Consider the following 72,089-nt stretch of genomic DNA (forward strand, 5'->3'; position numbering starts at 1 on the left):
CACCCCAGTTGCAGTGTCGAGCGCAAGAGGTCTAGTTTTACTCTAATCCCGAGTCTAGGGGTAGAGTTCTGTGACTCCTTGCTTGCGCTCTTTGTGCGGTACCGCGGCCCTGTGACGTAACAGCGTTCGCTTTCTTCATACTGGGTGAAGTTAACCCGTGTGTGAATCCATATTGTACCGCCATATAGTCCATCATTACTTAGCAGCAGGTTCCATCTCTGCACGGTGGACCCCAGGCTGCGAACGCACCTAACTCTATCTTTCTAACTATTTTGTGCGTTCCGCTAGCCCTAACATTACACTAGCGCCAGGGTCTTGCTAGCGATGATGGACAAACAGCAATCCTTGCGGTCCATCCAGCAGCTGGAGGGTAGGTTGGAGGCTCTCGAGCGCACAACCTCAGCTGTGGATGTAACCGTAGTTGCTGTTCAGGCTGTTAGCATGGCTGCAGCAACCTTGTCCCCTGCCACCCCTGTTCCGACTCTATCTCACCTCCCGCTGCCAGAAAAATTTTCTGGTGATGGTAAATCTTGTAGAGGTTTCGTGAGCTTCTTTCCGCATGTTTCCCCACAGAGCGGGCTAAGGTGGGATTTATTGTGTTTCTCCTGTCGGCCAGGGCTTGGAGTGGGCTACGCCGCTGTGGGAGCATGGCGATCATGTGGTGCAGAGTGCTCTGTTGTTCCTGAGCACTCTGAAACAGGTATTTTTAGGACCTCGTGTCACCCATGATACGGCGCTCCAACTGTTGGCATTGACTCAGGGCTCGTCCTTGGTCAGCCATATTGTATAGGTTTTGGCTGGCTCCCACCTTCGCCAAACCTTTGGAATCTCCAGTCCAGGCCCCTGAGTCACATGAGGCTATGGTAGTGTCACGAGCGGGATCTAAGTCCCGGACCGCTTGTGTACTCCAGGTTTGCCATGTTAGCCATGTTAGCCAGCAGTCAGGACATCTTGCCACCAGATGTCCCCAGTGGTCGAGGAAACGTCAGCGTCTAGTGGTAGTAGGTGGAGGTACTCTAGACACAGCGACATTTGCCTCCAAATTACTCTAGGCTCATTTACCCACTCGGTAGAGCTCTGCGTGGATTCTGGGGCAGAGGGCAATTTTATGTCTTCTGCCTTTGCCCATCGTCACGCAATTCCCCTGGTAATGTTAGCTCAACCAGTAACCGTACGAGTGGTAAATGAGTCGACACTGCCCTCACAGATAACACACCAGACCATTCCTTTTTCTCTGTCCATGTCGCCATCTCATTAGGAAATTATATCTCTGCTCGTCATTCCTGAGGGAATTGATGAGGTCCTGTTAGGGATACCTTGGCTACGGTACCACTCTCCTCATATTGAGTGGTCCACAGGCAGAATTTTGGGATGGGGTGAATCTTGTAGGGGTAAATGTTATGATCCTCAGTGGCTTAGGATCACAAATCTAACAAGTTAAGTAGCAGATAATAGGATGAGCTCTGGGGATGTGGTAACTGGACTGATCGCAAACCTGATCCTAACCGCACACACTATAGGCAGCCGTGGAACGTTTCCTGAAATCCTAGACGTCTCTTCACGGCCTGAGAAACTGACTACCCCTAAAGAGAAAGTAAAGACCTCACTTGCCTCAGAGAAATAACCCCAGAGATATAGAAGCCCCCCACAAATAACAACGGTGAGTTAAGAGGAAAAGACAAACGCAGAGATGAAACAGGTTGAGCAAATGAGGCCCGCTAACGCTAGATAGCAGAAAATAGCAAGGGATCTGTGCGGTCAGTAAAAAACCCTATGCAAAAATATCCACGCAGAGAATGCGAGAACCCCCACACCAACTAACGATGTGGGGGGAGCAACTCAGCACCCCAGAGCACCAGCAAGCAAGGAAATCACATATTAGCAAGCTGGACAAAACTCATCATATACTAGGAAACATCTTGAACACAGATGAGCAAAAATAAGCAAACAAAACTTAGCTTCTCTTGAGAGACTGATAACGGATGTAGACAGGAGCAATCAGAATAGCACTGAATACAACGACAACAGGCAAGGAATGAAGGACCAGGTGGATTAAATAGGAAACCTGACTAGCAGATGACGAGACATCTGATCCCAGCCAGAACCTGCAAAATAACAAAAAGAGCCACCAGGGGGAGCCCAAAGAGAGAACTCACACAGTACCACTCACGACCACAGGAGGGAGCCCGGAAACAGAGTTCACAACAGGTAAATGTCAGAGAGAATGTGTTCAGGATGCTACTACTGAGGTACCTGCAGATCTATCCTCTCTCCCCAAGCAATATTGGCCCTATGCGGACGCGTTCTCAAAAGGAGCTGCGGAGACCCTTCCGCCTCACCGCCCCTATGACTGTCCTATTGACCTCTTGCCTGGTGCTGAGCCTCCCCGGGGTCGAGTCTATCCGGTATCTCTCCCAGAGACGGAGGCAATGTCACAGTACATTCAGGAAAATCTGGCAAGAGGATTCATTAGGAAGTCAGTGTCACCTGCAGGGGCTGGGTTCTTCGTGCAGAAGAACAGGGAACTACGTCCATGCATAGATTAAGGGGGTCTTAATGCCATCACCGTTTAGAATAAGCATACTCTGCCCCTGATATCTGAGCTCTGTGATAGGCTTCGGGGAGCAAGGGTATTTACTAAATTAGATCTGCGGGGTGATTACAACCTGATTCGCATCCGTGAGGGGGACTAATGGAAGATGGCTTTTAACACCAGGGATGGGCACTATGAATATCTGGTGATGCCCTTCAGGCACTGTAATGCCCCAGCCGTTTTCCAAAACTTTGTGAACGACATCTTCCAGGATATGCTCTCCACCTCGGTCATAGTCTATCTGGATGATATTCTCATCTACTCTCCAGATACAGACTCCCACCGGAGAGATGTTTGCAGAGTCTTCGATCTCTTACGGGCAAATTCCCTCTACGCAAAGTTGGAGAAATGTGTGTTTGAGCAGGAGTCCTTACCTTTCCTGGGCTATATCATCTCCGCCCAGGGATTGGCTATGGATCCTGCCAAACTACAGGCTGTGATGGACTGGCAGGAACCCCATTCTCTTAAAGCGGTGCAGCGCTTTATGGGGTTCATTAATTACTATCGCCAGTTCATTCCACACTTCTCAACTTTGGAAGCTCCCTTGGTTGCCCTCACCAAGAAGGGAGCAAATCCCAAATTGTGGTCTGAGGAGGTCTTCAAGGCCTTTCACTCCATTAAGTCACACTTCGCTAGCGCTCCCATCCTATATCGCCCCGATGTGGATAAGCCATTTATAATGGAGGTGGATGCCTCATCCATTGGTGCTGGAGCAGTCCTTTTCCAAAAGGATGCTCAAGGTTAGAAGCATCCTTGCTTCTTCTTTTCTAAGACCTTCTCACTAGCAAAGAGGAATTATTCCATCGGGGAGAGGGAGTTGCTAGCCATGAAGTTGGCCTTCTCAGAGTGGAGACATCTCTTGGAGGGGTCTCGTTTTCCCTTCCAAGTCTTCATAGACCACAAGAATTTGGTGTACTTGCAGACAGCCCAGCGGTTAAATTCTCGCCAGGCCAGATGGTCCTTGTTCTTTTCCCAGTTTCATTTCACCCTCCATTTTCTTTCCGGGGAGAAGAACATTCGTGCTGATGCTCTGTCTCGCTCCATTGTATCATCTGAGGAGGAGGAAGAGGAACCTCGGTTTATTGTCCCCAGCGAGAGCCTGAGAACTGTGGCCCCGGTTTTGCTAGAGTCTGTGCCTCCGGGCAAGACTTTTTTACCATCCAGCCGGCACCTGGAGGTTCTCTCTTGGGCTCACTTGTCCAGGGTGGGTGGACATTTTGGGTCCCAAAGGACATCTAAGCTACTGGCAAGGACATACTGGTGGCTAGTGACGTCGCAGACTATGTTCAGGCTTGTGTCTCTTGAGACAAGAACAAGTCTCCTCGGCAACGGCCAGCTGGGTTGCTTTACCCCCTTGCCGGTGGCGGACAGGCCCTGGGAGATGGTCAGGATGAATTTTGTTGTGGGCTTACCCAAGTCTCATAGCTGTACCATTATCTGGGTGATGACCGACCATTTTTCCAAAATGGTGCACTTGGTGCCGCTTCCACGGCTACCTTCTGCACGGGCTCTGGCAGCGTTCTTCATCAAGCATAACTTTCGCCTACATGGTATGCCGGACAAAATTGTCAGTGACCGGGGTCCCCAGTTTGCGTCTTGATTCTGGAGAGAGCTTTGTCGTCTACTCAGCATTGATTTGAATCTCTTCTCGGCATATCATCCCGAGACGAATGGGTTGGTTCAGAGGGCCAACCAGACCCTGGTCACATATTTACTACATTTTGTTTCTGCCAGGCAGGATGACTGTGAATCCTTGCTACCGAGGGCAGAGTTTGCGCTTAACAATGCCGTAGCCGACTCCATCGGTCAGACTCCATTCCTCCTGAATTACGGCCAGCATCCGCGTGTCCCTGTGCCCATGCCCGTGTCTTCTGCTGACTCCAGGGTGGCAGACTGGGCTGTGGAGGCACGGGACATTTGGGACCGCACTCAGTATGCCATTTGTGCCTCCAAGGAAAAAATGAGGACCTCCGCCGATGCACACTGGTGCCCCGCTCCAACCTTTGCTCCTGGCTACTTAGTGTGGCTCTCCGCCCGTAACATCAGGCAGCGAGTTGAGTCCACTAAGTTTGCGGCTCGCTACTTGGGTCCCTTCAAGGTCCACGAACAGGTTAACGCTGTGGTCTACCGTCTGGCCCTTCCTCCACGCCTAGGTATCATAGACACCTTTCATGTGTCCCTCTTGAAGCCCGTATACATGTCCCGGTTTTCCGAGTCTTCTGCCGTGACATCGGGTTCGTCTACGGACGATTAAGAGGTGAACACTATTTTGGGGTGCAAGGTGGTACGTGGCAAAAAATTCTATTTGGTGGATTGGAAGGGTTATGGCCCAGAGGACAGGTCCTAGGAGCCTGCTGAGTGAATTCGAGCTCCACAGCTCATTGCTGCCTTCGAGCGTAGCGAGGTCTAAGGAGGGGGGCCCTAGGAGGGGGGGGTAATGTTAGGTGTCGAGTTCCCGCCTCTGAACAGGGGGAATATCGAACCATCTCCGCTGTGGTCTCCCATTCTTCTCCAGCCACAGAGGAGTTTGCTCAGTGGAGACGTCGGTCCCAGCGTCTAGCTCAGGCTGATACTGGACGACTGGTTACTACTACCCTTCCAGGCTCTGTCCTTGTAGCCAGCAATGTTCAGCAGCGAGCAGGTCTTTCTGGGACTAAGTCCTTCTTTTCCCTTACTGAGCATGCCCACGTGATGACCTCCCATTGGAGGTCAGGGGTCACATGCTCAGGTTTTGTTGCAGCTCCTATTGGACCATCTGGAAGGTCTTGTAGCACTGACACTATAAAAGGTTTGCATGGCCACTCGGCCATGCGCTTGTGTACACTTGTAAATGTGTGTGTGTTGACGTGTGAAAGGCACTCATTAATTATCCCCTCGCTTGCGTATGACTGCTCATGTAAGGTGAATGATTGCTGTCTAGCGCCCGACTTGCTATCAGCAAGTGACACAAAACAGAGTCAAATTGCTGTGACCGCCAGTGCGGCGCCGTGCGCTTTCACAGCGCTTCCCTTGCCCAAGCCTGGGTGGTTAGTGGCGTCCGCCAGAGCGGCACCACACGCACTCCTGTGCATTTAAATTGTTATTTCAGTTACACTAATCCCGAGTCTAGGGGTAGAGTTCTGTGACTCCTTGCTTGCGCTCTTTGTGCGGTACCGCGGCCCTGTGACGTAACAGGGTTCACTTTCTTCATACTGGGTGAAGTTAACCCGTGTGTGAATCCATATTGTACCGCCATATAGTCCATCATTAGTTAGCAGCAGGTTCCATCTCTGCACGGTGGACCCCGGACTGTGAACGCACCTTACTCTATCTTTCTGATTATTTGGAGCGTTCCACTAGCCCTAACACCGGATCAGAGAAGGAGTGCACTGTTCCCGGAGATACTGCAATAACGGGTCAATGCGTGGAGTGGACAGAGCAAGCTCTTTTTCCATCTCCCTGTTCTAAAAATCCATTTAATATATGGTCCCCAAATAAAGGACGTATCAGATATTAAACTGATAATAAAATTTTGTTGCAACCGTATCTGTTCTTAACGTTTTAACCTTTTACAAAGAAACCATTACTTTTTTAGAAAAGAACCATACAGTTACAGAAAAAGACTTTACATAATATTACAAATAAAACCATCAGAAAATGAAAACATTCCACATGTAGAAACTCCACATTGTATTAGCTTCTTTTAGACCAAAGTCTTTTTTTGTCTTTTAGGTAGTAAACATACATTTCTGACAAAACAAGTTTTACACAATTTGTAGCATCAACAGTTTCACGTTTAAACAATAAGATGTTTCTTATTTTCCATAAGGTGCATTTGATACAATTGATTATTTTTCAACATACAATTTGTTGTTTAGCTGAAGGGCAAGTAAAAGTCCATAAAATACATATAAATAGTTAAAATCTTTGAGTCCATAAATCCATTTTAATAAAAGTCCTATTTTCCTCCATACCTCCTGTGCAAATGGACAGTTCCAAAAAATATGCAAAACATTCTCATCCATAGCACAGGAGGATCTTGGGCATATGGATTGTCTCACCAGGCCTCTCTATGCTGAAAGTCTCTTGTGGGGACTATGGCCCAAGCCAAGTCTTTGTGGCTGTTTGAAAGGTATTTTCCATACACGTTCCTCCATACCTTTTTGGACCTGGCATGAGAAAAGTTGAGAACTTGAATCATACCTTCTTTCTTTTTAATGAAGGCAGACAAGACTTTCTGGTCCTTTAGGATAGCAGGGTCCTCCTCTAGATAGTAGACCCTCATTACTTTCTCGATACAAGCATAGTGTTTTGGCGGACGTAACAGTACAGGTGTATTCAATGGACAACTAAACCATTTTTTAAATAACATTCCGACAGCATATTTTAAAAAACAACTAAAAGCGCCATTTTTTTGCATCATGTTAAAACAGAAACAGAAAACTTAAACATAAAAATACATAAAAAGGTTAGGAACCCCTTTTCCCCCATTAAGACAATCTCTGTACATAAAATCACATTTCAGCTTTTCCATCTTAGACCCCCATAAAAATTTAAAATATGCACGGATAAGGCTGGGTTCACATTGCGTTAATGGCAATGTGCTGACGGCATCCGTTACATAGCGGCACTAACGCTATGTAACAGATGCGTTAGCGCACCCATTAGCTGCCATTATGTAGCGCATCGCTAACGCATGTCATAATCGGCATGCGTTAGCGATGTGCTGTCATTCTGTGACGGACCCTCAGATGCGGTCTGCAGCATTTTCGGGTCCGTCACCGCTAGCACAGATGAAGCATCTGCGCTAGCGCAATCGCATAACGCGATCTTTTTCGGCACTTGTGTTAACGCAGTCCGTTTAATGCATGCGTTGAACGGACTGCACTAACGCAATGTGAACCTAGCCTAAGACGTTTGATATACAGATCAGAGGGTGGGAAAACCATTGCAATGTGCAGCATAATGGGTAACAGAATAATTTTTATAATTAATACCTTCCCTTCCATGGTCAAGCTCCTTAACATCCAGAGTGAGATCTTTTTCTCCATCTTTACTATCACATTATTCCAGTTGGTATCATTCTTAAGATCCATATTAAAAACAACCCCTAATACTTTAATGCGGTCTTGTTTAAAAGATACAGTATGTCTGGGGTGGGAGCGTAGTCCCACTCCCCCATGTGCAGACATTCACTTTTTTACATATAGTTCAAACCCAGATGCCTGACAGAAGAAGGTGGTGTGTAGCAGAGCTCTTCTAAGGGAGGCAGGGGATTCACATAACATCGTAACATCATCCATATAACTTAATATTTTAACCTGCCTGCCCCCCCCTCCTGGAACCGGAACCCCCTTACCACTTTGTCATTAAGAATTGCTCACAAAAGGGGCTCCATTGCACATATGAACAGGAGGAGGGACAGCAGGCAGCCTTGTTTCACTCCCGACTTTAACTCCACGGCATCTGTTAAAAAACCATTAATTAAAATTTGGCTAAAACAAGACTTATACAGTAATTTAACACGGCTTAATAAAAATTCAGGGATATTCATTGCCTTTAAAACCGAAAATTAATATTCATGTGACACTCTGTCAAAAGCTTTCTCAAAGTCTAATGACAGTATCCCAAGTTTTTGTTCTCTTACCTTGGAGTACCAGATAGCATCCCTGAGAGTATTAAGGGACTCCACCATGCTCCTACCAGGCACTCTACAAACTTGGTCTGGGTGTATCAGTTTATCACAGACCTTAATCGAGATGCTATTATTTTCGCCAACACTTTATAATCGACATTAAGTAAGGTGATAGGCCTCCAGTTTTTAATATTACTGCGCTCCCCTTTTTTAAACAGCAACGTGACCCTCCCCTTTCCCCATGCGGGGGGGCAACACATCAAACTTAAAAGCTTTGGTAAATAAAACCAGTATATCCTCCTTTAACATGTTCCAAAATTTTGTGAAAAACTCGATTGGTAGCCCACCAGGTGCTTTTGCTGTAGAAAACCTTTTAAAAACAGTAAAAAGCTCTTCCATATTAACATCACGGGATAAAACTTCCTGGTCTAAAAGGTCAAGCTTAAAATTAAGAACATTAAGACAACTGGATAAAAAGGCAGCATCAATCTGTTTTTCACTAAAAAGATCCTGATAAAAATTAAAAGCAACACCCAACATTCCACTTATAGTTGTTTCACCATTTAAGTCTGACATTAGATCTTTTCTGTCATTAACCTTCTTAAAGCAGAACCTGGAGCACTTTTCATCTTGCTCCAGCGCCTGGACACGGGATTGGAATATTATTTCCTTCCCCTTTTGTTCCAGGCATCTCTGAATCTCAGCTTTAAGCTCAGTTACATACACCTCCACATCTATCCCCAATTTCTTTAACTTGAGGAGAGCATGTAATCTGGTATTCAAATTTGCATAATACCGCCTCCTTTCCCTGGCTTTTTGTCTACCAGGTTTGATAAAGAAATGCTTAATTTTTTCCTTTGTGCCCTCCCACCAGAACAGCACAGACTCATGGGGGTTTCTATTTTTTTGCCAGTGCTGATAGGTACGCACAAAGCTTTGACAAAGTTGAGGGTAATCTAGAAGAGTGGTATTAAGCCTCCACTCACCTGTTTTTGCTCTGGCTTCACCAATTATTTCTAAATCTATGGATAACAACTTGTGATCTGAGAAAATATTGGTAAAAAGCTTAAAATCTGCCAGTTTAAAACCCTCTGATAAAAAGATATAATCAATCCTGGAGTTCACTCCCCGCCCGGACCATGTATCACCCTGGCCTCCCGAGCTGAGATCCCTCCAGGCATCTTTTAATTTAAAATCAATTAGAAATTTTTTAAGCTGGTAAGCAGTCTTATCACTCTTCCTGTTGGGGTCACCTCCCCGCCGGCGCTCTCCTGTAATAACACAATTGAATTCACCACCTACCAGCAGAGGAGATGACCCCACGCAGAACAAGGGCAGGATTTCCAACAGTTCAGATCTTTCTTGTTTAGAAGGAGAAGCATACACATTTAAAATACGGAATACATAACCATTGAAATTCACATAAACTAAAATTGATCTATCGGGCATTATTTCGGTCACTGATATGATAGTGATGTTATGACCCTTACACAATAGCCCCACTCCTGCTGAGCGGTTGTCATTAGCACCTGACCAAATGGACTGACCGTAATGCCAGTCCCTTTTGAGGCTGCTATATTCCACGCTATTCTGTATGCCACATTCCTGCAAAAGACAAAAGTCAAATGATAGAGAACCAATATAATCAAATGAAGCAGCCCTTCTACTTGGACTCTTTAGGGATCTCACATTAAGTGAGAGTATGCAAAGCGGAACCATTTTTTAAAGTCAAGGTGGTAAATTATCATTCTCACTGTTACAGTCTTGAATAAGGTTGGAATCCCTCACCACCTCCTCCGGGGACATGAATTCCCCTATATTGGCCGTTGGGGGGACAGAAGCATGGCGTGCCTCCCCACTGTCAGAATCTTCTCCAGAGCTCGTGTAGGATTTTCTTCTCACGTTGAGGCATCCGCTCTTGACCTTTTTCCCCTTTGGTTCCTGGTCCTTGGTGCTGTCATCATGGCTGCAAGCAGCATCCCTCGAACCCTCTGGACCTCTGGAACCCTTGGCAGATGGACCCTGTAGGTGGACCACTGGATCCTGGACTACTGTTGATGGCCCCTCCTCCTGGCTCTGCGAGGCCGTCCGCTTCCTTAACTCTGACATATCCCTCACCTCAGAGATACTCTGGACAGGAATCTCCTGGAACTTTGCCGGACTCGCCTGCTCCATCTCATCCTGCGAAACCCTGTGAATAAATTTGGGGGCTTGGACGATGGGCCCTTTTACAGGCACACTTTTGGGCCCACCATCCATGCCTTTTGCCTCGCCCTCATTTTTAACACTCAACGGAGTGCGTATTGTGCCATCTATTCTTTTGGGGCCCGTACCGGGTTTCCCTTGGGTTAACATTGGGGGCTCCAGCCCATCCCCAAGGCTTGGCCTACAGTGAGCATTACCAGGACTTGCGGGTGGTATTGCAAGGGGATTTTGTCCTGGACCATCCGGAGATGAGCTCTGCCCACTGTTTTTGCTCACCCTTGCTGAGGTCCCTGTCGGGGGTACAGGCAACCTCAATCCAGATGCTCCATCTGGGACAGCCTGGGAAACAGGGGTCTTAAAAGCAACCTTCTCTGAAGATGGGGGCCGCTGAGACCTCACCTGTCGAACTGCATCTGCCCAACTTTTAGGTGTGGCCCGGTTGGGACACCCCCTAAAGACATGACCTTTTCCTCTACACAAATTGCAGGTCCGTTCTGCCTCACAGTCCTTGGTTTTATGACCCAGTTGATTACAGTTCTTACATCGGGGTCAGGTCTCCTTGCAATCAGCCTGGACATGGCCAAAAACACCACATTTCAAAGGCATGGTAGCGTAGAAAAGGTACCCTCTACCTTTCCCGATAAGGAACCTGGAAGGATGGTGCGCCTCACCACCATAGCCCTCTTCATCCTTTTTAAATTGCACCATAAATTTCCTCTTCCAGTTTCAATAACCAACCCTGTTAAAGGCTGGTCTGGTATAGGTGAGAACAGTGAAATACTTCTTAAGGAAAGTCTCTATGTCTTCCAAAGAAACAAAAGGGTTATAACAGTGTACCGTTATCTGGACCTCTGCTCCAGTGTAGGGAAGGCAAAACTTCAGACTGTCCAGGCTCTCATCGTTGGCATGTAGTCGGGCATAGTGTTGAACTGTCTTGCAAAAAGAGGCATTAGAAAAGGTCAAAATATACATACCCTTTTGTTCTTGATCCAGGAAGCAAAAGATCTCGTCAGGCTTCACACAGAGGACTCCCAGAAGGACAGTGTTGGTGATGTACAGCAGATTCTTCAGTTCCCGATGTTTTTCGTCCACTTTGATACGAATGGTATTTCTCATCCGGGTCTTCTCCGATGCGTAGTTGATTTCGGCTGGCATCTTGTCTTATCTCTCTAGCAATTCAGACACTGACATCTGCCTCTTTAATCACTGCTCATTGCTCCGGACTAAGCCCTTCCCCTAATAGCAGTAGGTGGGTGAAGCCTCCCCGAAGAGAGACAATCCCACCAAGCCAAGGGAAGGGGTACCAAAGCACCCACCGGCCAGACCTCCTGGAATAAACCACTTGGTCTTAGCCAAAGGGCCGAGAAGCGATAACCAGAAATGGTTTGGCACTTCTGCCGCACCAAGGCCCAAAACTGACATCCATTGTGGAGACAGAGCAAAAGATTGCCACGGGGAAGACATTTCTAGAAACTCTGGATGCATTCTCAATGACAGTTCTGCTGTGTGTGTGTTCAAGCTGTGAGTGACGCGTTTTGAATCTGCATAACTCCACTTATTTTAACACACCCCCATCCCCCTTTTGTTCCAAAGTGTTCGACTGAGTGCGAGAAAGAGGGGGGGCGAGAGGGAAATTCAAAAAACAGACAGGCAAGCAGTTGTCTTCCCAGCTCTCCTGAAGCTGGGCGTAGACCCCCCCCTCCCGCCATGTGGCCTGCTGCTGCTCTAGCAGCAGACTGAGGAGGACTGCCAGCACACTGCCTTCTATAGGCCAAGAGCCCATTGTGACACATGAAGGTTCCGGAGACAATGGACAAAGGCCCATTGTGGCAGTAGGTGAGGGTTCCGGGCACTGATTCTATGTAAGGCAAGCAGCACACCTGGTTGGTAAAAAGCATTAGAATACTCACACAGGTGTAGATGGACAAGACAAGCATAATCAAGATCAGCACAGGCACCATTTTTCCTTTTTTAAAATACATATAATACACCACATTTAAATGTCGGTGGTCCACAAGAGGGAGACAATGTTTAACAGAAGAAATCATGCTGTCACCAATGTGGTATGTGTGGCAGAACTACTCATGGAATATTTAAATTAAAACACCCCCAAGTACTGATAGCACGGGGCCTAATTTTGTAGATGGTGCACTATATTTGCAACACTGTAACAAAGGCCTAATACAGACCTATATCTTAACACACCTGTTGCAACCAGTAGAGATCATTGATTGATTACATATTGAATGCAATACAATGCTTGACATACATAGGTGAAAGCAAGGTGCACACAAAATGCTGCAAATGGTCAAGCTAAATCGAGCAAAATGCTGCATTTGGCATCTGAAATGTGCTTCTTTGACCCTGAAAAGAATTCACATCATGGGTTAAAACACAACTTGCGCAGATTTCAATTCAATCTGTTTTTGAAAACCAGATCAGAGAAGCAGTGCACTGTTCCCGGAGATATTGCAATAACGGGTCAATGCGCGGAGTGAATAGAGCAAGCTCTTTTTCCATCTCCCTGTTCTAAAAATCCATTTAACCCCTTTACGTGGTTTGCACGTTAATGACCAGGCCAATTTTTACAATTCTGACCACTGTCCCTTTATGAGGTTATAACTCTGGAACGCTTTAACGAATCCCAGTGATTCTGACATTGTTTTCTAGTGACATATTGTACTTCATGATAGTGGTAAAATTTCTTTGATATTACCTGCCTTTATTTGTGAAAAAAAATGGAAATTTGGTAAAAATTTTGAAAATTTCGCAATTTTCCAACTTTGAATTTTTATACAATTAAATCACAGAGATATGTCACACAAAATACTTAATAAGTAACATTTCCCACATGTCTACTTTACATCAGCACAATTTTGGAACCCACATTTTTTTTTGTTAGGGAGTTATAAGGGTTAAAAGTTGACCAGCAATTTCTCATTTTTACAACACCATTTGTTTTTTTAGGGACCACATCTCATTTGAAGTCATTTTGAGGGGTCTATATGATAGAAAATACCCAAGTGTGACACCATTCTAAAAACTGCACACCTCAAGGTGCTCAAAACCACATTCAAGAAGTTTATTAACCCTTCAGGTGTTTCACAGGAATTTTTGGATTGTTTAAATAAAAATGAACATTTAACTTTTTTTTCACAAAAAATGTACTTCAGCTCCAATTTGTTTTATTTTACCAAGGGTAACAGGAGAAAATGGACCTCAAAAGTTGTTGTCCAATTTGTCCTGAGTACGCTAATACCCCATATATGGGGGGAACCACCGTTTGAGCGCATGGCAGAGCTCGGAAAGGAAGGAGCGCCATTTGGAATGCAGACTTAGGTGGATTGGTCTGCAGGCGTCACGTTGCATTTGCAGAGCCCCTGATGTAACTAAACAGTAGAAACCCCCCACAAGTGACCCCATATTGGAAACTAGACCCCCAAAGGAATTTATCTAGATGTGTTGTGAGAACTTTGAACCCCCAAGTGTTTCACTACAGTTTATAATGCAGAGCCGTGAAGATAAAAAAATACATTTTTTTTCCCACAAAAATTATTTTTTAGCCCCCAGTTTTGTATTTTCCCAAGGGTAAGAGGAGAAATTGGACCCCAAAAGTTGTTGTTCAATGTGTGCTGAGTACGCTGATACCCCATATGTTGGGGTAAACCCCTGTTTGGGGGCACGGGAGAGCTTGGAAGGGAAGGAGCACTGTTTTACTTTTTCACCGCAGAATTGGCTGGAATTGAGATCGGACGCCATGTCGCATTTGGAGAGCCCCTGATGTGCCTAAACAGTGGCAACGCCCCAATTATAACTGAAACCCTAATCCAAACACACCCCTAACCCTAATCCCAACGGTAATGCTAACCACACCCCTAACCCTGACACACCCCTAACCCTAATCCCAACCCTATTCCCAACCGTAAATCTAATCCAAACCCTAACCCTAACTTTAGCCCCAACCCTAACCCTAACTTTAGCCCCAACCCTAACTGTAGCCCTAACCATAGCCCCAACCCTAACCCTAGCCCTAACCCTAGCAATCACCCTAACCCTAGCCATAACCCTAACCCTAGCCCTAACCCTAATGGGAAAATGGAAATAAATACATTTTTTAAATTTTTAAATTTTTCCCTAACTAAGGAGGTGATGAAGGGGGGTTTGATTTACTATTTATAGCAGGTTTTCTAGCGGATTTTTATGATTGGCAGCCGTCACACACTAAAAGATGCTTTTCATTGCAAAAAATATTTTTTGCATTACCACATTTTGAGAGCTATAATTTTTCCATATTTTGGTCCACAGAGTCATGTGAGGTTTTGTTTTTTGCAGGACAAGTTGATGTTTTTATTGGTAACAATATATATATATATATTTTTTTTAGGAATTTTGTTTTTTATTTTTTTTACACATCTGAATATTTTTTTTTTACACTATAACATTGCCCCGGGCGGGGGGCATCATGTTGTACTGTAAGATCGCTGATCTGACACTTGGCTGTGCACTGTGTCAGATCCGCGATCTGACGTGCACTCCTGGAGGCTTCCCGGCGCCTGATCTGAGCAGGCGTTGGTAAGCCACCTCCCTGCAGGACCCGGATGCAGCCCTGCAGCCATTTTGGATCCAGGGCCTGCAGGGAGAAGGTAGGAGACCCTCGGAGCAACGCGATCACATAACGTTGCTCCGGGGGTCTCGTGGAAACCCGCACGATGCATCCCTATACGACAAGAAAACTGTGATCATGTTTGACCGCAGTGTGCCGGGGGTTAATGTGCCGAGGGCGGTCTGGATGTCAGCTGCGATAGTCAGCTGACATCCGGCTGCGATCGGCCGCGCTCCCCCCGTGAGTGCGGCCGATCGCTATGACGTACTATCCCGTCGGTGTTCATACGGGCCCACCTCACCTCGACGGGGTAGTACGTCAAATGTCAGAAAGGGGTTAATATATGATCCCCAAGTAGGGGACGTATCAGATATTAAACTTATAAGAACAGATGTTTTTTTGTTTTTTTTTTAAACCATTCAGGTTGTTTTATAATCAAACAGTATGAAAGTCTTCAAAAAAAACCATCATTGTTGTTGCTTAACTATAACTCATCATCATGGTTATTCTTTAATCTATTTATTTCTTCAGAATATTTCCAGAAACAGAAATCAAGTGTACAACAAAAATAATGCACTCATTAGGGTCCTGGAGCTACTGGTACTTCACCAGATAATGCCATTTTAAGACCTTCCAGATGCCTTCAGTGTCCAATCCTTCACCACCTCTACTCTTGTACTCTTCTACCACTTGTATATCACATATATCCTAGATAGTATTAACCTTATGCAATAATTTACAGGAATCATTTTTCTTTTGAATAATCCCAAATTTCTCACATTCCATAAGCTTTCCATTACACACACCATTATCAACCATAAAATTCTTTCCTTCATCTTACCACATGCCCCCATTCCAAACATTGCTACCCTCCAGTTATTGTAACTCACACCTGCTAGTTCTTTACAAAGACCACCCACACCTTTCCACACACTATACGCATAATCACAGTCCCACATCACATGTCTCACAGTTTCACTCGCACCGCATCCATCTCTCGGACATACATTCGTTCTAATCAAATCCCTTCTTTTTTGCACCTCTCTTACAGGCAGTATATCATGCATGGCCATCCATACCACATCCTTCTGTTTATTCGACATTCCACATGTATCCAACTTTTTCCATGTATCCGTTACCTCATTGAACCTCAGATCCTTGATGTTACATTCATTCTCATTCGCTCTCATTTTTTTTCCTTACTACTTTTGGTTTTTTAAACTCATTCTTAGACACAGCCATGAAATCATTCTTCCTAATAAACCTTTCAATTATCTCATACCACACAGGACACTTAAAGGCGACAGGCACGCTTCCATCACTTTTCACCCAACACAACCCATACAACATCCATCCAGCCATATATAGCACCATATATGCACCTTTGTTTCTTTTTTCCATTAAGACTACCACTGATTTAATATAATTGAGGTTCAAGAAAATTTCAATGTCTGGAAAATTCAGACCCCCATTCTCACATGTTTTATATAGATATTCTCTTTTTTATTTCTCCATTTTACTACCCCAAAAGAATGTAAATATTAATTTTTGTACTCTTTTTATTTTTTTGTATGGGGATGGAAAAACTCCAGCCACATACAGTAAAATGGGCAGTATTACTGCCTTAATTATGAGTACCTTCCCATTCAATGTCAGGTCACGCATACACCAAAAATGCAACTTATTCTCTATTCGTAAACCACATTCATCCCAGCTTTCTGTCCCCCTTAAATCATCATTAAACCATACACCCAGCATTTTAATTGGTCCTTCCATACATGTCACACCATCCATCCTAATTCTACTATCGCCAAAACATTTAAAACAACATTTATCCCAATTTACTCAAAAAGCAGACGCACCACAGAAAAAATCCAGTAATAACTTCACTCTACTCATTGACGCAATACTCTCACTCACAATCACCACATCATCCATATATCCCAGTACCTTGGCATTAATTCCTTTACTTCCAGGTATTAACATTCCTCATGGTTTTTTCTCTCCTAATCATACATAACAATGGTTCAATCACACTGATAAACAATACAGGGGACATAGGGCACCTCTGTCTGACTCCCGACCTGATTAGGAATTTCACTCAACCAACCATTCACTAAAATTTCACTCGACACCTCCTCATACAGACATCTCACACCATCTAACAATTTTTTTGGGAAACCCGTTTTTCCAACACTTCGAGCATAAACACATGCAACACTCTTATCAAAAGCTTTCTCAAAATCCAAAGCCAACAACATAGACTTCTGCTTCCTATCTTTGCAGTCACCCAGTACATCTCTCAACAACATCAGGTTATCATTTATACATCTCCCAGGCACAGCACATACTTGGTCATCTTCCACAACCTTACCAATTACTTCACGCATACGATTCGCTAGTATTTTACTATAGACTTTATAGTCTGAATTTAGCAGTGTAATTGGCCTCCAATTCCCCAATTTTTTCCTTTCCCTTTTTTTATAGATGAGCACAACCACACCTTCCTTCATTGATTCACACAGTTCTCCATTCTCCCACATATACAGGTCCTTCTCAAAAAATTAGCATATAGTGTTAAATTTCATTATTTACCATAATGTAATGATTACAATTAAACTTTCATATATTATAGATTCATTATCCACCAACTGAAATTTGTCAGGTCTTTTATTGTTTTAATACTGATGATTTTGGCCTACAACTCCTGATAACCCAAAAAACCTGTCTCAATAAATTAGCATATCAAGAAAAGGTTCTCTAAACGACCTATTACCCTAATCTTCTGAATCAACTAATTAACTCTAAACACATGCAAAAGATACCTGAGGCTTTTAAAAACTCCCTGCCTGGTTCATTACTCAAAACCCCCATCATGTGTAAGACTAGCGACCTGACAGATGTCAAGAAGGCCATCATTGACACCCTCAAGCAAGAGGGTAAGACCCAGAAAGAAATTTCTCAACAAATAGGCTGTTCCCAGAGTGCTGTATCAAGGCACCTCAATGGTAAGTCTGTTGGAAGGAAACAATGTGGCAGAAAACGCTGTACAACGAGAAGAGGTGACCGGACCCTGAGGAAGATTGTGGAGAAGGACCGATTCCAGACCTTGGGGAACCTGAGGAAGCAGTGGACTGAGTCTGGTGTGGAAACATCCAGAGCCACCGTGCACAGGCGTGTGCAGGAAATGGGCTACAGGTGCCGCATTCCCCAGGTAAAGCCACTTTTGAACCATAAACAGCGGCAGAAGCGCCTGACCTGGGCTACAGAGAAGCAGCACTGGACTGTTGCTAAGTGGTCCCAAGTACTTTTTTCTGATGAAAGCAAATTTTGCATGTCATTCGGAAATCAAGGTGCCAGAGTCTGGAGGAAGACTGGGGAGAAGGAAATGCCAAAATGCCTGAAGTCCAGTGTCAAGTACCCAGTCAGTGATGGTGTGGGGTGCCATATCAGCTGCTGGTGTTGGTCCACTGTGTTTCATCAAGGGCAGGGTCAATGCAGCTAGCTATCAGGAGATTTTGGAGCACTTCATGCTTCCTGGCACCTGCTCACAGTGCCAAAACCACTGGTAAATGGTTTACTGACCATGGTATTACTGTGCTCAATTGGCCTGCCAACTCTCCTGACCTGAACCCCATAGAGAATCTGTGGGATATTGTGAAGAGAAAGTTGAGAGACGCAAGACCCAACACTCTGGATGAGCTTAAGGCCGCTATTGAAGCATCCTGGGCCTCCATAACATCTCAGCAGTGTCACAGGCTGATTGCCTCCATGCCACGCCGCATTGAAGCAGTCATTTCTGCCAAAGGATTCCCGACCAAGTATTGAGTGCATAACTGAACATTATTATTTGATGGTTTTTTTGTTTGTTATTAAAAAACACTTTTATTTGATTGGACGGTTGAAATATGCTAATTTATTGAGACAGGTTTTTTGGGTTATCAGGAGTTGTAGGCCAAAATCATCAGTATTAAAACAATAAAAGACCTGACAAATTTCAGTTGGTGGATAATGAATCTATAATATATGAAAGTTTAATTGTAATCATTACATTATGGTAAATAATGAAATTTAACACTATATGCTAATTTTTTGAGAAGGACCTGTACTTACATACTTCTGTCAGATCCGCACCCATGCACTCCCACGCTTTCACATACAATTCTATTGGTAATCCATCTTTCCCTGGTGTTTTATTTTTCTGAGCACTAAACACCACCTTTTTGACCTCATCCAGAATCACATCATCACACAGGTCCTCACATTCATCATTATCTAATTTTTTCTCCATGCTGTTTAACATCTCAGTCATCAATCCAGAATCAATCCATTTTTTTCTATACAGTCTACCAAAGAAACCCTTCACCTCCTTCACCACACCCTCCCCATCATTCTCATCCAATAACTCATCCATGTCGGGTTTTTTTCCCATTCATTTTTTTGAAGAAATATCTGGTACATTTCTCATTTTTTTCCAGATGTTCTATTTTTGTCCTGTACATTATTTTTTTTCCCTTTCTCTCAATCAGACATTTTAGCTCATTTTTTGCTTGCACTAATAGGTCATTCACATCAATCCCAGACATACTGCATTTTTTTAGCCATTCAATCCACATATTTAAATCTTTGAATTTATTTCTATACATGGCAGCTTTTTTATAGCCCCATTTTCTGAAGAATTTTTTTTAATTTCCTGCTTTACCCAATCCCACCATTCCAACACGCATGCAAACCTATTTTACAGTATCCCCATCTTTCATACTTCTTCTTGAAATCACTCATCACTTTTTCATCCTCCAACAGCCTCACATTTAGCTTCCATACACCCCTGCCATGCACAAACCTCCCCTTCTCTTGGAGCAGACCCCTCAAGTACTTGTGATCTGAAAAGGGGACAGAACCTTGTTCAAAATGAAAACACTCCAGATTTATGGAAAAAAATATCCTGTCAATTCTTGACTCAATCCCCCCTCTGTCTGCCTTATACGTAGGTGGTGGAGTGTCTGACTTTACCATAGCGGCATCTAAAAAAGAAAAATCGGAAATTAAATGATAATTTTTTTCCGGTTACATCACAGTTCTCATCTGTGACAAAATTAAAGTCACCAACAAAAATTGTAGGAATCTTTCCTGGTAGAAACAAAGTAAGTTTCTCTAACAGAACAAGCCACTCTTCCTTACCGGTAGGACTATATACATTCACCACTCTAACCCGCAGCCCCCTATACCTAATAACAGCTATAACACACCGCCCCACCTCCACCACTGTGTAACTGTCCATACAGTACTGCTTGTTTCCCAGCAGGATCCCCACACCATCATTTTTATTTACATGTGACCCAGACCATATGTGCTGTCCATGAGGCCAGTCCTGGTCATTCGGAACTTCCGATAATCCGCACTCCTGCAGGCAGTAAATGTCCGCTCCCAGATTTCTCAGATACTTCAGCACAGTAGCCCTGCGTCCTTTAGATTTTATCTGTCTCACATTCAGGGATACGACATTAAGTGCAGCTTTGGCAGCCATGTCAGCACTTTTTGGTAAAAGTTATTACAGACTCTCCACTTCTGTGTCAGCCTTGTCTTTCTGGAGGCAGGCAGGCGGACAGGTAACAGCTGAGAGAAGGAACCCCCTCTAAAAAAGCCATGTCAGGGGAGAAGCTGATGGCAGGGTACTCCCTGTCACTGATAGGACTTGCACTGCTCTCCTCTGCATAATGGTATGACAGGCGGGGCTTCTTCACAGCTTGGCCAGTGTCCTCATCTGCGGACCTCCCTGCTGCTGTGAAGTCCCCCTGCTCCTTCACTTCACACTCACTGTCACTGCCATCCTCCTCCTCCTCTGTCTGCACTGTGTCCCAGGAGACCTGAGGTGTTCTGTTCACCTCCATGTCTCCCTCCCCGCAGGCAGAGAGATGTCCTGGGAGCTGGGAGCTGAGCTCCGTTTCTAGCTCCGCCCCCGTGACACCTCCTGTGCAGTCACAGATTCCTCAGCCTCTGTAGCCACGCCCCCCGCTCTCTCCTCAGGCTGCCTGTCTGTGTCCGGAGCTCTGGGTGAGTCACACACAGCTGGCTGCTGATTACCTGAGGGAAGCTGATTACCTGCAGCTGCAGGGGAGATTTTCCTCTCAGTAGTAATGGCTCCTGCCTTGCCATGAGGTCGGCGTTCCTGCAGAGCATTGCCACCAGAGACTGTAGGGCTGGCAGATGCTACCTGGGCATACAGCCTGGCTCCAGCAGCACGGTTTTCCCTACAATCCCTGTACATATGTCCTGCCTCCCCACAGCCATTACACACTATGGGGTTGGGGCAGCCTTTAGCATAATGTCCAGGTTAGTTACATTTTCTGCAGAGCATTGCAGTGGGGCAGTTATCCACAATGTGTCCATACTCATTGCATCTCCTGCAGTAGAAGGGGGCTTCAGGGAAGAATAAGTACCCACTATCCCTCCCAATAGAGAAGTTTAGAGGGGGATAATGGATCCCGGCAGGGCCCTGAGGGTCCACACCAAAACGGACAAAGAATTTATGCTTTCCAGTCCAGAGCCCAGACTCCATGCTGATGACTCTGTGGGCGTACTGGACATAGGAACAGTGTCTTTTTAGGAATTTCACTATTTCCTCCAGGGGCACAAAGGGATTATGCATGAATACTACTAGGGGTATGTCCCTAAAGGACATAAATTAAAGGACAGTAAAAGTCAGTCCTGTGAGTAGGGCATTCTCCGTATGGTCTCTCAGTGCTCTGTATAAATTCTGGCAGGCTCCACCAGATGAAAAAAGAAGCACATACCGTCCATCCTTCCTGAATTCCTGCAGGCAGACAATGTCTTCCTTCTTCACCTTCAGCGTTTCATAAAGGATCATATTTATCAAATATTCCAGCGAGAAATGCATCCTCTTCTCCTGCGCAACATCAATATGAAATCCATTACGGACCCGGGCGTCTCCACTACCTGTGAAGCGGGCTACCACTCCCGTCTTCTTTAAATTCGCCTTCTCTTTCCTCCACTCCTCTCAGTACAGCATCCTTGCTTAATCCATATAATGACTAAACGAAGGCATTTTTTTTTTTTCCCTCAGATGGGAAAATCTATGGCCCAGAAATCCAAGACCAAAGAAAAATCCTAAACAGCTGCGTCAAATCCAAAACACAAACGCTGTTCTCATCATCATTAGAAAATTTCAGTTTAATGCAACATCAGAGAAAAAAAACAAATCAAGACATATTTACAAGGTATCTCCACTTCATCACCTTCCAAATCCCTTCGGCATCCACCTCCCCCTTCTCCTTTTATCCCATAGCAAACACATACATCTTCCCCAAAATCAATTTTAGACTATTCTTTAGTACAATTTTATTCCTCTTAAAGACATACACATTCCTCACATTCCATAATACTTCCTTTATACATGCAACCATTAACCATAACACTCTCTCCTTCACTCCATCACACATTCAAACATGAATAACTTGAACGATAACAAGCTCAAACAACACAGTTCTTTACACAACGGTCCCATTCTTCCAATCACCTCCCTAGCATACTGACAAAACACAAAACACATGTAGTACACTTTCCCTTCCACCACAACCACCTCTCGGACACATCTCACTTCTCACCAACCCACGATTCCTCTGAATTTCTCTAACTGGTAACACTCCATGCAAAGACTGCCACACAATCTCACTCTGCCTATTCATCATACCGTCCGCACTTTCTTCCACACCTTTTGTACATCATTCCCTCTAACCAGGTTTATTCCACACTCTGTCTCTCTACATTCAATCATCCTATACACAGCCTTCTTATTACTCAACAACCTAACATCCACATCACACAACTCATACATCACCAAAAATTTATAAACCCACACATACCTGTTATGATCCGGTGACCCTGGAGCCGCAAGAGACTATCTCTGGAGTAGGTGGTACCTGTACTGACCGCAATCCTAATACTGACACCGCAACTAGAAGTAGCCGTGGGATGTACCTAACAAGGCCTAGACACCTCGACACAGCCGGAGGACTAAATACCCCTAAAGATGGAAATGGGAAATCCTATCTTGCCTCAGAGCAGAGCCCCAAAAGATAGGCAGCCCCCCACAAATATTGACTGTGAGTTTAAGAGGAAATACGTACACAGGCAGAAAAGACAGAGTTTAGCAAAAGAGGCACTTCTAGCTAAATAGAAAAGGATAGGACAGAGTTCCAAGCGGTCAGTATTAAAACTCTAGAAAAATCCACAGCAGAATATACTATATACTACATCTAACTAAAGACATAGGATGTATATCTGCATCTCCAGAGAAATCAGCATGACAGAAAAATCCAAACAAAGTCAAGCTGGACAAAAACACAATAGATTGCACTGCACATAAAAAAGCACACTGCATGCATGCTACAGAGAACAAAAACCAGACACTTAGCTGAAATGACAGCAGGGCAAGTGGAGTCAGACAGAGATGCAATCCCTCCAAGATACAATGGACAACTGGCAGGGATTGATGGATCCTACAAACCTAAATACCTAATAGAGCTGCAATAAGCAGAAACACCTGCTCTGGCTTACAATCCAGAGACCACTGCACTACCACTAACAACCACCGGAGGGAGCCCAAGAGCAGAATTCACAACAGTACCCCCCTCTTGAAGAGGGGTCACCGAACCCTCACCAGAGCCCCCAGGCTGATCAGGACGAGCCAGATGAAAGGCCCAAACCAAATCAGCAGCATGGACATCAGAGGCAAAAACCCAAGAATTATCCTCCTGGCCGTAACCCTTCCATTTGACAAGGTACTGAAGTTTCCGTCTCAAAAAACGAGAATCCAAAATCTTCTCAACCACATACTCCAACTCCCCATCAACCAACACAGGAGCCGGAGGATCAACAGAGGGAAGAACGGGCACCACATATTTCCGCAATAAAGATCTATGGAAAACATTATGGATAGCAAAAGATGCCGGAAAGGCCAAACGAAAAGACACCGGATTGATAATCTCAGAAATCCTATAAGGCCCAATAAACAGAGGCTTAAACTTAGGGGAAGAAACCTTCATAAGAACATGACGGGAAGACAACCAGACCAAATCCCCAGCCCGAAGCCGGGAACCAACACACCGACAATGATTAGCAAAACATTGCGCCTCCTCCTGAGACAACACCAAATTGTCCACCACATGAGCTCAAATTTGCTGCAACCTGTCAACCACAGAATCCACACCAGGACAATCAGAAGGCTCAACCTGCCCTGAAGAAAAACGAGGATGAAAACCAAAATTACAAAAGAAGGACGAAACCAAGGTAGCCGAACTAGCCCGATTATTAAGGGCAAACTCGGCCAATGGCAAGAAAGCCACCCAATCATCCTGATCAGCAGACACGAAGCATCTCAAATAAGTTTCCAAAGTCTGATTAGTTCACTCGGTTTGGCCATTTGTCTGAGGATGAAATGCGGAAGAAAAAGACAAATCAATGCCCAGCCTAGCACAAAAGGCTCGCCAAAACCTAGAAACAAACTGGGAACCTCTGTCGGACACAATATTCTCCGGAATACCATGCAAATGAACCACATGCTGAAAAAACAATGGAACCAAATCAGAAGAGGAAGGCAATTTAGGCAAAGGCACCAAGTGAACCATCTTAGAAAACCGGTCACAAACCACCCAGATAACCGACATCCTCTGGGAAACCGGAAGGTCTGAAATAAAATCCATAGAAATATGCGTCCAAAGCCTCTCAGGGACCGGCAAAGGCAAAAGCAACCCACTAGCGCGGGAACAACAAGGCTTAGCCCGCGCACAAGTCCCACAAGACTGCACAAAAGAACGCACATCCCGTGTCAAAGAAGGCCACCAAAAAGACCTACCGACCAAATCTCTGGTACCAAAAATACCAGGATGACCAGCCAACCCAGAACAATGAACCTCCGAAATCACCCTACTAGTCCATTTATCAGGAACGAACAGTTTCCCCACTGGACAGCGGTCAGGTTTGTCAGCCTGAAATTCCTGAAGAACCCGTCGCAGATCAGGGGAGGTGGCAGAAAGGACCACCCCTTCCTTTAGAATGCCGACCGGTTCAAGGATCTCCGGAGAATCAGGCAAAAAGCTCCTAGAGAGGGCATCAGCCTTAATATTCTTAGAACCCGGAAGATACGAGACCACGAAATCAAAATGGGAGAAAAACAAAGACCATCGAGCCTGTCTAGGATTCAGCCGCTTGGCAGACTCGAGGTAAATCAGATTTTTATGATCGGTCAAGACCACAATACGATGCTTGGCTCCCTCAAGCCAATGTCGCCATTCCTCGAACGCCCACTTCATAGCCAACAATTCTCGATTGCCGACATCATAATTACGTTGAGCAGGCGAAAACTTTCGGGAAAAGAAGGCACATGGTTTCATCAAGGAACCATCAGAATTCCTCTGAGATAAAACGGCCCCTGCCCCAATCTCAGAAACGTCAACCTCAACCTGAAATGGAAGAGAAACATCTGGCTGATGCAACACCGGGGCAGAAGTAAATCGGCGTTTAAGCTCCTGAAAGGCAGAGACAGCCGCAGAGGACCAATTCGTCACATCAGCGCCCTTTTTCGTCAAATCGGTCAGGGGTTTAACCACACTGGAGAAGTTAGCAATGAAACGGCGATAAAAATTAGCAAAGCCCAAAAATTTCTGAAGATTCTTCACGGACGTGGGCTGAATCCAATCATAAATGGCCTGAACCTTAACCGGATCCATCTCTATAGATGAGGGAGAAAAAATGAAGCCCAAAAAAGAAACCTTCTGCACTCCAAAGAGACACTTAGACCCCTTCACAAATAAAGCATTGTCACGAAGGATCTGAAATACCATCCTGACCTGTTTCACATGAGACTCCCAATCATCGGAAAAAATCAAAATGTCATCCAAATATACAATCATGAATTTATCAAGATAATTCCGGAAGATATCATGCATGAAGGACTGAAAAACAGATGGAGCATTAGAGAGCCAGAAGGGCATCACAAGGTATTCAAAATGGCCCTCGGGCATATTAAACGCAGTTTTCCATTCGTCACCCTGCTTAATACGAATAAGATTATATGCCCTTCGAAGGTCAATCTTAGTAAACCAACTAGCCCCCTTAATCCTAGCAAACAAATCGGAAAGCAAAGGCAAAGGGTATTGAAATTTGACCGTGATCTTATTCAAGAGGTGATAATCAATACAGGGTCTCAAGGAGCCATCCTTCTTGGCAACAAAAAAAAATCCCGCTCCCAATGGTGAAGAAGATGGCCGAATATGTCCTTTCTCCAAAGACTCCTTAATATAACTCCGCATGGCGGTATGTTCAGGGACAGACAGGTTGAAAAGTCGGCCCTTAGGAAACTTACAACCTGGAATCAAATCAATAGCGCAATCACAGTTCCTATGCGGTGGAAGGGAACTGGACTTGGGCTCATTGAACATATCCTGAAAATCAGACAAGAACTCTGGAATTTCAGAAGGGGGGGGAAGAGGAGATTGACATCAAAGGAACGTCACCATGAACTCCCTGACAACCCCAACTAGTCACAGAGATAGATTTCCAATCCAACACCGGATTATGTACCTGCAACCATGGAAAACCCAGCACAATAGCATCATGCAAATTATGCAACACCAAAAAGCGACAATCCTCCCGATGGGCTGGCGCCATGCACATGGTCACCTTTGTCCAAAACTGGGGTTTATTTTTAGCCAAAGGTGTAGCATCAATGCCCCTTAAAGGAATAGGGTTCTGCAAAGACTGCAACGGGAAACCACAACGTCTAGCGAATTCAAAGTCCATTAAATTCAAAGCGGCACCAGAATCTACAAACGCCATGACAGAAAATGATGACAATGAGCAGATCAATGTCACAGATAACAGAAATTTAGGTTGTACGGTACCAATGGTAACTGAACTAGCGATTCTCTTAGTACGCTTAGGGCAGACCGAAATGACATGAGAAGCATCGCCACAGTAAAAACACAACCCATTCTGACGTCTGAATCCCCGTCGTTCAGCTCCAGACAGAATCCCATCGCACTGCATAGGCTCAGGTATCCACTCTGAGGACAGCGCGCACAGCTCTGCGCTCACGCAGGCGCCGAGCAATCTGAATGGCCAGAGACATAGAATCGCTCAGACCAATAGGCGTGGGAAACCCCACCATAACCTCTTTAAGGCTACGTTCACATTTGCGTTGTGCGCCGCAGCGCACAACGCAAACAAAAACGCGGCAAAACGCACGCTAAAACGCTGCGTTTTGCGCCGCATGCGTCGTTTTTGGCCGAAAGTTGGACGCAAAAAAAATGCAACTTGATGCGTTTCTTGCGTCCAACGCTTGCGGCCATGCGGCGCAAAACGCAGCACAACGCATGTCCATGCGCCCCCATGTTAAATATAGGGGCGCATGACGCATGCGGCGCCGCTGCAGCGCCCGACGCTGCGGCGCTGACCGCAAATGTGAACGTAGCCTAACAGATTCAGAAAGACCCTTTCTGAAAATTGCCGCCAAAGCATCCTCATTCCATTTAGTCAGCACAGACCATTTTCTAAATTTCTGACAATACAATTCTGCCGCTTCTTGACCCTGAAACAGGGTCAACAAGGTCTTCTCAGCATGATCCACATAATTTGGTTCATCATATAATAACCCTAGAGCCTGAAAAAAGGCTTCTACATTAAGCAAGGCAGGATTCCCAGACTCCAGGGAAAATGCCCAATCCTGAGGATCGCCACGCAGCAGGTAGATGACAATTTTAACCTGCTGAATGGGATCACCAGAAGAATGAGGTTTCTGAGCAAAAAACAGTTTACAGTTATTTTTAAAACTCAAAAATTTAGACCTGTCCCCAAAAAATAAATCCGGAGTAGGAATCCTAGGCTCTAAAACCGGAGTCTGAACAATATAAATCGGAAATACCCTGTACCATAGCAGCTAGTTGGTCTACACGAGAAGCTAATCCCTGAACATGCATGCTAGCACACAGCTCTTCAGTCAACCAGAGGAAAAGAGGGAAGGAAAGACAAAACAGACTGCAGAAAAAAAAATGGCTCAGCACTTTTCTTCCCTTCTTCTGAGATGCATTTAACTCATTGTTGGCCAGTTGTACTGTTATGATCCGGTGACCCTGGAGCCGCATGAGACTATCTCTGGAGTAGGTGGTACCTGTACTGACCGCAATCCTAATACTGACACCGCAACTAGAAGTAGCCGTGGGATGTACCTAATAAGGCCTAGACACCTCGACACAGCCGGAGGACTAAATACCCCTAAAGATGGAAATGGGAAATCCTATCTTGCCTCAGAGCAGAGCCCCAAAAGATAGGCAGCCCCCCACAAATATTGACTGTGAGTTTAAGAGGAAATACGTACACAGGCAGAAAAGACAGAGTTTAGCAAAAGAGGCACTTCTAGCTAAATAGAAAAGGATAGGACAGAGTTCCAAGCGGTCAGTATTAAAACTCTAGAAAAATCCACAGCAGAATATACTATATACTACATCTAACTAAAGACATAGGATGTATATCTGCATCTCCAGAGAAACCAGCATGACAGAAAAATCCAAACAAAGTCAAGCTGGACAAAAACACAATAGATTGCACTGCACATAAAAGCACACTGCATGCGTGCTACAGAGAACAAAAACCAGACACTTATCTTAGCTGAAATGACAGCAGGGCAAGTGGAGCCAGACAGAGATGCAATCCCTCCAAGATACAATGGACAACTGGCAGGGATTGATGGATCCTACAAACCTAAATACCTAATAGAGCTGCAATAAGCAGAAACACCTGCTCTGGCTTACAATCCAGAGACCACTGCACTACCACTAACAACCACTGGAGGGAGCCCAAGAGCAGAATTCACAACACATACCATCTAGGCACATCAAAAGCAACCGGATACCTCAGATCCCTCTCTCGCCACCTCAAACGGAATAAATACGCCCCAAACAAAAACCTACACATACAAGAAAACTTCCCATCCATCCTAATCACCCTCAACACAAAAACCACAATATTTACACCAAAAAACATCTCAAGGTTTGGAAAACCCAACCCACCTTTTTCTAAACGTTTCACCAGTACCTCCCTCCTAGCCCTCTCCATTCTAGAATTCCACAAAAACACAAACAGAATCCTATTTAACCCCTCATAGACAAATACCCCGACAGAAAGACCACCGCAATATATAAGAAAATAGGCAAAACTACACTTTTAATAACTAAAATTTTTCCAAAAAACATAAAATTTCTCATCTTCAACAAATATAACTTCCGCTCAACCTTTCCTTTTGCATCATCCCAACTTTCTTAACCATCCAAACTCTCTGAAAATTTCACTTACCCCCAAAACCTTAATAGGCCCAGTCACCTCATTCACTCCTACATCCTTACTTAAAACCCCTCCCTCAAAAACCTTGCACTCACTCTTCTCCCAATTCACCTTAAATGCTGACGCACCACAAAAAATAGACACTAATAACTTTACCCGCCTCACAGAACTCTCTGAATCACACAACACACAGACACAGACATGTCATCCATAAAACCACTAACGTTCCATTCCCTCCCCCCTCCTCCTGGCACTTGTACACCCCTAATCACTTTATCTCTCCTCAACATACAAAGCGACAGATAAAAACCACAGGAGATAAAGGACAACCTTGCCGCACACCTGAAAACACATTCACTTTTCTACTCATATAACCATTCATCAAAACGCAACTATAAATATCCTTATATAAGCTCCTCACACTCAAAACAAAATCAGGTGGAAACCCCATTCTCAACCATACCTGGAACAAAAAACTATGTTCTAACCGATCATATGCCTTTACAAAGTCCAAACTCAAAACAAATACACTCTTCTTCTGACCAATACAGTCCCACAAACAATCTCTCAACATACACACACTTATGTATATGTCTCCCAGGCACTGCACAACACTGCTCATCCCCAATCACACTCTCTATCACATCACTATCTTATTCCCCATTACTTTCGCTTAGATATTATAATCGCAATTCAACAACGTTATCGGTCTCCAATTTTTTAAACTCTTCAAATATCCTTTTTTAGGTATTAACCCAACCATCTCTGCAGGCATACTCTCAGCTACCTCCACACTAGACCACATATACTTACACACATCCACAAAATCCTTACCAATCACCTTCCACATCACCCTATCAAACTTTATAGGAAGACCATCCTCTCCTGGTGTCTTATTTAACGCCATACTATTCATTACCTTCCATACCTCATCACCTGTCACCTCACTCATCACTCTCTCTCTCTCCATCTGGCGCAGTTTACTTTCTAATACACTTAATACATCCTCCTCCAAAGTCTCATCCCTCCACTTTACTGCATAAAGCTCCTCAAAGCTTAGCCACCTCTTCACACATATCCTCCCCACTTACCTCTCTTCCATCCATCCCATTCAAAACACCCATACTCTGCTTTTTCCCAAAAACCTTTTTAAAGAAAAACCTCAAACACCTTTCATCTTGCTCCATTCTATCAATTTTTGCCCTAAAAATAATGCTCTTCCCTTTCTCCTCCAAAAACTCATTAATTTCTTTTTTAACATTTTTTATTCCTACCTCCACCTCCATTCCTCCCTCCCTCAATTTATACAATAAACATAAACGGGCATTCAACTTAACAAACTTTTACCTCTTAATTGCTGCAAATTCATACCCCACACTTTTAAACAACTTTTTTGTCTGCCTCCTAACCCAATCCAACCACTCACAAACATTACCAAAATTTTCCTTACCCTTACACCACTCCTCATACTTTCTCATATACTCCTTCCTCAGATCTTCATTTTCCAACAATTTCACATTTAATTTCCACAAACCCTTTCAATACAAACCACTAACATTAATATCTAACTCGCACAACACACAAACATTGTCTGAAAAAATGACCCTATCCTGCTTATATCAAACAGGAATAATATTTTTTGAAATAAAACAATAATCCAACCTGGACTGTGTTCTTCCACTGTCAGGAAAAAAAGGTATTTAAAAAAGGGTTAACATTACACACATGCTGCATATCACTCAAATCAAAGTCAGTAACTAACTCCAGCAGAACTTTCCCAGACACATCCACATTCACTCCCCCCACATCACAATTCATATCACCCACAATCACCACAGGCACTCTTCCTGGAACAAAAAGCTTCACTTTTTCAAATAATAACTTACGCTCATTTTTTTCCACTGGCACATAAATATTGATAACAGAAAACTTAGCATTTTTATATTCAAAATTAGCTAAGATACACCTCCACAACCAAATAATTATTCAAAACCACCTCCTGCCCCTTAACTAAAGTACCCACACCATCATTTTTATTATTTGCACTCCCTGACCATAGAGACGCACCATAAGACCTCTCATCCACTTTCACACCATCCACAATCCCACATTCTTGCAAACAAAAATAGATGCACTCTGCATAGCTAAAAAATCCAAAATTGCTGCTCTCCTACTCGCATTCTTAAAAACTCTCACATTTTGCAAAATTATAGAAAATCCCATACAAAAAAAACAAAAAACACAATTCAAAAAATTACCATAAAACTACACACATTACACAAAAAGCCCTTGACAAAAGTCAAGACTCACAGAAAAGGGGAAAAAAAACAACAGATCCACTGAGCTTTCATTTTACCCAGTATCACCATTGTCCTCCTCCACCATTTGGACTGAACAACTAGTCTCTGAACCACTAACCCCCTCGTGCTCACTCCATTTTTTAGCTGTCCTAATTTTCCACTGAAGCATACTACTGCATGCCTCATCACTTTCCCCATCCTCCTCCCTCTGACACTTTTTCCCACCCCTTTCCTCATCTGAAGAAAACCCTCCAATATTCTGAGGATCTGAGGGGTGCACGGGGCTCTCAGCTTCAGAAATACGCACATCTTCCTCCGTTGCATCCATTGCTTCCTCAAGAGAAAACATTTCAGGCACAGTAGAGTCATCATCTTCTTCCTCAACTTCTTCCTCATCTTCTTCCTTATTAAACCACTTCTCCACTTTTTTTGCCTCTGCCCATAACTCCTTATCTTCCTTCCATTTTTTTTGGGCAACACTCATAGAACCACGGGTGCTAGAACAATGTCCTCTGGAGTCACTGAGAGGCTTTCCCTCTCCCTCTGCCTTCTCTCCTCTCTCTCCATTCTTTCAGATTCCCTCCTAATAGGCGCCACGTACCTCCTTCTCCCCTCCTCCTCTCTCCATTCAGTCTCTAAGCGTCTAGGCGCCCTCCTCGGACAATCCTTATACATGTGGTCACTACTACCACACACGTCACAGTCTTAGCCATTGGGCAATCACCAGCCATATACTCTTCCTTCTTGCAGTTTAGGCAACACTGCCCCTTCTGGCAATCTGCCCGGACATGCCCAAAAGAGAAGCATCTCCTGCAAAGCAGGCTGCCCAGGGTATGTGAGGAAACCCCTATGTATTGCCACAGAAAAGTTTGCCGAAGGGTGTCTGAACCCACCCACACTGCCAGGATCTCTTCTGAACCTTACACGATACTTGTATCAGCAGTTAAAAATTACCAAACAGTTCACTTGCTTCTCTCCCTTTGACACAAAGTCACAATACTGTGAGAGGAAGCTCTCCAATAATGCAGGTTCAGTAAATAGGTTATAGACAGTGATAATCACCTGTCTTTCCTGAAGACCAAACAGTGGTTCACATTTGACTGCTTTCAAACTGGGATCTCTGGCCTGATTCCGGAACCACTCATAGACATTCTGGCAAATATGCTCCGACATAAAAGTAATATCGCAGTTACCTTGATTAGGGAACTCATTGATGCTGTAAATGTCTTCCTGTTTTCCTCCAGCTTTCTCACTAAGGTCACGAACAATAAAGACCACGCTGTTCCTTGCCCTGATAGACGGCTCCAACGTCACTCGGATGGTGTTCTTCACGTAGTGTTATGATCTGGTGGCCTAGGAGCAGCATGAGACGTACTCTGGAGAAGGTGGTACCTGTACTGACCGCAGACCCTGAACTTAACACCACAACTAGAAGTAGCCGTGGAATGTACCTAACACTCCCTAGACATCTCGACACAGCCGGAGGACTAAATACCCCTAGAGATAGAAAAGGGAAAACTATCTTGCCTCAGAGAAAATCCCCAAAGGATAGACAGCCCCCCACAAATATTGACTGTGAGAGGAGAGGGAAATAACATACGCAGACTGAAATCAGGATTTAGCAAAGGAGGCCACTCAAGCTAAATAGAAAGGATAGGACAGAGTACTATGCGGTCAGTATTAAAACACTAGAAAATATCCACCACAGAAAATACAAAATCTCCACATCTAACTAAAGATATGGAGGGTATATCTGCATCTCCAGAGATACCAGCTTGGCTGAACAAATCCTTATGCAGACCAAGCTGGACAAGACAAAAACATGGAAAAGAACTGAACAATAAAGCCCACAGCATGTGGACTGCAAAAAACAAAGCCAGAACTTATCTTTGTTGAAATGAGCAGCAAAGCAGGAGAGACCAGGCAGGGATGTGAATCCTCCAGGAACAATGGACAACTGGCACTGACTAAAGGGTCAAGCAAGACTAAATAGCCCAGTCAGAATTGCACTAAGTGGACACACCTGATGAATGCAGCGATCCAAAGACAGCAGCACTACCACTTATAACCACCGGAGGGAGCCCAAGAGCAGAATTCACAACACGTAGCTCATCTTTCAAATCTGTCAGTACAAACTACAACAGAAAAATAGCAGAATTCTCTGCAAAAGGGTCTGGATTCCTCCAGAAAACCTCGCACCTATCAGGCTGCAACCAAATGATCACAGCCAAAAGGCCGAGAAGCGATAACCAGAAATGGTTTGGCACTACTGCCGCACCAAGGCCTAAAACTGACATCTATTGTGGAGACAGAGCAAAAGATTGACACGAGGAAGACATTTCTAGAAACTCTGGATGCCTTCTCAATGACAGTTCTGCTGTGTGTGTGTTCAAGCTGTGAGCGACGCGTTTTGAATCTGCATAACTCCACCTATTTTAACACAACCTCCATCCCCCTTTTGTTCCAAAGCATGCGACTGAGTGTGAGAAAGAGGGTGAGAGGGAAATAAAAAAAAACAGACAGGCGAGCAGTTGTCTTCCCTTAGCTTTCCTGAGGCTGGGTGTAGACCCCACTGCCTACCATGTGGCCTGCTCCAGCAGCAGACTGAAGAAGACTGCCACCGCACTGCTCTTTATAGGCCAAGGGCCCATTGTGACACATGAGGGATCCGGACAATGGACAAAGGCCCATTATGGCAGCAGGTGATGGTTCCGTGCACAGATTCTATCTAATGCAGGCAGCGCACATGGTTGGTAAAAAGCATTAGAGTACTCACACAGGTGTAGATGGACAAGACAGCCCAATCAAGATCAGCACAGACACCATTTTTCCTTTTTTTTAATACATATAATACACCACATTGAAAAGTCGGTGGTCCACAAGAGGGAGACAATGTTTTACAAAAGAATTCATGCTGTCACAAATGTGGTATGTATGGCAGAACTACTCATTGGATACTTAAATTTAAACACCAAGTACTGATAGCACAGGGCCAAATTTTGTAGATGATATATTTGCAACACTGTAACAAAGGCCTAATACAGGACTACATCTTAACACACCTGTTGCAACCAGTAAGGCGCACACAAAATGTTGAAAATGGTCGTTAAATTGAGCAAAATGAATTTGGCTTCTGAAATAATGTGCTTCTTTGTCCCTGAAAAGAATTCACATAAAGGGTTAAAACACAACTTAAGCAGTTTTCAATTCAATCTGTTTTTGGAAACCGGATCAGAGAAGGAGTGCACTGTTCCCGCAGATACTGCAATAACAGGTCAATGCGTGGAGTGGACCGAGCAAGCTCTTTTTCCATCTCCCTGTTCTAAAAATCCATTTAATATATGGTCCCCAAATAGGGAGCGTATCAGATATTAAACTGATAACTTATAAGAACAGATAAGGTTTCAACAAAATTGTATTTATCATAAGAGAAACAACAAAAAAACAAAAACAGAAGACACAAAACAAATAAATTACAACCATAAAAACATGAGCATTTAGTATAAAATCGTATTCCACATATAAAAACACCATCTGCGATTTGCTTCCTTTTTCCCCACATCTTTAACATCCTTTGAATAATAAATAAACATTTCACTAAAAGCCAATTTTATACAGTCAGTAAGGCTGGTTTCACACTTGCGTTTTGATCTGCAGCGTTTTTTAAAGAAACACATGTTGTGAAAAAACGCATGTAAACGCGTTTAAACGCTGCGTTTTTTAGACGCATGCGTTTTTTCCTGCGTTTGCGTTTTTTAAACGCATGCTGAGAAGTGTGTGACAGCTGCCAATCATCAAAATCAACTAGAAAACCCACTATAAACAGAAATAGCTAGGGTTAGGGTTAGGATCCCTAGGGTTAGGGTTAGGGTTAGGATCCCTAGGGTTACTAGGGATCCTAACCTTAGGGTTAGGGTTAGGATCCCTAGTAACCCTAGGGTTAGGGTTTTCTTGTTTTTTCTTGTGGTTAGGGTTAGGGTTTTCTTGTTCTTTCTTGTGTTTAGGGTTAGGGTTTTCTTGTTTTTTCTTGTGTTTTCTTGTGTTTTTCTATAAAAACGCATGCGTTTTTAACGCAAGCAAATGCATGTGCTTAAAAACGCATGCGTTTACATAGACAGCAATACATTTTTTGCTGCGAATAAACGCCACTAGAAATTACTACAGGTTGCATTTCTGCAACTAAACGCACGCGTCAAAAAACGCATGCGTTGCCGAAAACGCGTCAAAACGCATGCTAAAAAATGCATGCGTTTTTAATGTTAAGTATAGAAAAAAAACGCATGCACTTTTTTTAGCGCTAAAACGCTGCAGATCAAAACACAAGTGTGAAACCAGCCTTACGGATATAGTGTCACGATTAAACAATAAAATGTTTCTTACTTTCCTTATTGCACTTTTGGCACAGTTTATTATGCATCAACATATTTTAAAGTGATGTGCAGTGGGGCAATTAAAAAGTCCATATAAAACATACTCGTAGCAAAAGTCTTTCAGACCGCAAACCCTTATCCCCAATCTTCCCCAAAGTTCTTGCGCAAAACAGCAGTTCCAGAAAAGGTGCAAAACTATCTCATCATCCTGGCAAGAGACTCTTGGGCACTTTGCCAGCGCCACCAGGCCTCTCCTGTGCTGGAAGTCTCTGTTTGCAAGGCACTGGTGGGCAGCCATCCAGGCGAGGTCTTTATGGACATTAGCCAAGAATTTTCCAAAGATGTTCCTCCATACACTCTTGGACCTATTCCATGAGAAATTGCTCACAGGGGATACTCCTTCTTCTCTTCTAAGATGAGACATCAGTTTTTTCCTGTCTAAAAGAACATCTGCATCTAAGTCCTTTAAGTTATGTGTCCTTATCACTTTTTGTAAAACAGTAAGGTCTTTGGCTGGCATAATAAAATGGGCACTGACAAACATGGCCTGAACCATCTTTTAAAGATAAAACCACAAGTATATTTTAAAAACAGACTAAAAGTACTATTGGTGTTAAAAGCTTTAAAACAGAAACAAAAAATTTACATATAAATACAAATGCAAATCAGGGACATTTTTCCCTCCATTTTGCTGCTTTTTGTACATTTTTGTTCTCAGCTTTTCCATTTTTGATCCCCAAATAAACATAAAAATACAATGAGTTCGTTTTTTTAACATCAACTCAGAAGGAGGATATACCATCGCAACATAAAGCATCATAGGTAATAAAACAGACTTAATGATTAAAACTTTCCCTTCTATTGATAGGCGTCTTAAATTCCAGAAGGAGAGCTTTTTTACCATTTTGTTTTGTACCTCCTCCCAGCTCACATGTCCATCATTTTCAGCATCAAATACAATACCCAAAATTTCCACATTGTCATATTTCTGTTTTACTGCTGGTAGGTCATTTGTATCCCAGGAACCAAAAATCAAACATTCAGTTTTATTAAAATTCATTTTAAAACCTGGAGCCTGACTAAAAAAATTGGTGCACATTACCACTCTCCGGAGTGAAGCAGGATCTGTACAGATGTTAGTATCATCATCCATGTAGCCAAACACTTTGACTTGGACCCCTCCTCCACCCGGGACAGAAACCCCCCCCCCCCCCCCCCCCGGACTACTTTATCTTTCCAGATCATACACAGCAGGGTCTCCATAGCACAAATAAAAAGAATTGGGGATAATGGACACCCCTGCTTCACTCCGGATTCCAACGGGATAAAATCTGTTAAAAAACCATTGTATGATAATATGTTTTCCCAAATTTCTGTCAAACTCATAATACGAGATAAAAACCAATCAGGAATTGCCATTTGTTTTAAAACTTTAAAAAGATACTCATGCGAGACCCGAACGCCTTTACAAAGTCCAGCGTACCAAATTGCATCTCTAATAACATTTAAAATCTCTGCAATATTCTTCCCTGGTACTCCACATACTTGTTCGGGTTGTATCAATTTACTAATCACAGTTTCAAAACGACAGGCAATAAATTTAGCTAAAACTTTATAATCCATGTTGAGGAGGGTGATAGGCCTCCAATTCTTGAGGTCTTCACGAGCGCCCTTTTTCTTACTAAGGACACTATCCCCCTCCTCCATGAACCAGGCAGCTCCACACACATAAAAACCTTTTTTAAAAAGTGCTAAAACATCCTCCTTTAAAACATCCCAAAATATCAAGTAAAATTCAACAGGTAGACCATCTGCTCCTGGAGCTTTCCCTTTTGAAAAACTTATAAAAACACTAAAAAGTTCTTCTAAGTTAATATCTTCTGTTAAAAAAACCTGGTCTACTGAACTTAACTTAAAATCAAGGATATTAAGAGCATCTTGTAAAAAATCATTATTTACACTTTTTTTTAACTAAAAAGATCTCTATAAAAATTAAAAGCTACCTTCTTCATACCTTGTGTAGTCGTCTCTCCATCTAGGCAAGTGATTGTCTCTTTCTTTTCCATCACTTTTTTAAAAAAGAACCGTGTACACTTCTCCCCTTCTTCTAATTGTTGTACTTTAGAATAAAAAATTATTTCTTTACCTTTCTGCTTAACCCCTTCCCGACCTGTGACGCCACGTAGACGTCATGAAAGCCGGTGCCAATCCGACCTGTGATGCCTATGTGGCTTCATGGAGGGATCGCGTCGCTGCAGATCGGGTGAAAGGGTTAACTCCAATTTCACCCGATCTGCAGGGAAAGGGGGAGTGGTACTTTAGCCCGGGGGGGGGGTGTGGCTTTGCCCCCATGTGGCTACGATCGCTCTGATTGGCTGTTGAAAGTGAAACAGTCAATCAGAGCAATTAGTAATATTTTGAATCTTGGTGAAATATTACAATCCAGCCATGGCTGATGCTGTAATATCATCGGCCATGGCTGGAGACTGCCATATGCCCCCTCCACCACTGACAGCGGCGATCTGCCGCCGCTGTCAGTCTTTCCTCCCCTCCGTTCTGTGCTCCTCTGCCCTCCGCTGCCTTCCTCCCCCCTCCTCTCCCTCCGTCCTGTCCGGTTCCCACCCGCTGTCCGATCCCACCCCCCCATACCTCCGGAGTCCCGGGGTCCCTCCTGCTGTCCTTCCGGCATCTAGGATGGGCGCTGCCATCTACCAAAATGCAGTGCACCCGCCGAATCTGCAGGCCGGCAGATTCATTACAGGTACATTTTGATCACTGTGATAGGTTATATCACAGTGATCAGAATAAAAAAAATAGCAAATAAAGCCCCCCTTATCACCCCCCATAGGTAGGGAAAATAATGAAATAAATAACATATATTTTTATTTTTCCACTAGGGTTAGAACTAGGGTTAGAACTAGGGTTAGGGCTAGGGTTAGGATTGCAATTAGGGTTAGGGTTGCAATTATGGTTAGAATTAGGCTATGTGCACACGGTGCGGATTTGGCTCTTTATCCGCAGCGGATTGGCTGCTGCGGATTTGTAGCAGTTTTCCATCACGTTTACAGTACCATGTAAACCTTTGGAAAACCAAATCCGCTGTGCCCATGGTGCCGAAAATACCATGTGGAAATGCTGTATTGTATTTTCCGCAGCATGTCAATTCTTTGTGCGGATTCCGCAGCGTTTTACACCTGTTCCTCAATAGGAATCTGCAGGTGAAATCTGCACAAAATACACTGGAAATCCGTAAGTAAAACGCAGTGCGTTTTACCTGCGGATTTTTCAAAAATGGTGCGGAAAAATCCGCAACGTGGGCCCATAGCCTTAGGGTTAGGGCTGAAACTAGAGTTAGGGTTGGAATTAGGGTTAAGATTAGGGTTAGAGGTGTGTTGAGGTTAGGGTTAGGCTTGTGGTTAGGGTTATGGTTTGGATTAGGGTTGGTTGTGTGTTCGGGTTAGGGTTGGGGTTAGGGTTGGGATTAGGGTTATGGGTGTGTTGGGGTTAGGGTTGTGGTTAGGGGTGTGTTGGGGTTAGGGTTGTGATTACGGTTATGGTTAGAGTTGGGGTTAGGGGTGTATTGGGGTTAGTGTTGGAGTTAGAATTGAGGAGTTTCCACTGTTTAGTCACATCAGGGGGTCTCCAGTCACAACATGGCGCCACCATTAATTCCAGCCAATCTTGCATTCAAAAAGTCAAATGGTGCTCCCTCCCTTCCGAGCCCCGACGTGTGCCCAAACAGTGGTTTACCCAAACATATGGGGCATAAGCGCACTCAGGAAAAATTGTACAAGAATTTTGGGGGTCTAATTTCTCCTGTTACCCTTGGAAAAATAAAAAAATGGGGGCTAAAAAATTATTTTTGTGGGGAAAAAAAATAATTTTTTATTTTCACGGCTCTGCGTTTTAAAATTCTGTGAAGCACTTGGGGGTTCAAAGTGCTCACTACAAATCTATATAAGTTCCTTGGGGGGTCTAGGTTACAAAATGGGGTCACTTGTGGTGGGTTTCTACTGTTTAGGTACATCAGGTGCTCTACAAACGCAACGTGAAACCCGCAGACCATTCCATCAAAGTCTGCATTTCAAAATGTCACTACTTCCTTTCCGAGGCCTGACGTGTGCCGAAACAGTGGTTTACCCCCACATATTGTGCATCAGCGTACTCAGGACAAACTGCACAACAAATATTGGGGTTCAGTTTCTCCTGTTACCCTTGTGAAAATTAAACATTGCGGGCTAAAAAATAATTTTTGAGGAAAATAAATTATTTTTTATTTTCACGGCTCTGCGTTATAAACTTTTGTGAAGCACTTGAGGGTTCAAAGTGCTCAACACACATCTAGATAGGTTCCTTGGGGGTCTAGTTTCCAAAATGGGGTCAGTTGTGGTGGGTTTCTACTGTTTAGGTACATCAGGGGCTCTGCAAAAGCAATGTGACGCCCGCAGACCATTCCATCAAAGTCTGCATTTCAAAACGTCACTACTTCCTTTCCGAGCCACGACGTGTGCCCAATCAGTGGTTTACCCCCACATATGGGGTGTCAGCGTACTCAGGACAAACTGGACAACTATTGGGGTTCAGTTTCTCCTGTTACTCTTGTGAAAACAAAAAATTGCGGCCTTAGAAAAATCATTTTTGAGGAAAAAAATGATTTTTTATTTTCACAGCTCTGCATTATAAACTTTGTGAAGCACTTGGGGGTTCAAAGTGCTCACCACACATCTAGATAAGTTCCTTGGGGGGTCTAGTTTCCAAAATGGGGTCACTTGTGGGGGGTTTCTACTGTTTAGGCACATCAGGGGTTCTGCAAATGTAACATGACACCCGCAGACCATTCCATGAAAGTCTGCATTTAAAAATGTCACTACTTCACTTCCGAGCTTTGCTATGCATCCAAACAGTGGTTTACCCCCACATATGGGGTATCAGCGTACTCAGGACAAACTGGCTCTAGTTTCCAAAATGGGTTCAATTGTGGGGGAGTTCAAATGTTTAGGCACACAGGGTGTTAGGGGTCGAGTTCCCACCTCTGCACAGGGGAAATCTCGGGCCATCTCCGCTGCGGTCTCCCATTCTTCTACCGCAGTGGAGGCTGCTCAGCGGAGACGTCGGTCTCAGCGTCTCGCTCAATCTGACTCTGTGAGGAGGATTACTGCTGCTCTTCCAGCTTCTGCTATTGTAGTCAGTGCTGGGCAGCGGCGAGCAGATGCTTTTGGGACTAACGCTTGCTTTTCTCCTTCTGAGCATGCCCAGGGTAAGATCTCTCATTGGAGATCGAGGGTCACATGCTTGGATACTGCAGCAAAGCCCATTGGTCCTCCAGGAAGGTCCTGAAGGTGCTCAGGCTTTGCGGCAGCTTCTCATTGGTCCTTCTTGGAAGGTCCTGTTCGGGCTGCAGCTATAAAAGGCTCGCATGGCCATGCGCTAGTGTCTTTCTAAATTATGTGCTTTGCGCCAGTGTGGTCATGTGTGATTGTGTTCAGGGACCCGGCTGAAATAAACCCCTAGAATGCTGGCACCTCCGGCGAGGAGTTTGTGTGTCTGAGTACATCCAGGGACCTGGCTGAAATAAGCCCCTAGAATGCTGGCACCTCCGGCGAGGAGTTTTGTGTGCATGCATGGCCACTGACTGCTCTCTCTTGGGTAGTTAGCCTGTGCTCCTGTGAAGTTAACAGGGCGCAGAGCTTTGCTTTCACGGCTGCTCTGTGAGTTAACCGAGCTAGCCAATACCGCCATATAGTGCTGCCATTTGTCTAGCAGCAGGTTCTCATGCACGGTGGACCCCGGGCTGCGAACGCACCAATAACAATAAAAACTATTTACTCGGTGTGTTCCGCTAGCCCTAACACAGGGGCTCTCCAAACGCGACATGGTGACCGCTAACAATTGGTGCTAATTTTTCATTCAAAAAAGTCAAATGGCGCTCCTTCGCTTTCGAGCCTTGCCGTGTGCCCAAACAGTGGTTTACCCCCACTTGTGAGGTATCGGTGTACTCAGGAGAAATTGCCCAACACATTTTAAGATCCAATTTATCCTGCAGCCTATGAGAAAATGGAAAAATTGAGGCTAAAGGAATTTTTTTGTAAAAAAAAGGACTTTTTCATTTTAAGGATCAATTTGTGAAGCACCTGGGTGATGAAAGTGCTCACTATGCATCTAGATAAGTTCCTTGGGGGGTCTAGTTTCCAAAATGGGGTCACTTGTGGGGGAGCTCCAATATTTAGGCACACAGGGGCTCTCCAAACGCGACATGGTGTCTGCTAAAGATTGGAGCCAATTTTTCATTCAAAAAGTCAAATGGCGCTTCTTCCCTTCCGAGCTCTGTCGTGTGCCCAAACAGTGATTTCCCCCCCACATATGGGGTATCAGCGTACTCAGGACAAATTGTACAACAAATTTCGGGGTCCAGTTTATCCTTTTACCCTTGAGAAAATAAAACAATTGTTGCTAAAAGTTCATTTTTGGGACTAAAAAGTTAAATGTTCATTTTTTCCTTCCATGTTGCTTCTGCTGCTGTGAAACACCTGAAGGGTTAATAAACTTCTTGAATGTGGTTTTGTGCACCTTGAGAGGGTGCAGTTTTTATAATGGTGTCACTTTTGGGTATTTTCAGCCATATAGACCCCTCAAACTGACTTCAAATGTGAGGTGGTCCCTAAAAAAAACTGGTTTAGTAAATTCTGTTGTAAAAATGAGAAATCGATGGTCAAATTTTAACCCTTATAACTTCCAAGCAAAAAAAAAATTGGTTTCCAAAATTATGCTGATGTAAAGTAGACATGTAGGAAATGTTATTTATTAACTATTTTGTGTCACATAACTCTGGTTTAACAGACAAAAAATTCAAAATTTGAAAATTGCTAAATTTTTAAAATTTTCGCCAAATTTCCGCTTTTTTCACAAATAAACGCAAAAATTATCGAGCTAAATTTACCTTTAACATTGTTAGGAGTTGAGTTCACGCCGCTGCACAGGGGGAATCTCGAACTTTGTCTGCTTCGGTGGGTCCCAGCGTCTCGCTCAGTCTGGTTCTGTGCAAAAGGTAACTGCTGCCTTTCCAGGCTCTGCCATTGTAGCCTGTACTGATTAGTGGCGAGCAGATGTCTCTGTGACCAAGTCCTGCTTTTCCCCTTCTGAGCATGCCCAAAGGAAGACCTCTCAGTGGAGGTCTAGGGTCACATGCTCAGGTACTGCAGTAGCTCCTATTGGTCCTCCAAGAAGGTCCTGAAGTTGCTCAGTTACTGTAGCAATTCTCATTGGTCCTCTAGGAAGGTCCTGAACTTGCTGCAACTATAAAAGGTTTGCATGGCCGCACGGCCATGCGCTAGTATACACCTGTTTATGTGTGTGTATTGTGAGTGAAAGTCGCTCTTTAATCATCCCCTCCCTTGTGTTTGAATGCTCGCGTAAGGAGGATGATTGTAATCTAGCGTCCGACTTTACCAACATAGTACACAAACAGCGTCTATTGCTGTGACCGCCAGTGCGGCACCGTGCTTTCCAAACCCAAGTCTGGGTGGTTAGTGGCGTCTGACAGTGCAGCACCACATGCACTCTCATGCTACTTTATTATTATTTCCACTGTGACGCAACAGGGTTCGCTTATTTCACACAGGGTGAAGCTAACCCATTTGTGTATTCTCATTCTACCGCCATGTAGTCCATTGCTTAGCAGCAGGTTCCATCTCTGCACAGTGGACCCCGGGTTGCGAACGCACCTTATTCCTTCTCTCTATTTGGTGCGTTCCGCTAGCCCTAACATTATACTAGCGCCAGGGTCTGGCTCAGTAATGATGGATGAACAGCGATTGCAGGGGTACATCCAGCTGCTGGAGGGCAAGTTGGCGGCTCTCGAGCGTGCAACCTCAGCGGTGGATGTTACCGCAATAGCTGTTCAGGCTGCTAGCGTGGCTGTGGCAGCTTTACCCACTGCCATCTCTGTTCTGACCTTATCTCACCTCCCGCTGCCAGAGAAATACTCTGGTGACAGTAAATCATGTCGGGGTTTCGGTTTGCGGTATACATCTCGAGCTCCTGGCTGCACGTTTTCCCACAGAGCGGTCAAAGGTGGGATTCATAATTTCTCTGCTGTCGGACAGGGCTTTGGAGTGGGCTACGCCGCTGTGGGAGAGCGATGATCATGTGGTGCATAGTGCTCCTCGGTTTTTGAGCACTCTGAAACAGGTGTTTTTAGGACCCCAAATCACCCATGATACTGCGCTCTAACTGCTGGCATTGACTCAGGGTTCATCCATGGTCAGCCATTTTGCCGTCCACTTCCGGACATTAGCGTCTGAGCTGGAATGGTCGGATAAAGCCCTTATCTCGGTATTTTGGAGACGGCTGGCTGACCATGTGAAGCACGCTTTGGCCACTAGGGAGATTCCTGCACACTGGAGGAGCTCATAGATATGTTAACCCGCATCGACCTTCGTTTTCACGAGCGAACGTTGGAGCGAGCCCAATGTAGGCAAAGTTTTCGGCTGGCTCCCACCTTCGCCAATCTTCAAGAGTCTCCAATCCAGGCATCCAAGTCACATGAGGCCGTAGAGGCGTTGCCTGCGGGATCTAAGTCCCGGTCCGCTCGTGCACTTATGGTCTGTCATGTTTGCTGGCAGTCAGGACATCTTGCCTCCAAGTGTTCTCAGCAATCGGGGGAACGTCGGCGTCTAGTGGTAGTTGGAGGAGGTACACTAGACACGTAGACGTTTTCCTGTAAATTGTCCTTCAAGGGGACAATTACCATAGGTCCATCCACTCTTATGGTAGAGCTTTGCCTGGACTCCAGGGTGGAAGGCAATTTCATGTCATCTGCTTTAGCCCAGCGTCGCACAATACCCCTGGTGATGCTCGCCAAAACTGTGACCACTCGAGTGGTAAATGGGTCAACACTGCCCTCACAGATTACACATCAGACCATTCCATTCACTCTTTCAATGTCTCCATCACATCAGGAGATTATCTCCCTATTAGTCATTACTGAGGGGATTGATGAGGTCCTGTTGGGGATACCATGGCTTCACTATCATTCTCATATGGAGTGGTCCACAGGGAAAATGTTGGGATGGAGTAAATCATGTGAGGGTAAATGTCAGAGGGAGAACATTCAGGTTGCTTCTACAGAGGTACCCGCAGATCTTTCCTCTCTCCTCTAGCACTATTGGTCCTATGCGGACGTGTTCTCCAAAAGGGCTGCGGAGACCTTTCCGCCTCACTGCCCCTATGACTGTCCTATTGACCTCTTGCCTGGTGCTGAGCCTCCCCAGGGTCGAGTCTATCCGTTATCTCTCCCGGAGACGGAGGCAATGTCCCAGTACATTCAAGAGAATCTGGCAAGAGGATTCATTAGGAAGTCAGTGTCACCTGCAGGGGCTGGGTTCTTCGTGCAGAAGAACAGGGAACTACGTCCATGCATAGATTAAGGGGGTCTTAATGCCATCACCGTTTAGAATAAGCATACTCTGCCCCTGATATCTGAGCTCTGTGATAGGCTTCGGGGAGCAAGGGTATTTACTAAATTAAATCTGCGGGGTGATTACAACCTGATTCGCATCCGTGAGGGGTACTAATGGAAGATGGCTTTTAACACCAGGGATGGGCACTATGAATATCTGGTGATGCCCTTCGGGCACTGTAATGCCCCAGCTGTTTTCCAAAACTTTGTGAACGACATCTTCCAGGATATGCTCTCCACCTCAGTCACGGAATGGAGAACTACGTCCATACATAGACTGCAGGGGTCTTAACACCATCACCAAGAATAAATACCCACTACCCCTGATATCTGAGCTTTTGATAGGCTTCGGGGAGCAAGGATATATACTAAGTTAGATCTGCGGGGTGCTTACAACCTGATTCGCATCTGTGAGGGGGATGAATGGAAGACAGCTTTTAACACCAGGGATGAGCACTATGAATATCTGGTGATGCCTTTCGGGCTCTGTAATGCCCCAGCCGTTTTCCAAGACTTTGTGAATGACATCTTCCGGGAGATGCTCACCACCTCGGTCGTAGTCTATCTGGATGATATTCTTATCTACTCTCCAGATATTGACTCCCATTGGAGAGATGTTCGCAAAGTCTTCAACCTCTTATGGGAAAACTCCCTCTGCGCCAAGTTGGAGAAGTGTGTGTTTGAGCAGGAGTCCTTGCCTTTCCTTGGCTATATCATCTCTGCCCAGGGATTGGCTATGGATCCTGCCTAGCTGCAGACTGTGATCAACTGGCAAGAACCCCTTTCTCTTAAAGCGGTGCAACACTTTATGGGGTTCATTAATTACTATCGCCAGTTCATTCCACACTTCTCAACTTTGGTAGCTCCTTTGGTTGCCCTCACCAAGAAGGGAGCAAATCCCAAATTGTGGTAGGAGGAGGTCTCCAAGGCCTTTCTCTCGATTAAGTCGCATTTTGCTAGTGCTCCCATCCTGCATCACCCCGAGGTAGAGAAGCCATTTATTATGGAGGTGGATGCCTCATCCGTTGGTGCTGGAGCAGTCCTCTTCCAAAAGGATGCTCAAGGTCGGAAGTATCCTTGCTTCTTCTTCTCCAAGACCTTTTCGCCAGCGGAGAGGAATTATTCCATCGGGGACAGGGAGTTGCTAGCCATGAAGTTGGCTTTCTCAGGGTTGAGACACCTCTTGGAGGGAGCTCGCTTTCCCTTCCAAGTGTTCACAGACCACAAGAACTTGGTGTACTTACAGACAGCCCAGCGGCTGAATTCTCGCCAGGCTAGATTGTCCCTGTTCTTCTCCCGGTTCCATTTTACTCTCCATTTTCTCTTCGGGGAGAAGAACATTCGTGCTGACGCTCTCTCTCACTCCGTAGTGTCTTCTGAGGAGGAGGAGCCTCGGCTTATTGTCCCTTCTGAGAGCCGTGGCTCCTGTTTCGCTAGAGTCTGTGCCCCCAGGCAAGACTTTTGCTCTATTTAATTTGCAACCGGAGGTTCTCTCTTGGGCTCACTCGTCCAGGGTGGGTGGACATTTTGGGACCAAGAGGACATCTGAGCTTTTGGCGAGGACGTACTGGTGGCCGCATATGGCCCGTGACGTCAGGGACTATATTCGGGCATGTGTCTCCTGTGCCAAGAATCGGTCTCCTCAGCAATGGCCTGCTGGGCAACTTTATCCCATGCTGATGGCAGACAGGCCCTGGGAAATGGTCGGGATGGACTTCGTGGTGGGCTTACCCAAGTCTCGTAACTGCACCGTTATCTGTGTTGTCACCAATCATTTCTCTATGATGGTGCACTTGGTGCCGCTTCCACGTTACCTTCTGCTTGGGCCTTGGCAGCGTTGTTCATTAAACATATTTTCCATTTACATGGCATGCTTGATAAAATTGTCAGTGACCGGGGTCCTCAGTTCGTGTCTCGGTTTTAGATATAGCTCTGTCGTTTACTCAGCATAGAACTAAATCTCTCCTCTGCATATCATCCCGAGACGAATGGGTCGGTAGAGATGGACAACCAGACTCTGGTGACATATTTGCGACATATTGTCTCTGCTAGGCAGGATGACTGGGCATCTTTGCTACCTTGGGCAGAATTTGCTCTGAACAACGCAGTAGCCGATTCCACTGGGCAGACTCCTTTTCTCCTTAATTACGGCCAGCATCCGCTTGTCCCTGTGCCCATGCCCGTGTCATCCACTGATTCCAGGGTGGCCGACTTGGCAGTGGAGGCATGTGACATTTGGGATCGCACACAGGATGCCATTCGGGCTTCCAAGGAGAGAATGAGGGTTTCTGCCGATGCTCACCGGCGCCCCGCTACGACATTCGCTCCTGGCGACTTGGTGTGGCTGTGCCCCGGTAACATCAGGCTGCGAGTTGAGTCCACTAAGTTTGCTACATTGGTCCTTTCAAGGTTCTGGAACAGGTTAACCCTGTGGTCTACCGTTTGGCTATTCCTCCGCGCCTTGGTATCACCGACCCCTTCCACGTCTCCCTCTTAAAGCCTGTCTATATGTCCCGGTTTTCTGAGTAATCTGCCGGGACAGCGGGTTCGTCCACTGATGAGTACGAGGTGAATGCTATCGTGGGGTGCAAGGTAGTACGTGGCAAAAAATACTATCTGGTGGACTGGAAGGGCCACGGTCCTGAGGACAGAACCTGGGAACCTGTAGAGCACATTCGGGCTCTGCTGCTCATTGCAGCCTTTGAGCATAGCGAGGCCCAAGGAGGGGGGCCCTAGGAGGGGGGTAATGTTAGGAATCGAGTTCCCACCGCTGCACAGGGGGAATCTCGAACCTTGTCTGCTGCGGTCTCTCATTCTGCATCAGCCGCAGTGGAGCCTGCTCAGCATCTCGCTCAATCTGGTTCTGTGCAAAGGGTTACTGCTGCCTTTCCAGGCTCTACCATTGTAGCCTGTACTGATCAGCGGCAAGCAGACGTCTCTGGGACTAAGTCCTGCTATTCCCCTTCTGAGCATGCCCAAAGGAAGACCTCTCAGTGGAGGTCTGGTGTCACATGCTCAGGTACTGCAGTAGCTCCTATTAGTCCTCCAGGAAGGTCCTGAAGTTGCTCAGTTACTGTAGCAGTTCTCATTGGTACTCTAGGAAGGTCCTGAACTTGCTGCAGCTATAAAAGGTTCGCAAGGCCGCACGGCCATGCGCTAGTATACACTTGTTTGTGTGTATGTTGTGAGTGAAAGTTGCTCTTTAATCATCCCCTCCCTTGTGTTTGAATGCTCGCGTAAGGAGGATGATTGTAATCTAGCGCCCGACTTTACTAACAGCGTCTATTGCTGTGACCGCCAGTGCAGCGCCGTGCGCTATCACCGCGCCTTCCAAACCCAAGTCTGGGTGGTTAGTGGCGTCCGTCAGTGTGGCACCGCATGCACTCTCGTGCTACTTTATTATTACTTCCGTTACGTGCGGTACTGCGGCCCTGTGACGCAACAGGGTTCGCTTCTTTCACACAGGGTGAAGCTAACCCATGTGTGTATTCTCTTTGTACCGCCATATAGTCCGTCATTGCTTAGCAGCAGGTTCCATCTCTGCACGGTGGGCCCCGGGCTGCGAATGCTCCTTATTCCTTTTCTCTAATTATTTGGTGCGTTCCGCTAGCCCTAACAAACATGAAGCTCAATATGTCGCAAAAAACAATCTCAGAATCGCTATGATCCGTTGAAGCGTTTTCCAGTTATTACCTCATAAAGGGATACTGGTCAGAATTGCAAAAAATGGTCAGGTCATTAAGGTCAAAATAGGCTGGGTCATGAAGGGGTTAAGGCACAATTGTATTTCCTTTTTTAGACTTGCAATATCATCCTCCACCTCTAATCCTATCTCTTTAAACTTATGGAGATTCTGGAGTCTCATATTCAAATTTGCATAAAACCGCTTCTTCTGCCTCGCCTTTCTCTTTCCAGCCCTGATAAAAAAAAAGCAATCTTATTTTATCCTTAATCTTTTCCCACCAAGAGAGCATTTTAACATATGGGGGCTTTAGCTGCCTCCATCTCTGGTAAGCTTTACAAAAGTCCAGCTTTCTCTGAGGGTCTTCCAGTTAGTGTATTACCAAGCGCCACAAACCTCTATTTACCCTTTGCTCTCCCTGATACTCTACCTCCAATTTCAACATTTTGTGGTCAGAAAATAAATTAGGCACTAAAACAAATTGTACAGGGCTAAAATCATTAAATAAAAACAAAATCGATCCTGGAAGCCATTCCCTGACCGGACCATGTAAATCCCGGGTCCGTCGGCGAAAGCGACCTCCAGGCATCGCATAACTTAAAATCTGTCTGCAAGTTATTAAGTAAAAAAAGGACTTATCAGCTTACGAATCGGGTCACCCCCTCCTCGGCGCTCATTCACACTAAGACAATTAAAATCCCCAGCCACCAAGAGAGGCGATGACCCTACACAGAAAACCGGTAAAATCTCAAATAACTGTAAAAAAATGTTTAGAATTGAGAGTCCTCAGTGGTTGATACCTTTTAATGGCTATATGACATATGTTGTGCATAAATACGTGATTCTTCAGAATTTGTATTAGTCTAAGCCTGATGAAGAGACCTGTGTAGTCTCGAAAGCTTGCAATTTGTTACCATCTTTTCAGTTAGCCATTAAAAGGTATCAAACACTGAGGACTCTCAATTCTAAACATTTTTCTATCTACTGGCTAACACGGTACCAAGATATATATCTTTCCTGTATCAAATAACTGTATGCGCTCCTGTTTGTCTGGAGGGGCGTACACATTAAGAACACGGAAATCAAAATTGTTAAAAGACAAATTCACTAGGATGGCTCTACCGGGCACAATCTCAATGACAGAGGAAATCATAATGTTATTACCTCGGCAGAGCAGACCCACACCAGCAGATTTATTTTCGTTCGAGCCACACCACACAGAGGGCCCTAGTTTCCAGTCCTTTTTCAGCTCATCATACCGGATTCCGTGTTGCAGACCACATTACTGTAAAAAACATACGTCGAACTCCAATGTTTCAAAAAAATCAAAGAGAGCAGCCCTGCGGACAGGGCTCTTTAGGGATCTCACATTCAGCGAGAGACACCTTATGGATGGCATTTATGTCATGGGGGAGCAGAGTCAACTGTTATGTCCTCCATGAATTCCTCAAACACCTCTGGCAATGAGGAAAAGGAGGCGATGTTACAGGGATCCAAGGAATTAGGTAATGGATACCCAGAAGAGTCAACATTCAGCCACCCATCTCCGCTGGCAACACACATGTCTGGTGACTCCGGGTTGGACTCCAGAAGAGCCTCCCCTCGCATCTTCTTTCCAGAAGGCTCAGGCAGCTCACTCGTACAGTCATCCTCTGCAACAGCTATGTGACCCCTTTCTTCCTGGGGGCCCTCCAGATCTAACATAGTGGCCTCATCCACACCATCACCTGTAAAGGAAAAAACTGCAGTCTGCTAGCTCGAGTCCCTGGGAATGACTGGGGTCTTTGCCACACTGCCCCCCACCGCCAACATAGTGGGGGCGCACTGCTCCAACACACCAGCCTCATTCGGGACCATCAACACAAAGGTCCCCCCCCAACAGCAGAGTCACCCTGCTCCGGTCCTTGAGTGGTCCGCCCTCCGCCCTTTTTCTGGCACTTCGACACAGGAGGGCCTCCCTGAGGGCCGCCACACTCCTGCTCCTTCCCCACTGTCTCCTTATCTGCGCCCTCAGCCTTCTCAGCTGCCTCCCCTGCTGTAAGAACAGTAGGACTTGGCTCAGGCCTTACTCCGGTCACCGGGATACTCAGCTCAGCATGGACCGGGACAATAGCTGGTTCCTGCCATGGCACGGGTCACTCAACCGCCTTTGCATATGTCCGGTCCTTGGACCTATGCAGATAGCCTCGGAACATATGTCCCTCCTCACCACACAGGTTGCAGGCTTTCTTCTGAGGGCAATCCTTGAATGAGTGTCTGAACTGGCTACATTTACTGCAGCGAAAAGCCTTCCCTTCCTCACAATTCCACTGGCCATGACACATCTTGCCACATTTCCTGCAGTACATGGGCATACCTCCATAGAATAAATATCAACGGCTTTTCCCAATGGTGATGGTAGAGGGGGATGTTCTGTTCCTCCAATGCCTCTAGGTCTTTCCTCAGTCATATCTGGAATTTCCGTTTCCCACTCCAGAAACCGACGGCATTTTTCACATTACCCTGAAAAACTACTTCATCGCAATAGTGACGCAGACAAGTTGCAATATGAAGCATCTCCACAAAGGGATTTGGAAAATAGACAACAACTTGTACCTCCTCCTGGATGAACAGCAGGTTGAAGACCAGGCCTTCCAGCTCATCTGCATGGATGTTTTCGTTCACCTTCTGAACCAACTGCTGACAGCAACCCTGGCTCCTAAAGGTAATAGTATAAGTACCTTTCTGCACATTGTCCTGAAAACAGAAGATGTCTTCTCTGCTGAACTCCAGGATCCCAAGGAGGACGGTGTTACAGATGTAGAGGATCTCCTTCTCTTTCCTGAATCTTTCCAAGACTTCAATACGGACCGTGTTCCTCATCCGGGGTTCCCCCGATGCAAACGAAAGAGCAGCCGGTATCCTTCCAAAAAAGTACACCAACTAGAAAAAACAGAAAAAAAGCTTATGCCCTTTTAAGGCGATCACAACTCGTTGCTCCGGACTAAGTCTTTCTCCCTATAGCAGCAGGGGGTGAAGCCCCTCCGAAGAGGAGCGATCATCTCAAGCCGAGAGTGAGGGTACCGGAAGCACCCAACCTGACCACAATCTCACAGTAAAACTGATCGATCGCAGCCAAAAGGCCGAGAAGCGATAACCAGAAATGATTTGGCACTTCTGCCGCACGAAGGCCTAAAACTGACATCCATTGTGGAGACAGAGCAAAAGATTTCCACGGGGAAGACATTTCTAGAAACTCTAGTTGCATTCTCAATGACAGTTCTGCTGTGTGTGTATGTTGAAGCTGTGAGTGACGTGTTTTGAATCTGCATAACTCCACCTATTTTAACACGCCCTCCATCCCTCTTTTGTTCCAAAATGTGCGACTGAGTGTGAGAAAGAGGGCGAGAGGGAAAGTAAAAAACAGACAGGCGAGCAGTTGTCTTCCCTTAGCTCTCCTGAGGCTGGGTGTAGACCCCACTGCCTACGATGTGGCCTGCTGCTGCTCCATCAGCAGACTGAAGAAGACTGCCACCACACTGCTTTTTATAGGCCAAGGGCCCATTGTGACACGTGAGGGTTCCGGAGACAATGGACAAAGGCCCACTGTAGCAGCACCTGAGGGTTCCGGACAAAGGCCCATTGTCATGGTTCTCAATGGCAAGAGACCATAGTAAAGCATACAAAAGGACTAGCTCTTGGAAGATGGGAACTCGAGCTGACTGTGAGCTAAACCTACCGCACAACTAACAGTGGCCGGGTAGCGTGCCTACGTTTTATCCCTAGACGCCCAGCGCCAGCCGGAGGACTGACTGACCCTAGCAGAGGAAAATACAGACCTGGCTTACCTCTAGAGAAATTTTCCCCAAAAGGCAGACAGTAGCCCCCACATATATTGTCGGTGATTTTAGAGGAAAATGACATACGAAGTATGAAGATAGGTTTAGCAAATTGAGGTCCGCTTACTAGATAGTAGGAAGACAGAAAAGGGAACTTCACAGTCAGCTGAAAACCCTTTCAAAACACCATCCTGAAATTACTTTAAGACTCTAATATCAACTCATGACACCAGAGTGGCAATTTCAGCTCACAAGAGCTTCCAGCCTCAGAAATATTCAAAAACAGAGAACTGGAACAAAAATGCAAAACAATCTTAGGACTACAAGTCCAACTTAGCTGATAGTAGTCTAGGAGCAGGAACATGCAACAGAAAAGCTTCTGGTAACATTGTTGGCCGGCATAGAAATGACTGAGGAGCAAGGCTAAATAGAAACTCCCACATCCTGATGGAAACAGGTGAACAGAGGAGATGAAGCACACAAGTTCAGTACCACCAGTAACCACCGGGGGAGCCCAGAAACCAAATTCACAACAGTACCCCCCCCTCAAGGAGGGGGCACCGAACCCTCACCAGAACCACCAGGGCGATCAGGATGAGCCCTATGAAAGGCACGGACCAAATCGGAGGCATGAACATCAGAGGCTGTCACCCAAGAATTATCCTCCTGACCGTAGCCCTTCCACTTGACCAAATACTGAAGTCTCCGTCTGGAAACACGGGAGTCCAAGATCTTCTCGACAACGTACTCCAACTCACCCTCAACCAACACCGGAGCAGGAGGCTCAACGGAAGGCACAACCGGTACCGCATACCTGCGCAACAATGACCGATGGAAGACATTATGAATAGAAAAAGATGCAGGGAGGTCCAAACGAAAGGACACAGGGTTAAGAATCTCCAATATCTTGTACGGGCCGATGAACCGAGGCTTAAACTTAGGAGAAGAAACCTTCATAGGGACAAAACGAGAAGACAACCACACCAAGTCCCCAACACAAAGACGAGGACCAGCACGACGACGGCGGTTGGCAAACTGCTGAGTCTTCTCCTGGGACAACTTCAAATTGTCCACCACATGCCCCCAAATCTGATGCAACCTCTCCACCACAGCATCCACTCCAGGACAATCCGAAGACTCCACCTGACCGGAAGAGAAACGAGGATGAAACCCCGAATTACAGAAGAAAGGAGAAACCAAGGTGGCAGAACTAGCCCGGTTATTGAGGGCAAACTCCACCAAGGGCAAAAAGGCAACCCAATCATCCTGATCCGCAGACACAAAACACCTCAAATAAGTCTCCAAGGTCTGATTAGTTCGCTCGGTCTGGCCATTAGTCTGAGGATGGAAAGCAGACAAAAAAGACAAATCAATGCCCATCCTAGCACAGAACGCTCGCCAAAATCTAGACACGAATTGGGTTCCCCTGTCAGAAACGATATTCTCCGGAATACCATGCAAGCGAACCACATTTTGAAAAAACAGAGGAACCAGCTCGGATGAGGAAGGCAATTTAGGCAAGGGGACCAAATGGACCATCTTAGAGAAACGGTCACACACCACCCAGATGACAGACATCTTCTGAGAAACAGGGAGATCAGAAATAAAATCCATGGAGATGTGAGTCCAAGGCCTCTTCGGAATAGGCAAAGATAACAACAATCCACTAGCCCGAGAACAACAAGGCTTGGCCCGAGCACAAACATCACAAGACTGCACAAAACCTCGCACATCTCGCGACAGGGAAGGCCACCAGAAGGACCTAGCCACCAAATCCCTGGTACCAAAGATTCCAGGATGACCAGCTAACGCAGAAGAATGGACCTCCGAGATGACTCTACTGGTCCAATCATCCGGAACAAACAGTCTACCAGGCGGGCAACGATCAGGTCTATCCGCCTGAAACTCCTGCAAGACCCGTCGCAAGTCTGGGGAAACAGCAGATAATATCACTCCATCCTTAAGGATACCTGTAGGTTCAGAATTACCAGGGGAATCAGGCTCAAAACTCCTAGAAAGGGCATCCGCCTTCACATTTTTAGAACCCGGTAGGTAAGAAACCACAAAATTAAACCGAGAGAAAAATAACGACCAGCGCGCCTGTCTAGGATTCAGGCGCCTGGCAGACTCAAGATAAATCAAATTCTTGTGGTCGGTCAATACCACCACCTGATGTCTGGCCCCCTCAAGCCAATGACGCCACTCCTCAAAAGCCCACTTCATAGCCAAGAGCTCCCGATTACCAATATCATAATTTCGCTCAGCGGGCGAAAATGTACGAGAAATGAACGCGCAAGGTCTCATAACGGAGCAGTCGGAACTTTTCTGCGACAAAACCGCCCCAGCTCCGATTTCTGAAGCGTCGACCTCAACCTGAAAAGGAAGAGTAACATCAGGCTGACGCAATACAGGGGCGGAAGAAAAGCGGCGCTTAAGCTCCCGAAAGGCCTCCACAGCAGCAGGGGACCAATCAGCAACATCAGCACCCTTCTTAGTCAAATCAGTCAACGGCTTAGCAACATCAGAAAAACCAGTTATAAATCGACGATAAAAATTAGCAAAGCCCAAAAACTTCTGAAGGCTCTTAAGAGAAGAGGGTTGCGTCCAATCACAAATAGCCTGAACCTTGACAGGGTCCATCTCAATGGAAGAGGGGGAAAAAATGTACCCCAAAAACGAAATCTTTTGAACCCCAAAAACACACTTAGAACCCTTTACACACAAGGAATTAGAGCGCAAAACCTGAAAAACCCTCCTGACCTGTTGGACATGAGAGTCCCAGTCATCCGAAAAAATCAAAATATCATCCAGATACACAATCATAAATTTATCCAAATATTCACGGAAAATGTCATGCATAAAAGACTGAAAGACTGAAGGGGCATTTGAAAGACCAAAAGGCATTACTAAATACTCAAAATGGCCCTCAGGCGTATTAAATGCGGTTTTCCACTCATCCCCCTGCTTAATTCGCACTAAATTATACGCCCCACGAAGATCAATCTTAGAGAACCACTTGGCCCCCTTTATTCGAGCAAACAAATCAGTAAGCAGTGGCAAAGGATACTGATATTTAACCGTGATTTTATTCAAAAGCCGATAATCAATACACGGCCTCAAAGAGCCATCTTTTTTAGATACAAAGAAAAAAACGGCTCCTAAGGGAGATGACGAAGGACGAATATGTCCCTTTTCCAAGGACTCCTTAATATATTCCCGCATAGCAGCATGTTCAGGCACAGATAGATTAAATAAACGACCCTTTGGAAACTTACTGCCCGGAATCAGATCTATAGTACAATCGCAATCTCTGTGCGGAGGTAGTGAACCAAGTTTAGGCTCCTCAAAAACGTCACGATAATCAGATAAAAATTCCGGAATCTCAGAGGGAATAGATGACGAAATGGAAACCAAAGGTACGTCCCCATGAGTCCCCTGACATCCCCAGCTTAACACAGACATTGCTTTCCAGTCGAGGACTGGGTTATGAGATTGCAGCCATGGCAATCCAAGCACCAACACATCATGTAGATTATACAACACAAGGAAGCGAATAATCTCCTGGTGATCCGGATTAATACGCATAGTTACTTGTGTCCAGTATTGTGGTTTATTACTAGCCAATGGCGTGGAGTCAATACCCTTCAGAGGTATAGGAACTTCCAGAGGCTCTAAATTAAACCCACAGCGTTTGGCAAAGGACCAATCCATAAGACTCAAAGCGGCGCCAGAGTCGACATAGGCGTCCGCGGTAATAGACGATAAAGAGCAAATCAGGGTCACAAATAGAATAAACTTAGACTGTAAAGTGCCAATTGAAACAGACTTATCAACCTTCTTAGTACGTTTAGAGCATGCTGATATAACATGAGTTGAATCACCACAATAGAAGCATAACCCATTTTTTCGCCTAAAATTCTGTCGTTCGCTTCTGGACAGAATTCTATCACATTGCATAATCTCTGGCGCCTTCTCAGTAGACACCGCCAAATGGTGCACAGGTTTGCGCTCCCGCAAACGCCGATCAATCTGAATAGCCATTGTCATGGACTCATTCAGACCTGTAGGCACAGGGAACCCCACCATAACATCTTTAATGGCATCAGAGAGACCCTCTCTGAAATTCGCCGCCAGGGCGCACTCATTCCACTGAGTAAGCACAGACCACTTACGAAATTTTTGGCAGTATATTTCAACCTCATCTTGCCCTTGAGACAGGGCCATCAAGGCTTTTTCAGCCTGAATCTCTAAATGAGGTTCCTCATAAAGCAACCCCAAAGCCAGGAAAAACGCATCCACATTGAGCAACGCAGGATCCCCTGGTGCCAAAGCAAATGCCCAATCCTGAGGGTCGCCCCGGAGCAAGGAAATTACAATCCTGACCTGCTGTGCAGGATCTCCAGCGGAGCGAGATCTCAGAGACAAAAATAATTTACAATTATGTTTGAAATTCTGGAAGCGAGATCTATCCCCGGAGAAAAATTCAGGTAAAGGAATTCTAGGTTCAGATATAGGAGCATGAATTACAAAATCCTGTAAACTTTGAACCTTCATAGCGAGATTATCCAAACCAATAGCTAAACTCTGAGGATCCATTTTAATCAGGTGAAATCAGAACCATTCAAGGATTAGAAGGAGAGAGAGACGAAGGCTGCAGTAAGCAGAGATGCAAGTGAATCAACTAATGAGCAAACTCAGAAAAAAAAAAAAAAAATTCTCTGCAGACTTCTTTTCTCTCCTTTCTTCTGCCAATTATTTTAACTCTTGGCCGGCCAAACTGTCATGGTTCTCAATGGCAAGAGACCGTAGTAAAGCATACAAAAGGACTAGCTCTTGGAAGATGGGAACTCGAGCTGACTGTGAGCTAAACCTACCGCACAACTAACAGTGGCCGGGTAGCGTGCCTACGTTTTATCCCTAGACGCCCAGTGCCAGCCGGAGGACTGACTGACCCTAGCAGAGGAAAATACAGACCTGGCTTACCTCTAGAGAAATTTTCCCCAAAAGGCAGACAGTAGCCCCCACATATATTGTCGGTGATTTTAGAGGAAAATGACATACGAAGTATGAAGATAGGTTTAGCAAATTGAGGTCCGCTTACTAGATAGTAGGAAGACAGAAAAGGGAACTTCACAGTCAGCTGAAAACCCTTTCAAAACACCATCCTGAAATTACTTTAAGACTCTAATATCAACTCATGACACCAGAGTGGCAATTTCAGCTCACAAGAGCTTCCAGCCTCAGAAATATTCAAAAACAGAGAACTGGAACAAAAATGCAAAACAATCTTAGGACTACAAGTCCAACTTAGCTGATAGTAGTCTAGGAGCAGGAACATGCAACAGAAAGGCTTCTGGTAACATTGTTGGCCGGCATAGAAATGACTGAGGAGCAAGGCTAAATAGAAACTCCCACATCCTGATGGAAACAGGTGAACAGAGGAGATGAAGCACACAAGTTCAGTACCATCAGTAACCACCGGGGGAGCCCAGAAACCAAATTCACAACAGCCCATTATGGCAGCACGTGAAGATTCAGTGCACTGATTCTGTCTAATGCAGGCAGCACATCTGGTTGGTAAAAAGCATTAAAATTCTCCCACGGGTGTAGATGGACAAGACAAGCGTATTAAAGATCAGCACAGACACCATTTTTCCTTTTTTTTAAATACATATAATACACCTCATTGAAAAGTCTGTGGTCCACAAGAGGGAGACAATGTTTTACAAAAGAATTCATGCTGTCACAAATGTGGTATGCATGGCATAACTATTCATTGGATACTTAAATTTATACACCAAGTACTGATAGCACAGGGCCTAATTTTGTAGATGGTATATTTGCAACACTGTAAGAAAGGCCTAATACAGATCTACATCTTAAGACATCTGTTGTAACCAGTAATGGCAGATTGATTGGTTGATTACATATTGAATGCAATGCAATGCTTGACATACATAGATGAAACCAAGGCGCACACACAATGTTGCAAATGGTCAAGTTAAATTGAGCAAAATGCATTTGGCTTCTGAAATAATGTTCTTCTGTGACCCTGAAAAGAATTCATATGAAGGGTTAAAACACAGCTTGCGCTGATAGTAAACACCATGCTTAAAGCTGGAAAAAAAGTCTATACACTATACAAACAAAACAGAAAGCCTTTGACTTAAGTCAAAACTCTACAAAACACAGAAAAAAAACCTCATCATGCATATTTCCATGCAACTTTAGCCGCTCCCTCCGCCATCGTCCTCCACCATCTGCAATGAGTGGCTAGTTTCCGACCCGCTGGCCTCTCCACTCTTACTCCACCTTAACTTTTTGACACCTGCTTTCCTCTGAGGTGCCACACTCTCATTTTCTCTGTCACTTTCCCCACCACCCTCCCTGTGACACTTTCCACTCCCTCCACCATCATCCGAGAAGAACTCTTCAATATTCTCCTGATCTGAGAGATGTACTGAACTTTCCATAGCTTCCATACATTCTGCACCATCTTCAGCATTATGAAATTGCAGCATGTCCGGACGCTCCCCTCCTTTAGCTGCTTCAAAACCTTTTTCCACTTTCCTCAATTCTTTCATCAGATCCTTCTCCAAAACCTCATCTGACAAGTCATCTGACTCTTGAGAGTCAAGATACTCCCTTTTTCTCCACCTCCTCTCCTCCCTCTCCATTCTGGCAGTCTATCGCTTTACCCACTCCACCGTCCTCCTCCTTTCCTCCTCCTCCTTCCTTTCCTTATCTGTTTTCCTGGCCACACCCCTCGGGCAATCCTTGAAAATGTGATCGCCACTACTGCACATATCACAAAACTTTGGCATCGGGCACTCGCCTGCCATATGTCTTTCCTTTTTACAGTTGTGGCAACATTGCCCTTTTTTACATGTAGCCTGCACATGGCCAAAGGAATAACACTTCCTTCAAAACATGGGTTGCCCTGCATAAGAAAGGAAACCCCTATGTCCTGCCACAAAGAAGTTCGCCAGAGGATGCCTGAAGCCTCTTACATTCTCGGGGTCCTTCTTAAGTTTCACACAAAACTTATATTTGCAATTGAAAATCCCCAGACAGTTCATCTGCCTTTCTCCTTTCCGCACATATTCACAATACCGTGAAAGGAAGCCCTCCAGTAAAGCTGGGTCTGTAAATGGGTTATAAACAGTTACCCACACAGTTTTTTTCTTGCAGCCCAAACAAAGGCTTAAACTCTATTCCTTCCAAGAAGGGATCATCAGAATGACTCTGAAGCCATTCAAAGACATTAAGGCAGACATTTTCTTCTACAAAAGTCACATCATTAGTACCTTGCTTAGGGAACTCATTGACGCTGTAGAAATCCACCCGTCTTGCCCCAGCTTTACCTTCCAGAAGATCCTGCATGACAAACTTCACAGTATTCCTCTCAGAACTCCTCGGATCCACTCCAATTCGAATGGTGTTTCTGATTAAATTCATTCTTTCAAACTATCAGTATAAAACCACAGAAAATGCAAAATCCTTTGCAAAAAGGCCTGGATTCCTCCAGATAGCTTGCACCTATCAGGCTGCAACCAAATGATCGCATCCAAAAGGCCGAGAAGCGATAACCAGAAATGGTTTGGCACTTCTGCCGCACCAATGACTAAAACTGACATCCATTGTGGAGACAGAGCAAAACATTGCCGCGGTGAAGACATTTCTAGAAACTCTGGATGCATTCTCAATGACAGTTCTGCTGTGTGTGTATGTTGAAGCTGTGAGTGAAGCGTTTTGTATCTGCATAACTCCACCTATTTTAACACACCCACCATCCCTCTTTTGTTCCAAAGTGTGCCACTGAGTGTGAGAAATAGGGCGACGGAAATTAAAAAAACAGACAGGCGAGCAGGTGTCTTCCCTTAGCTTTCCTGAGGCTCGGTGTAGACCCCACTGTCTACCATGTGACTGAAGAAGACTGCCACCACACTGCTTTTTAAAGGCCAATAGCCTATTGTGACACATGAGGGTTCCGGAGACAATAAACAAAGGCCCATTGTAGCAGCACCTGAGAGTTCCGGATAATTGACAAAGGCCCATTATGGCAGCAGGGTTCCATGCACTGATTCTATGTAATGCAGGCAGCGCACCTGGTTGGTAAAAAGCATTAGAATACTCACACAGGTGTAGATGGCAAGACAAGCATATTTAAGATCAGCACAGACACCAGTTTTCCTTTTTTTAAAATACATATAATACACCACATTGAAAAGTCTGTGGTCCACAAGAGGGAGACAATGTTTTGCAAAAGAATTCATGCTGTCACAAATGTGGTATGTATGGCAGAACTACTCATTGGTAGTGTTGAGCGATACCGTCCGATACTTGAAAGTATCGGTATCGGAAAGTATCGGCCGATACCGGCAAAGTATCGGATCTAATCCGATACCGATACCCGATACCAATACAAGTCAATGGGACTCATGTATCGGACGGTATTCCTGATGGTTCCCAGGGTCATTTTAAAATGCGCGCGTGTCCTGCCTCCCGTGACGTCACGGCTTGTGATTGGTCGCGTCGCCCATGTGACCGCGACGCGACCAATCACAACGCCGGAACGTAATTTTAAAATCCTGAAGGACCTAAAATTACGTCACGGCTTGCTGTGATTGGTCGCGTCGCGGTCACATGGGCGGCGCGCGACCAATCACAAGCCGGGACTTCAAGTAAGGAAGTTAAAGCGCGAATTTTAAGCAAACAACGCTGCCGGTTCCCTCGCTGAAGTCCAGGCTGCGTCGGAGAGGTGAGTATAGCAATATTTTTTATTTTAATTCTTTATTTTACACATTAATGTTCTTTCGATACCGATACCCGATACCACAAAAGTATCGGATCTCGGTATCGGAATTCCGATACAGCAAATATCAGCCGATACCCGATACTTGCGGTATCGGAATGCTCAACACTACTCATTGGATACTTAAATTTAAACACTAAGTACTGATAGCACAGGAAAAAGAAAATGATTCAGCTCACCCTTGTGATGGTATTTTCACAGCCCATGGGAAATTTGATCCGAGCACGGAAACATCTTTGCTTGACGCCAGGTACTTCTGCATGAAAATTGAAGGTATCCAGCTCAGGTGAAACTGAGGACTAAGAGGACTATATGTGTTTGAAACGCGTCCAGATATTCAAGACATTCCTTCCTCCAGTATGTACTGGTTTGTCAAGCAGCTTACTTTTTAAATTTGTCCAAATAAAGACTTTTGATTTTATTTCCTGAGCTGGATGCCTTCTATAATAATAATAATAATTTTTATTTATAAAATAATCATAATTTTTATTTATATAGCGCCAACATATTCCGCAGCACTTTACAATTAAGCGGGGACATGTACAGGCAATAAATTCAGTACAAGTTAAGACAATTTAAACAGTGACATTAGGAGTGAGGTCCCTGCTCGCAAGCTTACAATCTACGAGGAAATGGGGGGACACAATAGGTGACAAGTGCTTGTTATTTCAGGTCTGGCAATTATAATAAATAGGGATTTCCATATAAAGCTGCATGATCCGGTCATCAACCTGTGTGTTTAAGTGCAATAGTCAAGTATCAAGTGCAGTTATCATGTGCATGGAGGGTGTGGAGACAGATGAATAGTAGGGTGCAGATTCAGAGTAATATTTGGAAGGAGAGAACAGGGCAAAGTTAGTTTACTGAGTAGTTGATGTGGTAGGCTTGTTTGAAGAGATGGGTTTTTAAAGTGCGCTTGAATAGGTCGGGGCTAGGTATCAGTCTGATCATCTGGGGAAGTGCATTCCAGAGAGCTGGCGCAGCACGAGAGGAGTCTTGGAGACGGAGATGCGAGATTCGGATTACGGGGGATGTTAGTCTTAGGTCATTTGTAGAACGGAGGGCACGTGTAGGGCAATAGACAGAGATGAGAGAGGAGATATAAGGCGGTGCAGAACTGTGGAGAGCTTTGTGGGTGAGAGAGATGAGTTTATACTGGACCCTGTAGCAAATGGGTAGCCAGTGTAATGACTGGCACAAGATGGAGGCATTGGTGAAGCTCCTGGACAGAAATATGACCCTGGCTGCCGCATTCAAGATGGATTGGAGAGGAGAAAGTTTGGTAAGAGGGAAACCGATCAGAAGAGAGTGGCAGTAGTTCAGACGAGAATGAATAAGAGCGACAGTAAGAGTCTTAGCAGTTTTAAAGGTGAGAAAAGGTCGGATTCTGGAGATGTTTTTAAGATGCAGGTGACAGGAGCGAGTGAGTGATCGGATATAGGGAGTAAAGGAAAGTTCAGTGTCGAATATGACCCCAAGACAGCGGGCATGCTGCTTCGCAGTTATGGTTGAACCCTCCAGGGTAATTTCAATGTTGGATAGAGTGAGGTTAGTAGAAGGGAGAAACACAAGTAGTTAAGTTTTGGAGAGATTTAGTTTCAGATAGAGGGAGGACATGATGTTAGAGACAGCAGACAGACAATCCTTGGTATTTTGAATTAGGGTAGGGGTGCTGTCAGGGGAAGAAGTGTATAATTGGGTGTCGTCAGCATAGAGATTATACTGGAACCCAAATCTGCTGATTGTTTGTTCAATAGGGGCAGTGTATAGAGAGAAAAGGAGGGGGCCTAGGACTGAGCCCTACGGAACCCCAATAGTAAGGGGACAAGGAGAGGAAAAGGAGTCGGCAAAAGATACAGTGAAGGAGCGGTCAGAGAGGTAGGAGGAGAACCAGGAGAGGGCTGTGTCCTTGAGGCCTATGGAGTGGAGCATAGTGAGGAGGAACTGGTGATCCACAGTGTCAAATGCGGCAGATAGATCCAGGAGAATCAGCAGAGAGCAATGACCTTTGGATTTAGCTGTTATTAGATCATTAGAGACTTTAGTGAGGGCATTTTCAGTGGAGTGTAAAGAGCGGAAACCGGATTGTAAGGGGTCGAGAAGAGAGTTATCCGAGAGATAGCAGATTAGACAGGAGTGGACCAAGCGTTCCAGGAGTTTAGAGATGAAGGAAAGGTTAGAGACAGGTCTGTAGTTAGCAGTGCAGTTCTGGTCCAGGGATGGCTTTTTAAGTAAAGGGGTAATGATGGCATGTTTAAATGAGGAGGGAAAGATACCTGAAGAAAGAGAGAGGTTAAATATTTTAGTCAGGTGAGTGGTGACCACTGGTGAGAGAGACTGCAGGAGAGGAGAAGGAATGGGGTCACTGTTGCAGGTTGTAGGCCGAGCAGAAGTGAGGAGCTTGGAAACTTCTTCTGAAACAGGCTCAAAGATGTCTAGTGAACTTGAGGTGCGGCAGGGAAGGGGATCCAGGCACTGAGGAGATTGGGCTGAGCTATCTTGATGGATGTGGTTGATTTTTTCTAGGAAATAAGTGGCCAGATCCTCACCACTGAGATTGGTAATGGGGGCCTGTACTTTAGGTTTCAGGAGGGAGTTTACGGTTTCAAAAACTCATTTTGTGTTGTTGGATAGTGAGGTGATGAGTGTGGTGAAGTAGGATTGTTTGGCCAGAGAAAGGGCAGAGTTATAGGTTTTGAGCATGAACTTATAGTGGATGAAGTCTTCTGCTAAGAGAGATTTTCTCCACTGCCGCTCTGCACACCTTGAGCAACGCTGAAGAAAGAGTGTTTGCATAGTGTGCCAGGGCTGCCGTTGTCTGTGTCGGATCTTTCTGCGTGTAAAAGGTGCTGTTTCATCTAGGGCATTCTTCAGTGTAATACTGAAGTGTGACAATGCTAAGTCTGGACAGGAGAGGGAGGAGGTGGGGCTAAAGTTGTGTGGAGGTTGTCCATAAGCTGCTGGGTATTAACGGTACGTGTATTCCGATAAGTGTGGTAAGTGGGGGTGTCCTGGGTAAGGAGACAATTCTTGACAGAGAAGGAAAGAAGGTTGTGGTCCGAGAGCGGGAGAGGGGAGTTAGTAAAGTCGTGCAGCGATCTGGGATGGGAGAAAACCAGGTCCAGATTATTCCCATCCTCATGCGTAGGAGAATTAGTGAACTGTGAGAGGCCGAATGAAAAAGTTAGAGAAAGAAGATGATAGGCAGATTGGGAGAGAGGATCATTGATGGGGATGTTAAAGTCTCCCATGATGAGGGTGGGGATGTCACAGGATAGAAAGTGAGTAAGCCAGGTGGCAAAGTGGTCTAGAAACAGGCGGGAGGAGCCTGGAGGGCGATATACCTTCATTTTCATGTACTGATAGCACAGGGCCTAATTTTGTAGATGGTAAATTTGCAACACTGTAACAAAGGCCTAATACAGGCCTACATCTTAACACACCTGTTGCAACCAGTAAAGACAGATTGATTGATTATTACATTTTTAATGCAATACAATGCTTGACATACATAGGTGAAAGCCAGGCGCACTCAAAATGTTGCAAATGGTCAAGATAAATTGAGCAAAATGCATTTTGCTTCAGAAATAATGTGCTTCTTTGACCCTGAAAAGAATTCATGTAAAGGGTTAAAACACAACTTGCGCTAATTTTGAAAACCGGATCAGAGAAGGAGTGCACTGTTCCCGGAGATACTGCAATAACGGGTCAATGCATGGAGTGGACAGAGCAAGCTCTTTTTCCATCTCCCTGTTCTAAAAATCCATTTAATATATGGTCCCCAAATAGGGGACGTATCAGATATTAAACTGATAAAAACAGATTTTTTTTTTTTTTTTAAAGCACTCAGGTTTATATTGGTGCAAACAGTAGACAAGACGTAGTCGTAATATAAACTGTCACTCATTAAAACATCATTGTGGTTATTTTACTCATGACTATATCAGAAAAAAAACATGAAGAATACATTTCATACAAAAGGACCAAAAATAAAACTCCATCACAAGGCTCTACCAAAATAAACCCAAAAAGTATTCTTCACTGGAATTTTACCAAGTCATGCCACTTAAGGTATTTCCACACCCCTTCTGAATCTATACTTCCAACACCACCACCTTTGGTATCCCATAAGTAAATTACATACAGTATAGCCTTCCCAACACCAACCTAATTCAGTCATTAACAGATATATTTTTCCATTTGAACACCTACAAATTTCTAGCATCTCACAAACCCTCCTGCACACATACTATGATAAACCACATCATCCTTTCCAAAACTTGACGACTAGCACCAAACCCAAGCATTGCAACTCTCCAATTCATAAACTTCACTTCTGCAATTCCTTTACAGAGTCCACCCACTCCTTTCCATACATCATACGCAAAATTACAATCCCACATAAGATGTCTCACTGTTTCATTCGCACCACACCCAGCTCTTGGACACACTGCAGATCTTATAAGATCTCTCTTTTTCTTGGCATCTCTAAGGCTACTTTCACACTGGCGTTAACTGCAATACGTCGCAATGTGTCGTTTTGCCGAAAAAACGCATCCTGCAAAAGTGCTTGCAGGATGCGTTTTTTCTGCATTGACTAACATTTGCGACGCATTGACACACGTCGCAACCGTCGTGGTGACACAGTCCTGCAGACTTTGGATGGACACTGTTCCCCACTGTGCTCGAGGGAGGATTACCCTTGCAAATCATCCCTTTATAGCATACAGATAAGTTTCTGTATCTTATTTTAACATGAGTATGTCTCCTGATGAACCTACAGAGGGGAAACGCGTCGAGCTGAACATACTTGTGAGCTGAACATATTTGTGGGTTAAACGTATTTATATTAATTGTTTATATATTGGTCTATTTGAGCTGTTACTGGGCATTTTTGTGTATTTGTATTGCACTATTTTTTGCACTTTACCTTGCTGTTCTCTAGCTAATTTGCTTGGTTTTGCACCTTGGTTATAATATATAGGGTGTGCTAGGGACAGTCGACTGGAGCGGGGGCGCCAATTGCGCAGGTATATAGGGTGCCAACCCCCGCAGATAGGCTGTTCGTGTCTAGGTTCAGTGTAGGTATATAGGCTATTTAGCCGCAGAACAGGCCATAATCTATGTGCAATTTTTTTTAAAAAAAGTATTAAATATAGAGACACTATTTGCACAGGCCTTTTTTCTAGTGTATACAATTCCCAATGTGGCATTAGACAAAATATACTATTTAATTGTGCAATATATTAAGGGTACATCACATTGCACTTTTTTGCTCAGCTCATCAATTGTGCTGTATGTAGTGTATGGACTGCTGCATGTTGTTTTGACTATCTTCTGCATGACAGGGCCTATCAGGGACAGGTAGGGCTAGCCTACTTTGAGCAGGGGCGCCATTGCGAAGGATTTTTTAGGGTGCCAACCTCTGCTGTGAGGTAGGGAATAGATAGAAAGCCCTCTAGGGAGATAGAGCACCCTGTATCTTTGTCTGCAGCCATACATGTTTTTAGGTTGTGATTGTTGTTTTTGAATTTTATTGATATTAAGTAAATGTTAAGTTTTATTGTGTCATTTTCTATATGATTAAATAGTGTCTTTTGCCGGTGAAAGATTATAAGGTAGGACGCTTGTATCTGATAATTCTGTGAAATATTCACTAACATTGCGTTGTTTTATACACTGGGGCCTGAGTTTTGGTTCAGTCTCCAAAAAAAAAGGAGATTCAAATTCTCACAAAGTGGATACAGTGCCTACAAGTAGTATTCAACCCCCTGCAGATTTAGCAGGTTTACACATTTGGAATTAACTTGGCATTGTGATATTTGGACTGTAGATCAGCCTGGAAGTGTGAAATGCACTGCAGCAAAAAAGAATGTTATTTCTTTGTTTATTTTTTTTTTAAATTGTGAAAAGTTTTTTCAGAGGGTCATTTATTATTCAACCCCTCAACCCCCCAGAATTCTGTTTGGTTCCCCTAAAGTATTAAGAAGTAGTTCAGGCACAAAGAACAATGAGCTTCACATGTTTGGATTAATTATCTCTTTTTCCAGCCTTTTCTGACTATTTAAGACCCTCCCCAAACTTGTGAACAGCACTCATACATGGTCAACATGGGAAAGACAAAGGAGCATTCCAAGGCCATCAGAGACAAGATCGTGGAGGGTCACAAGGCTGGCAAGGGGTACAAAACCCTTTCCAAGGAGTTGGGCCTACCTGTCTCCACTGTTGGGAGCATCATCCGGAAGTGGAAGGCTTATGGAACTACTGTTAGCCTTCCACGGCCTGGACAGCCTTTGAAAGTTTCCTCCCGTGCCGAGGCCAGGCTTGTCCGAAGAGTCAAGGCTAACCCAAGGACAACAAGGAAGGAGCTCCGGGAAGATCTCATGGCAGTGGGAACATTGGTTTCAGTCAATACCATAAGTAACATACTCCACCGCAATGGTCTCCATTCCAGACAAGCCCGTAAGGTACCTTTACTTTCAAAGCGTCTTGTCAAGGCTCGTCTACAGTTTGCTCATGATCACTTGGAGGACTCTGAGACTGACTGGTTCAAGGTTCTCTGGTCTGATGAGACCAAGATCGAGATCTTTGGTGCCAACCACACACGTGACGTTTGGAGACTGGATGGCACTGCATACGACCCCAAGAATACCATCCTTACAGTCAAGCATGGTGGTGGCAGCATCATGCTGTGGGGCTGTTTCTCAGCCAAGGGGCCTGGCCATCTGGTCCGCATCCATGGGAAGATGGATAGCACGGCCTACCTGGAGATTTTGGCCAAGAACCTCCGCTTCTCCATCAAGGATCTTAAGATGGGTCGTCATTTCATCTTCCAACAAGACAACGACCCAAAGCACACAGCCAAGAAAACCAAGGCCTGGTTCAAGAGGCAAAAAATCAAGGTGTTGCAGTGGCCTAGTCAGTCTCCTGACCTTAACCCAATTGAAAACTTGTGGAAGGAGCTCAAGATTAAAATCCACATGAGACACCCAAAGAACCTAGATAACTTGGAGAAGATCTGCATGGAGGAGTGGGCCAAGATAACTCCAGAGACCTGTGCCGGCCTGATCAGGTCTTATAAAAGACGATTATTAGCTGTAATTGCAAACAAAGGTTATTCCACAAAATATTAAACCTAGGGGTTGAATAATAATTGACCCACACTTTTATGTTTAAAATTTATAAAAATTTAACTGAGCAACAAAACTTTTTGGTTTGTAAGATTTATGCATCTGTTAATAAATCCTGCTCTTGTTTGAAGTTTGAAGGCTCTAACTTATTTGCATCTTATTAAACCTGCTAAATCTTCAGGGGGTTGAATACTACTTGTAGGCACTGTATATTTCAGTCCTGTTAGTTTGTCGTATATCAGCCAGCCACTTTCTGCCACTTACATTGCGTTGTTTTACACACTGGGCCTGAGTTTTGGTTCAGTCTCCAAAAAATAAGGGAGATTTACATTCTCAACAAGTTTATATACACCTTCTACCTTGTTTTACAGTACCATATAACGGTTGTTATTTTGGTTAGTTTTTCCAAAAAATGAGGAAGTCTGGTGGAAGAGCCCATGGGCGTAGGTTGCCAGCTGGTACTGTTGGTGGTGGTGGTGCATCTGGTGGTAGTGGCAAAAGCACGATAGCACCTAAGGCTGGAGGTGTTGAGCCAGCATCATCGTCTGGCTACACAAGGCCTCGAAGGCTCCCTTATCTGGGCGTAGGAAAACAGCTTTTAAAGCCGCTTGCCCTGCTGCTAGTGTGCTATCAGAAAGAGTCTTCAGTGCTGCTGGTTCAATACTGACCGAAAAAAGGACACGTCTGGCTACCCGAAATGTTGATGATCTAACCTTCATTAAAATGAACCATTCATGGATTTCAAATTATTTTGCCCCACCTTCCCCTGCTGACACGTAGCTTGCCTGAAAAATGTCTTGCTTTTGGCCTCCTCTTACTGACTTCTCCAATTCCTCCATTTGCAGCTGCTGAATGTCCACCATAGGCCATTTTTATACCTCCCTAAATTTGCTGACTCCCCCCACAGGGCCGTGTGTTATGGACCTGGTGGTTAGGTGCACCTGGAATGACCTGATGGTTAAACTAGAAAACAGGACAAGCTCTGGGAAGTGGGAACTCTGCTGACCGCAAATCCTAATCCTATAACACACACACTAGAAATAGCTGTGGAGCGTACCTAACTCTCCCTAGATGCCTCTTCACAGCCTAAGAGCTAACTACCACTAAAGAAAGGAAAATAAGCCTTACCTTGCCCCAGAAAAATTCCCCAAAGGTAAAGGCAGCCCCCCACATATATTAACTGTGAGTTAAGAGGAAAGTCACAAACACAGGGATGAAACAGGTTTCAGCAAAGGAGGCCAGACTTACTAGATAGACTGAGGATAGGAAAGGGATCTATGCGGTCAGTACAAAAAGCTACAAAAAGCCACGCAGAGTGTGCAAAAAGACCCCCGCACCGACTCACGGTGCAGAGGTGCCACTCTGCAACCAAGAGCTTCCAGCTAGCAAGGCAATATCATGTTAGCAAGCTGGACTAGAACTTAGCAAGTACTAAGAAATATATTCAGTACACAATGAACAACAAATGAACTAGCAGGGACTTACCTTCTGCTGGAGTACACAGGTCATCAGAAAGATCCGAGAGAGATCTGAACCAGTACTGATACATTGACAGCTGGCATGGAGTAACGATCTGAGTGGAGTTAAATAGAGAAGCCAGCCTAGCTGCAAACGAGGGCAGCTGAGGGAGCAACCTCAGAACCAGCAGTTCCACTCACAGCCACCAGAGGGAGTCCACGGACAGAACTCGCCGAAGTACCATTCATGACCACAGGAGGGAGTTCGAGAACGGAATTCACAACAGTACCCCCCCTTGAGGAGGGGTCACCGAACCCTCACCAGAGCCCCCAGGCCGATCAGGACGAGCCAAATGAAAGGCACGAACCAACTCGGCCGCATGGACATCGGAGGCAAAAACCCAGGAATTATCCTCCTGACCATAGCCCTTCCATTTGACCAGGTACTGAAGTTTCCGTCTCGAAATACGAGAATCTAAAATCTTCTCCACCACATACTCCAACTCCCCCTCGACCAACACTGGAGCAGGAGGGTCAACGGAGGGAACCATAGGCGCCACATATCTCCACAACAACGACCTATGGAACACATTATGGATGGCAAAAGAAGCTGGAAGGGCCAAACGAAATGACACAGGATTGAGAATTTCAGAAATCTTATAAGGACCAATGAAACGAGGCTTAAACTTAGAAGAAACCTTCATAGGGACATAACGAGACGACAACCAAACCAAATCCCCAACACGAGGTCGGGGACCAACACAGTGACGGCGGTTGGCGAAACGTTGAGCCTTCTCCTGGGACAATGTCAAATTGTCCACTACATGAGTCCAAATTTGCTGCAACCTGTCCACCACAGAATCCACACCAGGACAGTCAGAAGGTTCAACCTGCCCTGAAGAAAAACGAGAATGAAAACCAGAATTACAAAAAAAAGGCGAAACCAAAGTAGCCGAACTGGCCCGATTATTAAGGGCGAACTCAGCCAATGGCAAGAAGGTCACCCAATCATCCTGATCAGCAGAAACAAAGCATCTCAGATAGGTCTCCAAAGTCTGATTGGTTCGTTCGGTTTGGCCATTTGTCTGAGGATGGAAAGCTGAAGAAAAAGACAAATCAATGCCCATCTTAGCACAAAAGGACCGCCAAAATCTTGAAACAAACTGGGAACCTCTGTCCGACACGATGTTCTCCGGAATGCCATGTAAACGAACCACATGCTGGAAAAACAATGGAACCAAATCAGAGGAGGAAGGCAATTTAGGCAAAGGTACCAAATGGACCATCTTAGAGAAGCGATCACAAACCACCCAGATAACTGACATCTTCTGAGAGACAGGGAGATCTGAAATAAAATCCATGGAAATATGCGTCCAGGGCCTTTTCGGGACTGGCAAGGGCAAAAGCAACCCACTGGCACGAGAACAGCAGGGCTTAGCCCGAGCACAAGTCCCACAGGACTGCACAAAAGAACGCACATCTCGTGACAAGGAAGGCCACCAAAAGGATCTAGCCACCAAATCTCTGGTACCAAAGATTCCAGGATGACCAGCCAACACCGAACAATGAACCTCAGAGATAACTCTACTAGTCCATCTATCAGGAACAAACAGCTTCTCCGCTGGACAACGGTCAGGTCTATCAGCCTGAAACTCCTGCAGCACCCGCCGCAAATCAGGGGAGATGGCAG

General features: G+C 45.0%; 4 pseudogenes; all 4 read right to left on the reverse strand.

The window, feature by feature from the left end:
- Positions 1–5,951: 5,951 nt before the first annotated feature.
- Positions 5,952–6,152, reverse strand: LOC143770772 (U2 spliceosomal RNA; annotated as a pseudogene).
- Positions 6,153–12,856: 6,704 nt separating this feature from the next.
- LOC143770790 (U2 spliceosomal RNA) lies at positions 12,857–12,973 on the reverse strand (annotated as a pseudogene).
- A 21,934-nt stretch (positions 12,974–34,907) lies between these two features.
- On the reverse strand, positions 34,908–35,075 carry LOC143770767 (U2 spliceosomal RNA; annotated as a pseudogene).
- Positions 35,076–65,482: 30,407 nt separating this feature from the next.
- On the reverse strand, positions 65,483–65,659 carry LOC143770692 (U2 spliceosomal RNA; annotated as a pseudogene).
- Positions 65,660–72,089: the final 6,430 nt, after the last annotated feature.

Source organism: Ranitomeya variabilis, chromosome 4 (genome assembly GCF_051348905.1).
Source record: "Ranitomeya variabilis isolate aRanVar5 chromosome 4, aRanVar5.hap1, whole genome shotgun sequence".
Lineage (NCBI taxonomy): Eukaryota > Metazoa > Chordata > Amphibia > Anura > Dendrobatidae > Ranitomeya > Ranitomeya variabilis.